The sequence below is a fragment of the Mesoplodon bidens genome, assembly GCF_964165515.1.
Source record: "Mesoplodon bidens genome assembly, chromosome: 2".
Taxonomy (NCBI): domain Eukaryota; kingdom Metazoa; phylum Chordata; class Mammalia; order Artiodactyla; family Ziphiidae; genus Mesoplodon; species Mesoplodon bidens.
In genome coordinates, this window is record NC_138177.1 from 19910185 (window position 1) to 19982273 (window position 72089).

Consider the following 72089-nt stretch of genomic DNA (forward strand, 5'->3'; position numbering starts at 1 on the left):
AAAGCACATTTCCTGAGTTGTTTTACAGATGCTAAAACCCCCAGGGTTTCCCTGGTGGTGCAGTGGTCGAGAATCCGCCTGCCAATGCAGGGGACATGGGTTACAGCCCTGGTCCGGGAAGATCCCACATGCCACAGAGCAACTAAGCCCGTGCGCCACAACTACTGAGCCTGTGTGCCACAACTACTGAAGCCCTCGTGCCTAGAACCTGTGCTCTGCAGCAAGAGAAGCCACCGCAATGAGAAGCCCACGCACCATGACAAAGTGTAGCTCCCACTCTCCACAACTAGAGAAATCCTGTGCACAGCAATGAAGACCCAACACAGCCAAAAATAAAAAAATAAATAAATAAATTTTATTAAAAAAATAAATAAATAAAATAAAATAAAACCCCCATCAAGTGGAAGAAATTAACTACTTGATGACCATGAGCACGTAGCCCCCAGACCTACTGGCACCTAAGCACTGATAATGTTAAGCCCTGTGACACTGCCCTGTTACCTCACCATCAACCAATCAGAGAATCGTGTACAAGCTGATCACATACCCTGGGACAAACTTCCCTCACCTTACCTTTAAAAATGCTTTGCTGAAACCCATCAGGGAGTTGGGGTGTTTTGAGCAACAGCTGCCCTGGACTCCTTGCTTGGTGTCCTGCAATAAATGCTGCACTTTCTTTCACCGCAATCGGTGTCAATAGATTGACTTTACTGCTTGAGGGTGAGCAGACGCAAGTTTGGTTCAGTAACAAAACCTGGGGAGTCTGGTTTCTAGAGCAATGGCTTGGTTAATCCATGTAGTTTTCGTGAAGTGGTTAACGTTCCTCATGAAGAAATAGAGGCTAAATAACTCAAAACAGATTAGCAAAAAAGACCTGAGTCTCTCTCAGAATTCTTGGTATGCTGGTTGGCAGGATTTCTATCTGCCCCAGGACAGTCTTGTTCTCAAAATCATGAAGTTCAAAAAACATAAATTATTTCCATGTAGCTAAAGAAGGGAAACTTTATTCACTGTTCATCTTGTTTGTTTGTCCAAAAAAAGTGAAAAAAAGAAAGAAAAGAAAGGGAATAAAACTTACACTATTAGAACTTTAACATTTGGATTTAGAATAAAGAAAAAGAAATATCTAGTAAATCATTATGTATTTTAAATCACTAATTATATATCAACCCCTCTCCTTAAATATGTTCTAGCACCAAGAAAATTGTTAGTTTGCAGAGTAGAAAGCACCATAAGAGAAATTTACTTTTCATCCTAACACTTTGTAGTAAACCAAAATCATTCAAGACAACTCTCAGTTAATTCCTATTAACGTCAGTCTCTACTTTCCTAATAAAAGTTAAATCACTTCTAATAGAAAAGCTATTTTTAAAATGTCAAAAATATTTCATTATAACACTTGTCAGCAAATATTCACAAGAATAGTATGTCCAAATGTAGTCACATAGAATTGAAAGTGCCAGAATTCTACTTTCTCACCTCAGGCAAATCTTAATTTGCTGTGAATCTTCCCTATGGCCAAATCCTTGGAGGCATCTATTTTAATAAAACATAGAAAACACCTGAATCATGTTCTTCCCCTACCCAACTCTTACTCTGCTGTGGACTGGGAACCCATGGAACACTAGCTGTGTATTAGCTAAGTGTGATGGGGAAGCTGAACTTAGGAATCTGAGCTCAATTTGCTAGCAAAAAAGTAGGAAGTAGCAACGTGTTGCAGTGTACACTATGTGGTCAATGTTACCAAAGATGTCGAGTGAGCAAATGACAGTGGGGGAGGGAGGCGTCAAGACCCCTTCCTGTCAGATTGTCATAAATATTTATCAAAGAGCCACTGGGGAGATCACAGAATTCTAACCAATTTATCTGGCAGTGACCTAATCACCAAGGCTCAAAGGCTGATATAGAACCTTCTCATGCCTTTAAGGAGGTTACCTGAGGCTTCCACTTTGTAAGAGGAATTACATTGGCAGAAGTGGATGGCAGGACTGTGGCAATATAGGAGATCATGACTAGGCAGACTGGAGCTTTTTTTACTCCCTTGCTAATTCTCTCTGCTTCGCACTAAGGCCAGAGACTATTGTCTCTCCCTCATCTCTCTTTCCCTTTATAAAAATGTGTGTTTATTTCCAATCATGTTACATGTACAAGTTACTGGAGCTATGAGATGCTTGAACCTGAACTGAGGAAAAGAGGAGGAAAAAAGACACATCTCCAAATGAGTTTCATTTATATAATGAAAATAAATTTTTACACAATCAACAGAAACACACCAAGTTTTTTTTGAGAAAAATATTTTTAAATAAATTTTTGTCTTTTTTTTTTTTTTACATTCTGATATACATATGTAACAAGGTTTATGGCACTGTAACCAGAATCAAATCAAAAAAAAAGTTAAACAAAGGAAAAAGGTGGGAAAGAAAGTAATTGGTTTTGTTTAATTCCTTTCTAGCTCCAAGCTGGCAACTTTGCACTATTTGTCTATCATTCAGCTGCCAGCTCTAACTCACTTTCACACTCAAAACACCATATTATTGCACAAGAAGCCAGTGAAGGCATATGGTATAATGGTCAGTTCCTTGCTATTTCAAAAATTCTCTTAAACCCAGAGAGGGGGAAAAAGTAATCCAGAGTACGAAACACACAAAATCAACAGTATCCTTTGTCTCTTTAAAGAATGTGAAGGGTTCTTAGACCACTTAAGCTGCCCTGATCTTCTCTTTGCACCAGTGAGCACAGCAGGGCTTGGTTTGGTTGGGTTTTTTGTTTTCGTAAGGACAGCCCAGGCAGATCCTAGGTCTTCACAATTCAACGTCTTTTCTACGTACTTTGGGTTCTTTTTAATTGGTTTAAAGTGTAGTATCTTCGGTCTATGAACCTGCACAGACTAGTTAATCGTAAACTCTACAAATAGCTTAAAAGGAAGAGGGGAAGAAACAAATTTTGTTATATTTTTATTGTTGACTTAAAAAAATTACGTCTTTAGCCTCCCTGCTTTGTCAGTTGGCGGGAAGTAAATCTCAACGGCATCAAAAGTTAAATTCTTCTCACACTTGTTAAAAATAAAAAGTTTTAAACAAGTTTGTTTCCATTCACAAACTTGACCCCATCTTAAAAAAAAAAAAAAAAAAAAGAAAGAAAAGAAAGAATCCATCCTCCTTCCTCTTCATCTCCTAATGGAGAACAGTCATCCTTTCCAGCCAGATTATTGTCACACAACTGTCTCCACACCCATCAGCTTTGGTGTAAGGATTCGTGGTGTCACACCGTTGTTTAGGTCTTCCTCAAACTCCAGCAACTGCCCCATGAAGTTAAGGTTTGGGGAAATAATTGGTCGTTTGCCTTTGACAAATTTATAAGCATCAGTCATGGTCATCCGCGTGTGCTTCATCAAGTAAGCGATGACAATGGTGGCAGAGCGGGACACCCCAGCCTGGCAGTGGATGAGCAGCCCCTTCCCACACTGGTGAGCTTCCTCTGGAACAAGGGAGAAAGGCAAGAGGTAGAGGGAAGGAGAAAGAGAGATGGAGGGAGAGAGGTTAACGTTTATCTAGACTTGACAATGCCATATTCTGTAGAGAGAGAAGACATTAACATGGCTTTGAAACTAAGTATAGTTTACTAGTTAATCATGTATGTTTATGTCACAACCTCCAGAACTGGCTAAAAGCAATATTCGTATGAAAAAGAAGCTACATTTCTACGTTTAAAGAGAAGACTAGGTAAAGGAGTCATTCGCAGTAATAGCTGACTTCACAGGTGACGGTGGCCAACTGAGGATGGAGCCACAACACAATTAGCCTAAATGTCAAACAGGCTACTGGTTAAGTAGACCTCTCTGATTCAGGATGTTAATTTCCATCACCATGTTGTGTCACTTGTCAAAACTAGTGTTATTAACAATGTCTCTCCCACCTGTGATAGAGAAAAAGCATTTCTTTTTTTATACTATAGAACTGCTCTGTGCAGAAACTGGTACTAAATGGATAAGAGTTTCAGTCTTAGGAAACTCTGAAGGGGGTTAAAGGAACAAAACTCAACTAGAAAGTTACTACGTTCAGCTTGTCACTAGCAAACCCTATTGTTGCAAAGTTAAAGACTTGCAGTTCTCAGGCATAGGGTGTCACCTACATCTGAACTGTCCAACCCCCTCTGCATCTACACATGCCTTTCCAACATGGCAATGATGCAGAAGATGAAGGAATTAACAGCAATGGCTCAGAATCCAGAGCAATTGAAAAAGGCAATACTTTAAAGGTTTTCAGGTATATTAAAAGCCCTGGAGAATAGCTCTTGGGCACTGCCTGAATGGATTCTTAATGACACTTCTAAACTAAAAGGCATCCCAAAGAAAGCATCCCTGGAAAATATACCAATTAGATGAAGAGTAGGAAAGGAGATGGTAAGGAGAGTCCCGTTCTAACAAAAACTACTTCTACTGGCTACCCACTAGTAGATTAAGAAAAGAAACATTGTGCAAATTTTCATCTTAAAAACCCAGCAATTTAGCTTGCTTCCTATAGATAACAGTATGTTAGGAAAGTATCTCCTGTTTTCAATTTCTTCTCTTCAGCACACACTATTTAAGGACCTCCACCTCAAGATGGGGAAGCATGGGGGTAAGAAGATGAGCCACAAAGGGCTAGGTCTGACCATGATTCCACCTTGTGGTGGACCTTGTGTGAATCACGTAACTCCCCAGAGCCTCAATATTCCTATCTGAATAATGGGAATAATTGTAACTAACCAGGCTCAGGAGATATGGGAATAATATCACCCGACTCAGGAACAACTAAACTGGCATAGTTAAACCCTAAACCTAGACTCTGCTTAGTTTATATTAGACTCTCTGTGAATGCTATTATGTTTCTAAAACCAGCTGTGTTTTCCTTAAAGCAAGACTATCAGATTTCAGTTTATCCGATGATATATAACAATGAGAATAAAATATTGTGCCTGTGCAGGGTGTGATGCGGAATTGTTTTCGAGGTTAAATGCTATTTATTACTTGTTTTGTTTTCTTTCTAAAACACCAGGTGAGCCTGAATAATCTATAAGGAATGTGGGTGCTTTGACTACAATCCTCTTAGAACCTAAGCATATCTTATGCTACCCATTAAATGAAAAGCAATTTCTTAACTTCCTCCAACTGGAATTAACTCAGATAAAATTGCACTCACAACATCATACATCAACCAGGAAGTTCCTCATCTACTTGGTGACAAACTTTTCTTCCTTGGGACTCAAGGTTTGATTCACATATCACTAATAAAAAATCTAAGGTATCTTTGCATTCACAATCATTGCCCGTTGAGAACCAATAGAGCCTTGTAAACATTGCCCCAGTGTGTTCCCAAAAGGCTCCTGCCCTCGCAGTCAAGAGCATTGGGCTCTGGTCCCTTTAGTGACCACTCAGAATTTCCTTGCAGACTGAACATTCTATGGTCCTGCAATAAATAAAGGCACAATTAGCAAGGATATGCCTGGGTTAAGTGACCAGAGCTGCCAATTCTACAGCAAATCCACCCACCCTAATGGTTGTTAAATCCAAGGGTTTTTTTGTTGTTGTTGCTTTTTGTTTTTCTTTTTTCTCTGACAAAGGAGCACTGAACATGAGTGCATTCTTCTTGGGACAGAGGCCAGTAACAATCTGCTACAATATTTAGGAAAAGTACTGGGTCACCCTTTTGTGGTAAGAAAGGTTGGTATCACTTGAAAAAAAAATTGTTGAGTACCTGCTGGGTGTCAGGTACTCCCCAAGTGATAATTTGAGCCTTGCAACAGTTTGAGGCTTAGAAGCAGCGAAAGTTAAAGTTTAAGATTAGGGTTAGGCTGGCCGTTGCTTCTTTCTAGAGATTAAAGCCTGCTGTTGCTAGAATTTTCTCTCCTCAGTAACTACATGGGCTATACAGTTTGATCTTTCCTACTTCAATGAATCTGGGGTAAACTAAGGGAATCTAGTACCATCTCATGAGCACTCAACTTCAAGCCTTCTTGCTACCCAATGTTTAAAAACTGAGGCAAAGCAAACAGAAGGGAAAAACTACCCCCCACCCCACCCCCGCTCTTTCTCTCCTCTGTGCTGAGTAATGCGTAAAGATGTTCACTACGGCATTATGTTTCTGAAAAAGATCCTTCAGAAACTATCCTTCAGCAAACGCTACCTTTGCCTCAAGCAGTGGCAAATTAATTTAACTCAAGGTAAGAGTGATGTGGGTGAGTTTGGAGCGGTGTCATATTCACAATACAGCTGGCCCCGGGTACCCGCGGGGGATTAGTTCCTGGATAAAATTCACAGATGTCCAAGTCCCTTATATAAAATGGCATAGGAAAGTCAGCCCTCTGTATCCGCAAGTTCGACCCGCGGTTGATTGATGTGGAACCCGCGGATACGGAGGGCTGGCTGTATTTTACTCCCTGCAAAGTGCCTAGGGACGCCAGTAGACTACGTACCCACGGTGCCTGCTCTGGCCGCCAATTTCTTACTTTCTACCAGTTCTTTTGAGATGGTGTTATAGAACATCTCAGTGCTAACCCCTGCCACTTTTTCATTGAGAACTTGAGGGATGTGGAGGTCTAGTTGAACGGATCCCAACCCAGTTGAATCAATGTTCTTTTATAACCGTGGTTCCAATACACTTGATGGGTTATGACTTAGGAGAATACTTTGGCTGCACCAGGTGGCAGAGCCCGAAAACACCTCGGTGGAGCTTTTTTGCAACACAGGCATAAATTTTGGACTTGATACCAAAGCCCAAGCCAGAGAGGAAAGGAAGGCGGAAGATGAGACTTCCCCGTAGGAGATAGTTACCAATGAACTCAAAAGCCTCTTCAAAGTACTGCCTCAGGTTCTGCTTGTTGCTGTCGGTCGCCGGCAGCCGCTTGTAGTTGAACAGGCCTTTCTCGTAGTGGTAGAGGGGTAGGTGAGTGGTGACGTTGATGACATAGCCAATGTTCAGCCGCTGCATCGCATCCAGGTCCTGAGCATCCTGCTCGTTGCCGAGGAACAGGAAGGGCAAGATGGGCGTCAGCTCTGCATTCTCGATGTCGGGGGTGCTGGGGATGGACTGAGGTAGCATGCTCGAGGCCGCAGACGCGCCGCTCCCCACTTCCCGGCACTCTTGGAGCTGGAGGGAGTTGTCACAGAGGTTTTCATGGTTCTGCTTAAAACTGCTAAGTCCACCTGGAACAAAAACACAGAAAGTGAGAATGACTACCCCTAGAACTTCCGAGCTGGCAGAAGATATCACTTTCCCCTTAGGAATGAGTGTGTTTAGTACATTTTTTAAAATAAAATCAAAATACAAATGAAAGTCCATTTGGAGGCAGAGGACAAAGTTTGGAGGATATCACTGCATGCAGTACTTTGGAAATATGCTTTTTATACAAACTGGGGCATGTTCCCCTGGAAAGAGTTCCACGAAGCATCAGGCCATTTCATTAGCAGCAAATTTGTTCTGCCCCAAAGAGCCATATGCTCAGTGGCCTATATAGAACCTTGCACTTTGGGAGCCCAGGAAGGCACAGACGACTTCCTTGGGTGTAGAATTTCTGCCTGTACCTGGGCAGTGTAGGTGTGTGTCTTGCACTCTTTGTAAGCTCACCTTACCCAGAAGGCCAAGTTTGCCCCTAATACAGCAGAGTGGTTACAAGCAGGGACATTGGAAGAACCAGGTTATCTTGGCTGTAATCCCAGTCCCACTACTTCCTGCGTCTGTGACCTGGATACATTAATTTCTCTCTCTGGGCCTCAATTTCCCCATCTGTAAAATGAGCGTAATGGCATATACCTCTTAGGGTGATTGGGAGTCTGGAATGAATGGATACATCTATAAAGTATACAAACCTCCCCCTCATCAAATGCAGTGTCACTTATGAGAATGTATCTTAAGGAAATCATCGGACCAAAGATAGCCAGCTAGATGCATAAAGATGTTCGCTACAGTTTTCTAGAAAGGTCAAAAACATTTTTTTAAAAGGGAGAAGTTGACCTGTGCGCCCAGTGGAATATTATGTAGCCATGAAAAGTTGTGAAAGGAATATGAAAACAGTGTTTCTGTTTAATATTAAATGAAAAAAGCCAGTTTAAAAACATTCACCTTACATGTGATCAAAAGTTGAAAAAACATGCAAAAAAGAACACTGAAGTCAGGAAATTTATAGATCATAGTTTATTGTCTAAACTTTTCCTTTAGTATTTGTCAGATACATTTGTGGATAAGCCCAAAGGATTATTACAGAGGTCAAATTATACAATATACATGTAAGGGCTATGAAATCAGAGTTGACATTATTAACTACCAAATGAGCTCTAATTCTTACCAACTAGATACACTCTGGCCTTCCCTTTGAACAGAGGGGGAAGTTGGAGATCTCCTAGAAGCTGAAAGCCACCAGAACCCAACACTGACCCACCTCCCCCTCCCCCAGATAGCTGCCTTACTTCTGTCTTGATAGTTTCAAGAGATAAGGGAGGAAACATAACGGGTGAACAGGATATGGTTGTGTTGAAATAAATACAGGAAGTCTATCTGTCTACCAGTTTCTGAACCTATGTCCTTCTCCGTTTCAAGTTTCATCTTTGGCAACCACAGCAGGAAGCTCCAGGCTGTAACCCAGACCAAGTCTCAGGGCTGTTCACAGCCAATGCACACTAGTCGTATAAACTGGGGAGGTCATATTTTCATTAAGATCCGTCATGACTCAAAGATCATTCAAAGGGGGTAATATTATGACCACGTGTGAGTATCAAAACCTGTCTTTGCTTTTGGAAAAGAAAAACAACAGCTATAAATTCATTTTAATTGATTTCTAGAATTAACGTGTGCCCTTACATCTTATTATTCTGCTATGAAACAAGGATTCAAATTAAAAGTTTGTCTGGATACAAAGAGATCATTTTTCAACTAGATAGAAGAAATGGAAACCACCAGAAAAACTTCATTAGTGAATACCTAAACAAAAATTTGAAATTGCCCACTGTCACCATCACAAGCTCCACGAAAGAGACTAAAGAGTTATTTTAAAATCTGCTCAGCTTTGGCTCCATAAAATCCAAGTAAACAGTTCCACACTGGTTCTGTAATGGGAACCTAATTCACTTTTTGTTTTTTTTAAGAAAAAGACAGTTGTTACACTTTTCTGTATAAGATGAGAGAACAGAACAACAAAACAGATTCAAAAGAAGTCTTTAACGTGGTGGATTGGAGGGGGGGGAACTTCTCTCTGTTCTTATTTAGTGTACTCAAGCTGTAATTTGTCTTAAAAGCAGCTAGTTTAAAAAAATGCATGCCAGAAAACCACACACACAGAAAAAAGCAGCATACAGCTTTTTAAAATTCTGTCTCTACACCTCCTTTCCCAATGACATCAGCTGGAGGCTCCCCACCTGCCCAGTTGCCATAGCAGTTACACAAAGACATACAATGACATCAGTTGGCATGATATCAGCTCTTTGAGTGCAAACAATACAAGAAGAACTACTTTGTTTAAGGCCTTTGGTGCAACTGTGTTCTGGGGAGCCAATGATGTAATGCTAACAGGTGGCATGGGCCTTCCATTTGCCTAATGGGGGGAAAAAACCCATGGGGGAGGGGAGGGGAGGGGAAGGAATTGGAGACAGACAGACACAAAATACTCCGAATCCCAGGGGGTGCCCACGTGCAAAATTATGTGGATATTGTATGTTTAAGCCATGTGGGAACTCTGTTCATCGAATCTTTGGAGGCAGAGTGGATAGAAAAGGAAATATTCTAATTCACACATATTAACTAGACGAGGAAACCCTCATTGAGGGATATGAACAAACAGTCTGTTCAGTTGCCAGTCTGCTGACCAGTGTCGGCATCAATTCTCATTAAGGGCTGTGCACAGCTAGATACTGCAGTTAAAGAACTCTCTCTGGGGATGGCGCTTACAGCAAAATGAACCAGTAGAATCTCACAGTGGTGGTTTTGAGAGAGATGTCTGTAGGGAGGATTGTTTTCTTCCCTAAGAGGTTTGGAATTGGAAGCCAGGGAGGGATGAAGGGAAGATGAGGGCTAATATGGTTCTCCCTTCCAACTACTTTCCCTCCACCCTACCCCATCACATATCATAGAAGCCGAACGGACTGCTCACTTAATGAGGAGTTTTGATTATTTCATATTGTTATTACTACATAGGAACATTACAAGATGATAGCTAACAATTGAAGTGGAAGCAGTGTAGCATGGTGGTTAAGAGAGGGGTTAGAGGCAGGCAGACCCAGGTTGCAACGGTGATTCTGTCTCATGAGAGTTTGTAAGACCTGGTATAAATCCCTTTTCCTCATTAAGCCTCAGTTTACTGATCTGTAAAGTGGACTTAATATCACCTACCCATAGAGTTGTGGTACAGGAAGCCTATGTAACCATATAATCAGGCATTTGATAAATAATGTCTTATTACCCCAATGTCATCACTGTTATTGTCCTCACCTCCAGCTGATCTGCCGACTCTGAAGTTCGTGAGAACCCTAAATGCGGTGCAAGTGATTCTGAGGCCAGGCTGCTCAGGCCTGAATCCCAGCACTGCCAAATACTGGCTCTGAGACCCTGCACAAGGTCCTTACCCCTTGGCTTCTCCGTTTCCCCACATATAAAACAGAAACACCTACCTCACACTACAGTCCTGAGGATTAAACTGATTTATAAAAATAAAGTACTTTGAAATGATATCTAGCACATATGAAGCACTTTTGTTCATTACTGTGGAAAACTGCCACTTTAAAGATCTAAAAAGAATTCTAAGACAAATACCATATGATATCACCTATATGGGGAATCTAAAATATGACACAAAATGAACCTATCTATGAAACAGAAACGGACATAGAGAACAGACGTGTGGTTGCCAAGGGGCAGGGGGTTGAGGGAGGGATGGAGTGGGAGGTTGGGATTAGCAGATGGAAGCGATTATATACAGAATGGATAAACAACGAGGTCCTACTGTATCACACTGGGAACTATATTTAGTATCCTGTGATAAACCATAATGGAAAAGAATATAAAAAAGAATGTATGTATATATATATATGTATAACTGAATCACTTTGCTGTACATCAGTAATTAACACAACATATCTCAAAAAAAAACAATTCAAAAGAAGGCAGAAAAGGAGGGAAAAATAAGGTACAAATTGAATGAATAAAAGAGCTTCGAGATACGAGGTTATCATCCAGAAAAAATACATTCTGCTCAATATAAAGACTCTCAATGATAACAGGCTGATGTTTCCAGAGTTTTTATTTGTAAAAGCTTATTGAAAAAGAACTAGGAACCAAGGTATCTGAGAAGTTTTAAAGTTTAAATAATATATTTTTATCATAAAGAAAGCAACAGCTCCCTATCCTTCTTAAACAAACACATCTGATTTCATTTTTTCTTCGTCCTAGCTTTCCCAAGAAAGCCTGCATGTCTTTGGATTCCTGGGTTTGCCAGAGGAGAATTGAGTGTTTTCAATAAAATCACTCTTCTCTCCTCCCTCCACTCCTCTCCCCTGTGTCCCCAAGTCCCCACCAGGCTGCGTGATCTCTGTAGACACACAACTGCTCCCAGGCATCAGTGCAAATATTTCCCAGGCATGAGCAACAGTGCTGGGGGCAAACATTTCAGACCTTATCTCAAAACCAGGTTCTCTGCCAAAATGAGTATGATCAGCCTGTGGATTCTGAATGGGAGCAACAAAGAATACCCAGCACCCCTACAAAATATGTAGAAATGCAACCAGTGAGTTTCCTCCAACGGGAGGTCAGTAAGGTGACAGTCCCACTGAAGCAATGGATTCTAGTTGTAGTGGGAAACCTCTCTTTGTAGATGTATTTCACCTCCTGTAGCTGTGTTGGCTATTGCAGCCCTAGAAACACAACAGCCCTCTGTAATGTGATTCAGAAGCAGTGCTCTGGATGGCAAATTAAAGAAACCACATCCAAATGCAGAATCTATAAGCAAGAGATTTCCATCGTCCAAAGATGGCCAGCACTTTGGCACACCAGCTTTTTGGCTTCATGCTAAGTTGAAAAGTGAGCATTTTTCGGAAATCTCCGGAAAACTCTCACTGAAGGTCAGCAAATGACATTAACACCCAAAGAAAAGTGGAAGGGAACTCAAGTCGGACTTTTCTACAAGCTTGCTGCGAGCATATCCATTGCCCCTTTTTGTTGTTTAGAGTTTCTTATTGGGTGATTCATTTTTTAAAGTAAAATGGTACTTGATAATAGTGGTTAAGAATGTAGACTCTGGAGCCAGACGGCTTGAGTTGAGAATCCTGGCTTCCATCACTAACTAGCTGTGTTACCTTGGTAAGTTAGTTAACATCTCTGCACCTCAAATCTCCACACCTATAACGTGGAGTTAACAGTAGTATTTATCTCACAGGGCGCTTAATATGGATAAAATGCTGCATGAGTTAGATATTATCAGTATAAATGGGAGAGATACTGGTATAAAAGGGGTCCTGATGGATACAAATTCGTGGGCCCTCCATGGAAACTGGAGTCCATCTAAACAGACTCCCAAGATTCTATTTTCACAAGGATCCTTGTGGAAGAAACAAAGCCTGAATAAACTGGAGCTGACGTCAGGTTTCCAGAGTCGAAACTCCCAAAGATGGGGGCGGTCAGAGCTGTTTCATACTTTTCAGGGAAGAAAATCATCCACCTTAACAGGGGAAATATTAGAGATACAAACTAGAGCCATGAAGATTACTTCTAACTCTTGTTTTCTATGAAATTGTCTTCATAGGTCACTGACACGACTAGGGATTTTATAGTAGGAATGATTTCAAGTTTAATACCAGACGGTATCACCTAAACTGTCCTATGATCGTGTCCCCAGGGAACATGTATTCCTTCCTAAGGGGAATAAAGGGAGGCTGTATCAAAGAGGGAGAATGAGTCCAAAGTGCTGTGTCACCAGGTGTAAGGTAAGAAAAAAAGGGATAAAGTAACAACTTTGTTACCAGGGGAAGAGAGAGACTTAGGAGGCTGAGTCCAACAGTGTTGCTGGTGGGGACCGTGAGTCAGAGAGGAGTAACCCTACGATCCCTAAATCACATCATTTCTTTGCTTACATGTGAAAAGTCCAATGTGTGAAAAAACATAGACAACGAGTTACCATAAAGCTTAAAACTCTTTAAAAAAAAATTAGGATCTTGAATTCAGTTGAGCACATTTTGATTATCTGGGCAAATACTGTTAAGTGTTCCAGGAAGATATATCTGCTCATATGTTAGTCCCTTACTTCATGGATTTTTTTTTTTACTGTCTGTTCTCTCTTAGGAGATACAAATCCTCTACAGATATACTTTAAAAGCCAACTACAGAAGGCAGTTTATTATATATAAGGCAGCAGGGAAAGAGTACAGGCATAACCTTATTTAAATCCCTTTGTACACAGGACTTCGCTATATGTCGCAGGAAGATAGGTGATTTGTTGATATGTTTGATACCAATAGCTGTAGGGAAGATATCAATCGCTTGGTCATGGATGGGTGATCCATCTATTTTTGGAAATAATTTATAAAAATTAAAAGATAAGTTAAAGGACCTCTCTGGTATCTGTTCGACCTAGTGACAAACCATAGGTAGAAATTACTTCAAGAATGGCCCTCCCAAAACTGTCCTTCCAAAATAGACTAAAGATTACTCCTGTCCTTATACTTAATAGTAATCTAACAAAGTTGTCTTTAGTGATGTTTTGAGAGAGAAAAAAGGAAAATTCCTCAAAAGTTTATACCAGAATATTCTCAGATTTTGAGTTAATAATACAACCCTTTCACTGGATTTTCAGCTGGACAAAAATCATAATTTAGACTATTGATGCTGGGCAAAAATCATAATTTAGACTATTGATGCTTACCTGAAATAAACATCATTTGTATCATCATTGTAACTCAGGTATCTTATTTTTGTTTCCCTCAGATTATGTGCCATCCCTCCCACCCCAACAGTTCGGTAGACTGTAAAATCTGCCATTCTGGAAATAAGCTAATACTTGACTATCATATGTACCAAGAATTAAAAACAATAATTTTTGTTCCTTCCTAATTTTTGTATAATTTACAATATGCTTTCAGCTAAATTTTTGGTTCTGCATACTTCTACAACCATTTTCAATTATTAACTTGTTTGGGGGCTCTGATTTCTTCTGTCTTAAAATATATTGCTTCCTTCTTTGACTGTTAGAATCTTTGTAATAACCTCAGTGGAAAGAATTTCTTTTTTTTTTTTCTTTTTTTAACTCCTGCCTAAATATTCACCTCAAGAAAGCAAACCGAATCAGAAAGATCCAATGACTTAGGAACTGTGATTTACAAAAACTGAACATGAAGCTTTAATTGTATGCCTTCCAAGAAACGCTGACGCTGGCACATTTTTGTCAAAGTTTAAAAGATTCTGCTTGTGTCCCTGCCACCCCACCCTCTGCTCAGAAGTTGCCTCTGCTCCCTCCACTCGGGCAACCCCCACCTTGTACTCTGTATCTAATGAATCTGTTTCAGTTTTGTTTTGTTTGCTCATTTGTTCTGTCGGGGGACAGGCAAAAGAGGTGAAGGAGATGAAGAGGTACAAACTTCCAACTATTAAATATATAAGTCATGGGGATGAAATGCACAGCATAGGGAATATAGTCAATATTATTGTAATAACTCTGTATGATGACAGATGGTAACTAGACTTAGCACGGGGATCATTTTGTAGTGTATAAAAATATTGAATCACTATGTTGTACACCTGAAACAAATGTAATATTGTATGTCAATTATAATTCAATAAAACATAAAATGAGCTAATTTTATGGTATGTAAATGATAGCTCAATAAAGCTACTTTAAAAGCAAAACAAAAGCAAAGAAACAAACAAACAGAAAAAAAAGTTGAGGAAGGAATGAATTGGGAGTTGGGGATTAGCAGATGCAAACTATTAAACAAAGAATAAATAAACAACAAGGTCCTACTGTATAGCACAGGGAACTCTATTCAATATCCTGTGATAAACTATAATGGAAAAGAATATGAAAAAGAATGTATCTATATGTATAACTGAATCACTTTGCTGTACAGCAGAAATTAACAAAACATTGTACATCAACTACCCTTCAATAAAATCAATTTAAAAAAACAGTTGTCTGCAGTACACATAAGTCCTCTCACTACCGAATTGGTGGAGAAAAGGGCTGGGGATTAAATTTCAGCCTGCTGAAGTAGCTCTCAATTGCACACAAAAAAGGCAAATTCTTGTTACTACCCTTGAAGGGGGGTGCCCTTGTGTTGCCCCCTTGTTACCATTCCTACTTTAAGGCTTTAATGGGTAACCAGTGTTTAGGATACCACCAGTTTAATTTGTGTGTATCTGAATAACACAGGCAGATTGTTTGAGAGGATACTTCGCAAGTATGTAAATACAGCCTGTTTCTTTAAATCTGTTACCTCATTTATTTACATTAGAACAGAAAGCACTGCCAGAAGCAACAGCTGATGACAGTCATGTCATTTTCCACAAAGACAACAATTAAATAGCTTTGTGTTCTTTTAATGAGCAGATGACTTCTCTGAGGGCAGGCTTCAAACTTAAGATGGCAGAGTTCCCACAGCCAAGAAGGAACCCCTCAGGTTCTGCAGAAGTCACTGTGACTTTAAGGAAAAGCACCCTCTGGGCCCCTGTCCTCTACAGCCAGCCGGCCTGTGTTTGCTCCTCTTTCTGCCCTCCCTCCCGGCCTCCCCCTCCCTCTCTCAAAAACACTTGGGGAGGGCTTCCCTGGTGGCGCAGTGGTTGAGAGTCCGCCTGCCAATTCAGGGGACACGGGTTCATGCCCCGGTCCGGGAAGATCCCACATGCCGCGGAGCGGCTGGGCCCGTGAGCCATGGCCGCTGAGCCTGCGCGTCCGGAGCCTGTGCTCTGCAACGGGAGAGGCCACAGCGGTGAGAGGCCCGCGTACCGCAAGACAAAAACAAACAAACAAACAAACAAAAAGCACTTGGGGAAGAAAACAAGAGGGAGATTTTACCTGGAATATATTTGATTTGATGGTTAAATGTCCAATGAATCCACAGAATATTTTTCAACCTATTTTTAAAGAGTTGATGGTGTGGGTGGGAAAAGGGGTCAAGCCTCCCCCCTGCCCTCCCACACACACTGTGAGCCCCCCTTGGTGCAGAAAACCCCATCTTCACACCCACCCTCCCCATTCTGTCTCTAAAACCTTTCAGGAGGCACCACCGGGAAAGCAGGGAGTGGGCCTAAATGACTTCTCCAAGTCACTCCCTCAGCCTGAGGGGCTGAAGAAGCCTTCCACACTCCCTTAGGCTGAGCCTGGGCTGGTCAGAGTGGACATTTCTGGGGGTCCAACTGCCCCCTTCATCCTCCCAGTCCGCCTTGTGGAGCTTCATATTCACTGGGACTTCATCGGCCCCGAGACTGAGCTTCACTCCCACTCACAAAAATACCACTTAAAGAGAGCAAATTTAATAGCTTTTTCTTCTCAAGACAAAGCTTTGGGATTCAGTCAAGGGAATGGCTTTCCACTAAGAAGTGTGCCTATCAAATCACGGGCAATATGATATGATATATATGGAGGGAAAAGAGGGGCTGATAGAAAGACAGCCAAGTTCGAGCCTCAGGTTCCTGAAAATCTGCAGGTTCATATTTCCTTCTGGTCACTCCACGTCTAACCTTTACCTATGTCAGCCCACGCCAACCAGCTCCCAGGGAGAAAGGCACATCCTAAACACGTAGCTCAGGTCTCTGGGTTTTCTTAACAGACACACCAGTTACAGGAACACAAGCTTCACTTTTAAAATCTCTTTTATCAGAGAGCAAGCCCTCCCAGACATTTTGAGACTCGACTGACAGGCTGAAGATGTCCCTTCCCTCTCCCCTCTCCCTCTCTCCCCACCGGTCAGGGTCCAGTGGGACGAGATGGATGATCAACATACAAACACACAAATAAAAAGGTAATAATTAATGATGATAAGGGCCATGAGGTGCCCTCCAGTTCCTGCCTGGGCGCTGTGAGAGGGGAGTGATTAGATCAGGGTTTAGGGCCAGCCTCTCTGGGGATAAGAAGGGATTGACTAGTTTGGAAAAGGGGTGGAGGGGAGGGGGTCCAGGAGAACAGTGGAAGCAGAGAGAATCACGCTAGGGGCAAAAGCAGGACACTCGTGAGGCCTGCGATGACTCAAAGGGACAGAATGTGGTGAAGCAGAATGAGGGGGAGGGAGTGACCAGCGGAGGGCAAAGGAGCCTGCAGAGGGCTTCTTAGGGCCATTAAGCAGTTGGGATTTTATTCTAAGTTCAGTGGGAAGCTCCTGAATGTTCACAAGTCCATAATACATGATCAATATGAGTTTGAAAGGAAAAGAGAAAGTGACAGCCAGAAAAAAGTTAATCTAGCAGATGGTGCAATTTACAAATAGTCCAAAAGCTGGGCAAAATCCATACCCTTTTTCTCTCAGAATACATGTTTTGTACCTGCTATGGATTGAATTGTGTCTCCCCCACCCAAATTCACATGCTGAAGCCCTAACCCCTACCGTGATGGCATTTGGAGATGGGACCTTTGATAGATAATTAGGTGTCGATGAGGGTGGGGTCCTCTTAAAGGGGGTTAGTGCCCTTATAAGAAGAGACACCAGAGAGCTTGCTCTCTCTCTCTGTGTCTGTCTCTCTGTGTCTGTCTGTCTCTCTCTTTCTCTCCCATTGAGGACACAGCAAGAAGGTACCCATCTGCAAGCCAGGAAGACCTCACCAGAACCTGGCCATCCTAGCATCCTGATCTTGGACTTCCAACCTCCAGAACTGTGAGAAAATAAATGTCTGTTGTTGAAGCTGCCCAGTCTATGGCATTTGGTCATGGCAGCCCAAGCAGACTAACACAGTACTACTTTTAACTCCCAGTATAGCTCACTTTTTAAAAAGATAAATTATAATTCTTACTTTTGAAGAACCACACCCAAAGCTGTGGATTGCCTGAGAACCTGGCCCCTGGGAGCCAACCCAAGTGGGTACCATATCTCAAAATCAAGCCAGGAGTCATCCAAGGTCAAGATGGGGATGTTGCCTAAGGGACAGCATGCTCATAAGAAGCAAGCCCATGGAATCTTCCAGAACCTTCGTTCCACAAGCCAGCTGCAAGCAGAGGAGCCCACTTCTTCCCAAAGACACATGCCTCCTCATTACTTATACTCTCCTTATGGATCAGCATTGACCTATGCCCTTCCTACAGCATCTCTCTGGGTTGAAAAACAGTTTAGCTGGAGACCTTCTGTGTATTTGGGAGGCCACTCAGTACCATGTTAAGGCTTCACCTCCTCTGTTCACTAAATAGCTCAATACTGGCTAATCCATCAAGACGGATTAAGGGAAGGGAAAAAAATCCATGAGATCATACTGGAAGGTTAGAGAGGGAAGAATGTTAACAGGAGGAGAGAGCTATAAAACACAAAGCCATATTTTCCCCAAGAGCTCAAGAAGATAGTCCCCATTATTGTTTAATTCTCTGAAGAGAGGGAAAACATTCTTTGCTTTGCAGTGCCGGAGTTTAAGTAATGAAGCACTGCTAAACAAACAAACAGAAGAAAGCCCAGTAAAGCTATTCATTAAACAAGCCCACTGTACAAAAGGAAAACTGTTGCTTAACAATCCACCTCCCCCGAGGACCAACATTTATCTTAGACCCCAAATTAAACACATTACAACTTCACAGCAAAAGTATGTTTCCCAATGGGATTTAAGTAGAGTCCAATTAAATAAATCTCTAGAAATATCAAGAACAAGCCTCAAGAGAGAGCATATTTCTACTGTGAAACATTCCCATTGGAAGTTACATTCGTAAAAGGTCATCTACAAACGTCTATGACAAGAGGAGGGGAAGCAAGGCAGGAAGCAAGGCAAGGTCACACAAGTGAAGCCCGGGTGGGTTCCATCCCTACAATCGCGTATGGAAGTGCCTAGCCAAAAATGGTGTGTGCATCTCCACTCGCTGTGAATGAAACCCCCATGTCCAAACAAACAGCTTTTATGACCATGTGTTTTCATATGATCTGGAGGTCAAAGGGCTGTGGCGTAGGGAATTCAGGAAGTGGTAGGGGAAAGGATCAAGTGTCAACATCAAACTGTGAGTTGTTTTACTGAACCAGTGTTTTCAGTTCACAAAAGGCAGAGCAACAACTTCCTCAAGTCACTGAGCTGAATTCTATATTTGGCAAGAATACTAAGCAAGTCTGAGCATTAAGGATAAACTGCCAGAAAGAGCAGGCGTGAGCTCTCCCAGCTCAGGGGTTCACCCAGACAGCCATGCCCAATGGTCCAACCCCTGCATGAGGGCTGAGCTGGAAAAGGTCAGCCTGAAGCCAGGTTAGGCCTCTGTGTGCTGAGAGATACACCAGTTTGCATCAGGTCAAAAGCTAGCGTGTCCCCATGTAGTGGACCACCTTCTGGGATGAAAGGGAAGATAAAACAACCAGGAGGCCGGTACATCTCTGAGAAGGTGAGCTGGGATTATATACTGTCAATGTAGACTTAACACTAAGTGGAAGGCCAGCCAAGTAATGGTCGGTTCAACCTGGGACATGTGAAACGGAGAGGTGACCTGGTATGCACCCCACATCTGGCACCGTCAGACTTCCCAGCCACATCCCATTGAAGCCATGACTAACACTGCTCAGGGGGACAGAAGTCCTGACAGCAAGGACTTGGCACACAGCCCTTCTTTCTACGCTGAAGTTATACTGGGTGCTAACGACCCCTCTTGCCCCTTCTAGAATTTCAGAGGTTTGGTTCCTCTAAGTTTCTCCCAATTCCAGCATTCTATAACTTCAGCACAGTGTGGATAAACTGGACATTGGTGAACAAGGGCAAGAATGAGAGCAGCTGTCGTAGGGTATGTGAGGCCGGGAGGGCCTGCCTCCCACCTCAGGGCCTTTGCACGTGCTGCTCCCTCTTCCTGGAACTCCCTTCCCCTAGGTCCTCAAGTAGGTGATCCAGACCTCAGATCAAACGGGATTGCCTTATAAAGGTCTTCCCTTTATCTACCCTCCCATAGATCTCTATCATTATACCATGAAGTTTTAAAGTTTTGTGGTCTTCACGGATCACTTATCTGAAATCACTTGTTAATTGCTTCGCTCCTTTATTGCTATTATTAAAATGTGGATCCCAAGAAAGCCGAGCTGTTGTCTGTCTTGGGCGAAATACAGCACCACTGCCCTGTGGCTCGGGCGGCCTCCACACTTTTCCAGCAGTATGATCTCGGCAAAGTTCCTTGCCTTCTTGCACCCAAGGTTCCTCATTTGCAAAATACAGCTAATAATAGTACCAACAGGCAACAATAAGAGTCATTGCAAGGATTTAATGAGCTAATACTGGTAGCTATTAATAGAAATTGTAAAGATTCACTACTGTTTAGACCTACAGCTATACCTGATTTGTATAGTAGGCCTCATTAAATGTTTCTAGATTAAATGAGCTTTAGAATGAGAAGAGAAAGGGCCAGTTCATTATAAAGTATGCATTATGTGTTTCTCAGCATAATGCCAGGAATTTGGAAGATTAAAATTTTTTTTAAATAATATATAGTTTCTGAAGATAAATCAAATGGGAGAAAGAAGGAGAGATGAAGCCACAATAGAGGAAAGTTAGCAAAAGGCCCAGCAGAAGACACATTTTAGGAATCCCTGAATATCCTGTGATAAACCATAATGGAAAAGAATATGAAAAGGAATGTATGTATATGTATAACTGAATCATTTTCCTATACAGCAGAAATTAACACATTGTGAATCAACTATACTTGAATAAAACAAATTAAAAAAATAGAATACCTGAAATGATGTCACCCCGCTGTGACTTGTGTAGGACAGGTGCAGGGCCAGCCAGGTGAGTTTAGCGTGAGGACACAGAAACCCTGTCACTCCCAAGGCTGGGGAGGAGGGCCGGAAAGGCTCATGGAGAAGAGTCAGCCTGCAGGACTGACAAATAGCCGAGCCCGAGGATGGCTGGGGCCTAAGACAATTCATACCTGGTGGGCTTTTAACCTTTTCTCCCCTCTCCATGCCTCCTCCTTGGACATTCTATATAAACAATGAATGCGCGGAAAGAGCCATGAACAAGAAAAGGAGGCTTAGTAGGGAGAAATCGGTCTGCGAGATGTCAGGGAACAGTGGGAGGGACCCCCGGTCCATTTCCACACACATTTATTAAGCATTAAATGTGGTCTGGGATGACAGTACTGAGAGTACAAAACGCAAGATCTGGTTGGGCCCCCTCCCAGCTAGCTGGCCGGCTCACTGAGACAAGGTGAGTGGTGACACATAGATGATTCACACAGTGTGCATTCACCACCCCCAGGTCCATTTCTTCTGCCTCCTGTTGAAGGGACACGAGGCTGGTTCTAAAATCATGAATTCTGGGGTCCTCCTATCCCTCCCTCTAACCCTGCACCTTTGGGCAAGTTACTTAACTCGTAGTCCATTTTAAAACACAATTGCATCTTAAGGGTTTTTTCTTCAGACACAGGAGTTTCCCTCTTCTCTAAAAAAGAGGGTTACAGCCCTTGCTCTCCCACAGGGGTAACATTATGGGCGTTCTTGAAAGACAGACAAGGGGCATCAGAGCCTCCGGTCCTCCGGCAGGTGAGATGCTCAGAGACACAGCGTGAGAAGAGAATGCCCAGTTTTCTGTCCCTCTTTGGCTGGTTCTGATAAACCCATTCTATCCTTCTTAGAAACTGGGACTTACCTCCCACAGTTACTGAGAGTGGCAGTTACCTAAGAGGTAACTGTCCCCAACCTTAAAGCCAAACAGTTCTGGAGAGTGAGAAATGGAAGATTGCCTGCCATATCCGTAAACAAAGGATGTCACAGTCATCAGTGATTGCAGCCCTCCAACAGGAGCCGGTGAACCCTCAGGGAACTCAGGATGTGAAAACACAGGATCCTGGTCCCAGAGAGCTGAGGTGCATATGAAAGGAGTGATTTCAATAAGCCCAGACTCTTACACCTTCCCATGCATAGAAAGGCGCTAAATTCCTTAACTTGGGATAGCTGGTTTTCCATAACGAACAATAATCTTTTGACGTTTGGACTACTAGCCCTTTGTTGCAAAACTTCTACATAACCTGGCTCTGGCTTCCCCACCACCACCCCGCTGCCCACACACACTGCCTAGGAGCAGTTCTCTCAGGGTTACTTAAGATGCTGCCTCCCGGGCTGGACGTCCTAAAAATTTCCACCGAATAAAACATAACTCTCAACTTTAGGTTGTGAATAATTTTTTAGTGGACAAGAGCAAGCCTGGCACAATGGCAGTATGCAAAGTGCTCAGAGCTGGCCCAAGTAGGTAGAAATCAAGTCATCTTGGGCATTTCAAAAGACCTCTTTTCCAACTCTAGAACCCTTTTTGTTTCATTCCTGGTTTTCATTGGTAAAGGAATCTCCCTTTGCCATAACTACACCGCTTAAGTTTGTCTCTTCTTAGAAACGTGCCGTCCCGGGCAGCCCCAGGATGCCCTCGTAGGAGTCCACTTTCTAGGAGCTGGTGACCTAAGAGGGCCTGGCAGGAAAAGAGCCAGGCCTGAGCAGGAACAGAAGGGTAATGGTTACTGGACCACAGGGAAGACAGAGTGTCTATTTTAAGTGGGAAGGAGAAAACAAACAAAAAAAGAAAAACACATGGGGTGATGGTTTAAAAATCCAAACAAAAGCCGCTGAAGAAAAGACAACAGTTGATCTGAACACAGTGTTTAGCAGATGTAACAGGACACGTATGACAAAAGTGCGATTCTAGACATTGCAAACTACTTAAGAAAACAACCACTCCATACCCGTATTATCACCCTATAACAGTTTCCTATAAGGAATTTAATCCCAACACCAATATTTAAGAATCTCTGGGGGGCTTCCCTGGTGGCGCAATGGTTGAGAGTCCGCCTGCCGATGCAGGGGACGCGGGTTCGTGCCCCGGTCCGGGAGGATCCCACATGCCGCGGAGCGGCTGGGCCTGTGAGCCATGGCCGCTGGGCCTGCACATCCGGAGCCTGTGCTCCGCAATGGGAGAGGCCACAACAGTGAGAGGCCCGCGTACGCAAAAATTAAAAAAAATTAAAAAAAAAAGAATTTCTGATACCAAAGCTGTATGTAACATATGTATGTCACCACCTCTCATGTGGTGTCTTCTGAGAGATGAAGAAGCAGAGAGGACCCCAAGAATTGCAGGCTGGAAGGTTCTGGGCGTGATGGTGTCAGAGGCTACCCTGTCTCTGGGCTAAGCCTAGTGGGCAAAAGCAGTTGCTGGAAGACTGAGTCACTTTACAAGTGTAGAGCATAACTGGCCATTGTCACCCAGGATGGGGGGGTAGAGAAACAAGCAAGTTAAGCTACATACAGAACTCTGCTTTCCCAAACACTGTGCCCCTAAAACAAACATCTCCATGGAAGGCAGTCTATTCTTGCAAAACTTCAGTGCAACTCTGACCCTAACAACACAGAGTCAGCACAGACTCCACAAGTTAAGGGCATGGTCCCCAGCAAGACTGTCCTCACTTCTGACGCCAGCCACAAGTCCAGGAGTTCCCAGGCGACCCACACTTCTGACCAATTGGCTAAAAATTCTGGGATTCCCACACCCCCCTCAGGTTGGATAATTCACTAGAATGACTCGCAGAGCTCTCCTTGCTATTACGGTTTTATTATAAAGGATACAAATCAGGACCAGGCAAATGAAGAGACACACAGAGCAAGATCTGGGAGGGTCCTGAACCAGGAGCTTCTGTGTCCTACGGACTCATCACCCTTTCAGCTCACCGTTGTGTTCATTAATCAGAAAGCTGAACCCAGCCCCAGTGTTAAGGTTTTTGTTTGTTTGTTTGTTTGCTTTTAACTTATTTATTTATTTATTTATTTTTGGCTGTGTTGGGTCTGTTGCTAAGCATGGGCTTTCTCTAGTTGTGGCGAGCGGGGCTACTCTTCGTAGCGGTGTGCCGGCTTCTCATTGCAGTGGCTTCTCTTGTTGTTGAGCACGGGCTCTAGGTGCATGGGCTTCAGTAGTTGGCGGCACGTGGACTTCAGTAGTTGTGGCTCGTGGCCCAGGATCAGTAGCTGTGGTGCATGGGCTTGGTTGGTCCGCGGCATGTGGGATCTTCCTGGACCAGGGCTTGAACCCGTGTCCCCCGCATTGGCAGGCAGATTCTTAACCACTGCGCCACTAAGGAAGTCTTGGTGTTGAGTTTTTATCGCAGCTTCATTACGTAGATATGATTGATTGAACCACTGGTCACGTGACTGAACTCAATCTCCAGCCCCCCTTTCTTCCCAGGAGGAGCTCAGACTAATACAAACCCCCCACCCTCTAATCGCATTGTCGGTCTTTCTGATGAGCTACCCCTGTTCTAAATCATCTCACGGTAGCATAAGCTCAGGTGTAACTAGAGGTTACCTCCCAGGAACAACCAAAGGCAAAAGCCAGACAAATTCTGCATCACACAACAGTTCTGTCCTGGGGGAGAACACTGGCTCTTCAGTGAGACTGGTCTGAGTTTGACTTTCTGCTGTGTGACTTTGGGAATTTACTTAACCTCTCTGAGCCTCAGTTTCCTCATCTAAAAAGTAGAGATAATAATACTGTTATTAGTATACAGAGATCAGCACCGTTCAAGAGAAGTATGATGCCAGTTACGATGTAACGAATCTTTTTCTCATAGCTGCACTTTAAAAAGGAAAAAGAAACTGGTAGAATTAACATTACTTTTATATTTTACTTAGCTCAACCTGTCTAAAATAGCATCATTCCAATATGTAATCAATAGTAAAACAATTATCAATGCAATACCTTACATTCTTTTTTGTACAGAGTCTTTGAAATACAGTACGTATCTTACACATATAGCACACCTCAGTTTGGACTCATCTCATTTCAAGCCCCATGTTGACTCATGGCTACTATATTGGGCAGCGGCTGCAGATAGAGGTGACTACTGTTATCTTCATTAAATGAGTTAATGCTCAGTGCCCATTTTACAAATGTTCCCTAAAATGTGTGTGCGTGCACATGCGCACACACGTGTAGAGGCAGTGACCAAGGCCTAAACTCTAAGGTGCTCTAAACCGTGTGTCAGGCAGCTCCCACAGAACAGCAAATAGACATTCTCTTCTCTGGAAAAGAAACACTTCAACTTGGAGGAGAGAGGCTCTTGGATGAATTATCCACAGTGTGCTCTTTTATTCCCGAATTCCATCTCCCCAACGCACATTTCGATACTGGCAAAATCGAGTAACCATGGACAATAGCTTTCAATGGGAAAAGAAGCCCTGAAAGCAGCCAGATGGGGAGTCTCAAGGAACTCTGAATGGCTGGGGGGTGGGGAGGAAGAAGAACTGCAGGGAGGAGCTTTGACTCATGAAGTCACTGAGCAGCCCCTCCGCTCCCCCTCAGGCCACCTCCCAGCATCACCGCCCAGACACCAGCAAGTGCACCTGCCAATCGCCCCACTCTTCACTTTCTGGAAAATGCTCCACATTGTAAATCCAGAAGAATGTCATGAGCAGGAGATTGATTTCAAGGTAATTATTCAGGTAGCTTTGTAGCATCTGATTCTCAGGACCCAAAACATAATCAAAGTGTCTTTAAAAAAAAAAAAAAAGATGCAGCTATTAATAGGCAAACTCTGTCTCTTTGAATACTGGTGCCCCCACCTTCAGCTTCTCCCAACTTTTATAACCAAGAGCTGCCCATCGCCCTGTCATTCATCTAATTCAGTCCATTCTCAATGGAGCGAGGGTGAAGGTTCCAAGCCACCCTTAAGGTAGGAATGAAGAGATTCACCTAATAAGGCCAGACAAATGCATTTTTACATAATATGCAAGATTAATGATAACAAACTCAACCCAATTCACATACTTCATCAAGAAAGACAAGCTAATTATCTGTCAGAGAATTAGCTCCTATTAGCTCCTATTTAAAGGGCATTTTACCTTAATTTGGCAAAAAGAACTAATGGGAACAGTCTCTCCATCCTGATGTATTCTTTTGACTGCTTAAGCACTCAGAAGACTTCAGCACTGCACTAAAACCCCAGGGTTTAAAAAAAGGGGGGAAAGGGGTAGGGGCACAAACACCTCTTAACACCTCACAAAATCTAACTCTCTCTGTTGTTATTTACAAGGCTGTCCCTTTCAAAGCATCTTATCAACAGCATCAAACTGGGAGTGACTCAGATTTATGAAACAAGGTGGCACTGGCCCTGCCAGATCCTTCACTTCCACAGTAGCTTCTGGTTTTTAATAGTGCTGAATGGGGCCTCGACACTTCCTCACTCTGCACACCAATGCAGAAGCCGGAGATTTACAGCACACGCCTTAGGGCATGTGTGTTGCACACACAATCGGAATTTGTGCAAAGATCTGTGATGAAAGATAAAGACTTTCGTACAAACCAATAACTTAAGTAGGGCGTTGGAGCTTGTTTTCTGAAGAGAAAAGCAGGAATGAAAAAATGAATGGGGATTAGGGGAGGGGGGAAATAAACCCAAGGGGCCTGGCCCCGAGCTTCCATTCCTCAGTGGAAAAGTAGAGAAGCTCCCAAACAAGGGATTCCCTCCAGAGGTTACAATATCAAAAACTTGGAAACAATCTTAACTTCATGAACAGGCAAATGTGTTAAGTAAAATGTGATACATCCCATAAAATAAGACACGTTATAACATTCAGAGAGAACCTATGATGACTGTACAGGAAGCAAAAGTACTTGCAATATAAAGTGAAAATGAATTTCAGTTTCTGTATGAAAAACTCTGCAAAATATGCACAAATATGGGTAAAGAATGCAGAGAATATGTAAAAGTGAAACTAAGCCAGTCAGGGAGATTAGTATGTCATGTAATTTTTCTTTCTAAAATTTTCTTAATAGTCCAACAATGGGTATATAATTGAGTCTTTGCTAACACTTGATTTTATAAGATTTCCTTACATAGAAACAGTATTACTTTCCAGTATGGTGCTGATTCAGAAAAAAGTCCTTATGTAGTTATCTATGCACCCCACTAGAAACACTAGGTTTTTCCAAACCTTTAAACAAAAAATAATCTACCAAGCATCAAAGAGTTGTTTCTACTTAACATTGCACCAGTGGTGATGTCAATTCATTTGACTGTATCTATTACTCATTTATCCCTTGGAGATAAATATATGGTGATGAATTTTTATTGCAGATATATGATATAATTATGGTACATTTGTAATATATGTTAGCTATTATGTACCTGGCATTGTATACAAATTATCTAATTTAATCCTCAATCCCATGAGAAAATTGTCATTACCCTCCCTATTTTATGGATAGGAAAACTGAGGTACACCAAACATTTCGCTCAACTTCATGCTATTAATAAGTGATGAAGTTAGGATTCAAACTCAGCAGTCTGGTTCTAGAATCTGTGCTGTTAATTTACTATATTCCCTCTGCTAGAAAAGATACAAATTTCTAATAGGAAAGCTGAATACAAATGCAAATCAGAAGTCACTTAATCACCTTGTTACAAAGGGGAAGGGAAAGAAAACATGAAGCAACCTGGCCAAACACTTGGACCCACAAGATTTGCTTATTTAATAACAACTCAAATTCAAACCAAAGGATTATACGCCCACTGGGATTTAAAAGATAATTACTGTACAGAGAGTTAGGAAACATGGCTTCTATGCCAGTTCTGCTACCAGCTACTTATGTGCTCTCGGGTAAGTAATCAGCTTCCATATCTGTAAAATGGGACAGTTGAAACAAATACTCAATAATCTGTCTGAATGAATACTACTTCAAGCACAGGGTTCCCAGGGGTCCATCCTGCTATCCTTCAAGGGTGTTAATCATGCTTTCTCTGCCGTCTGTCCCTGCCACACTCCCAGATTACCTGAGCTGTATTTGGAGGCTTAGACTATAGAGAGGAAGAAGAAAGATAAGGAGAGGAAAGCAGAAGATGAAAGCCACAGTTAATAAATAGTTGGATAACATTCTTTTTCACTTATCCCAGAGAATTCACTTTCCCAAAGGTAATGATAACCAACTAGAAATTCTTTCTTCACACACTTGAGGGGGAAAAGAAACCCCATATTTAATATATTATCCACGCTAATAGAACGGATAATGATTATAAAACATAAGCAATCAAATACCATTGGATCTTAGAGTCTTTGGGATGTAGTCATACATACCCATCAGACATTCCTTCTTATTCACTAAATATAAGTTCATACCTGTCTTCCTTCTCACTTATCTACTTCCCACTCTAGAAAGGAAGTATATTAATATGGGCAAAAGAAGGAAGCATCATTCTCCTATCCACAGGCTACTAGGAGAAAGCATTCTAAAGTTCTCCACATTGGAAATACATGGAGCAGAAGCCTCAGAGCACTATGCCCAGTCGCTACCAGGTACCAGCTGAGTGACCTTGACAAGTGCCTGGATCTCTCTGAGTCTCAGTCACTCATATGTAGACTGGAATGTCATCATGAGACATAATGGTCTGAGCACAGAGTCCACTCAGACAGCAAACGTTTCATAAATGCTAGAAATAATCGTTGCGGGTTTCAAACATTTGTTTCATTGATTGGTTGCTCTAGTTAAAAGTCTCTGCCATGACCAAAATTTGAAGTTTCCAAAAGCCGTGATATAATTCAGGGTGAGGTCATTGGAAAGCCAGCTCTTCGTTGAGGACACAGTCAGCCACTCTTAGCACTGGAATTTTCAGTTGAGGAGATACAAGAAAATGGGCAGTGGGCTAAGTATCGTAACCAAGGACACCTCGTAGATAAAGCACACAGTGACCCTAAGGAATGAGATATACAGTGCACTTGTAAATAAACATGTGGCCAGCCTGGAAAGAACTTGGCCTTTGAGATCCTTAGAACTGGGTTTTAATACTTGTTCTGCAACTCACTGGTTAATAATCTGGGGGGAGAAATATTGAATCTCCTCCTCCGATTCCTCTTCTGTAAAACCGGGAATCGAAAACCTCCCTGAACAAGTTGTGCTGAGAGCTAAGTAAGACATGTATGTGACAGCCCAATGCCCAGCACATAGAAAGCAGTCAATCGCTTTTATTTTTTTTCCCCAAACTATCTGGAAACTAATTTTCTAATTTTGAGGATGATAGGTTGGTCAGACCCAGAGTAGTTATATGTGATTAAATGGTGTTCCACGGTCAGAGTAGAATATTACTTCATGAGAACCATCAGAGTGTTCTTATAAATCTTATCATAAAAATATGCTATTTAGTAAGACTGGAAATACAAGACCCAAGAAACTGTCCTCTATCCCATCAAGGAAGCTCCCCTTAGAAGTCTGTCTCATCTTATTATTTTAAGAGGGACACAAACACGCTGTAATAACTAATGACAGTAATTCACAGTCTTGAAAACTGGAACCCAGGACTTCAGTGCAAGAGCAGGAAGGTGCTGCCTCTGCCTCTGAGAGGACCCTCTGCCCTCACACCGCCCTGCTCCCTCTATACCCCTGTTCCTACTTCCTCTCCCCCCAATCTGTTTTTATTTCCCACTTGCCAGTAGAAACAGCTGGTGATATTTAGCCCAGGAGTAGTGGACCCCGGGGCCACGATGCAAAGAATGGGGGAGTATTTCTCCCATAGAATAAGCATCAAGTAGTAAAGCACTGGACAGTCATGTTCTGCCACAGAGTGGTGACAGCCTCCTTACCCAGGGACACAAAATAAAATCACTTGAGCTCACATCATAACGGGAGAAGCTTACGCTCCTCAAGGGGAGGACAGCCTGACACTGCCCCCTGGATCAGGCAGCTTCATCTATTTACTTGATTGAGAATTGGGCAACAGATGCCTGACGGGGGTCCACCGGGTGGGAAGACAAAGAAAACCAAACCCTCTGTTAGGAAGAGTTTAGCTTTGTTTTGCTTTCCATAAAATTCCAGTCTTAGGGGGGCAAAACACACGATGAGGAGGCCCTCACCACAAATAAAGCATTAAGGTGAGATGGATAATGTGATGAACCTGCAAACCTTTTCTTCCTGATAGTGATTTTGCCCTTTGCCAGAGGCGGAGCACGGGGTAATAGCCTTTATCTTATATGAAAAGACCAAGCTGCACAGCTCATTTCTTTATCCAAAAGCATAGGCTCAAGTTTCCTTTTCCTTTAAGTTCCATAAAATATGGGTCTTGTTGGGGCGGGGGGAGTGGGATATATATATATATATATATATTCCCCCCAACTTTTAAGTAATAATAGATGATACAGGCAATAGGCTGAGAAAAAAAGGATGCTAAGACCTTCCTCTTAGCTTATGGATGAAAACATCTAGAGTCAAAGACTTCATAATTAGAAAGGACACTACATCAACATGAATATAAAATGTATATTTTGAAATGTTCTACAATAAAATTCAGGCTGTGGTTCATACTTATTCTTTTCTCTTCCCTCCCATTTTTCTGAATTAGTAAGGTTATATGATATTAATATAGAGTATATAGTACATGGATACATAATAGCCACAGAAAATTTGCCCAAGAGAAACCCACATGGTTTAGGGGAAATAGCACAGGCTTCGAAATGACAGACACTCGTGTTTTCATTCCAGCCCTGTCCCTGAGAGTGGTTTTTAATTGTACTCTCAAACTCTTTTTTTTTTTCCTAAGCTAGCCAAAACCTTGTCTTTGAAATACCATTTACAGTGTTTGTTTGCTTAGCATGTCCTCTTTTCATAGACAGCATGCAGGGAAAAATAAACACAGGTCTTGTCTCTATCAGCAACATGTCCCAAATTAGTGAGGTTCAAATTACAAAGTTCCACTCCAATGCACAGAGGAGGCCTGTCAGCCCTGAGCTTCTTGAGGCAGAGACAGAATGTATGTTTCCTTTTCCATTAAAAAACCGACAAATAAAAAATAAAATTCTGTTCGGATCAAGACTTCAGAAAGAAATTCTGTTTGCCCACACGATGTGCTTAGAAAAGGCCAGACTCTATCTTGAAAGGGAAAAAGGAAGAAGAAAAAAGCCAAAGGCCACACAAACATGTACTTCCCAGGAGAATGATATTTCCTAAAGATAAACTGCTCCCTAAACAAGATTGTATAGCAGTAGAGGCTGAAGAATCCGAACAGGTACATGATCTTCAAGGTGGAAAGAATTTGGAATACTAGCCTGGTCCATATATACGCTCTCATTCTAACATTTAGAGTATCAGAGTTATGATGGCAGATGCCTCAGCCTGAAGACCAGTGCCTAGCACATAGAAGGCATTCAGTAATATTTGTTGAAAAAAAATGAATGAATCTCCTGTACCCACAAGGCTGTACATCTGTGGAACCCAACAGACCCAAAAGTCCCTAGAAACCTGAAACACTTGGGTACAGGGACGCATTTTGATAAATGTTTTCCAGCTCTTCCTGAAACCATTAAATTCCCTAGAAGATGGGATTAACATCATTAACATTTGTCTCATATGTCTATGATCCAGTTAAATATCAGGACCATGAGTCTGCTAGTTTCAAAAGACTTAGGTCCTGGGCTTCCCTGGTGGTGCAGTGGTTGAGAGTCCGCCTGCCGATGCAGGGGACACGGGTTCGTGCCCCGGTCCGGGAAGATCCCATATGCTGCGGAGCGGCTAGGTCCGTGAGCCATGGCCGCTGAGCCTGCTCATCCGGAGCCTGTGCTCCGCAACGGGAGAGGCCACAACAGTGAAAAAACGACTTAGGTCCTTATACTTCTGGACTGAAATCTCAAAATTCAAGAAAAAAGGTAGCAATACTCAAAATGATTGATTAAATATATTAGCTTACTTTGTATGCTATACAATAGATACTGTTATCATTAGATAATAATACACGCACACACACATAATCAACATATCAACCTGGCAAGACCTATTTTTTACACTAAGGCTCTGAAATTAATCATGCATGTTGACCTTGGATGAGCCATAAACCTCTCTAGGCCCCAATTCTGTAACTGCATAATGAGAAGACTGGACGAGATGGATGGTTCCCAAAGTTCGCTGCACGTTAGAACCACCTGGGAGCTTTTGTTTGTTTGTTTGTTTTGTTTTGTTTTGTTTTTGTGGTATGCAGGCCTCTCACTGTTGTGGCCTCTCCCGTTGCGGAGCACAGGCTCCGGATGCGCAGGATCAGCGGCCATGGCTCATGGGCCCAGCCGCTCCGCGGCATGTGGGATCTTCCCGGACCGGGGCCCGAACCCGTGTTCCCTGCATCGGCAGGCGGACTCTCAACCACTGCGCCAACAGGGAAGCCCCACCTGGGAGCTTTTAAAAGTCTTGATGTTCCTGCTGGACCCCAGACCAGTTTAATGAGAATCTCTGGAAGTGGGAACTGAGCATCCCAGGTTTTAAATTGCCCCAGGTGATTCCAAGGAACAGCCTTCAGTGAAGACTCTTGGACTAGGTGACCTCTAAGGTCCCTTCCTATTCTAAAACCTGAGGTACCTGAGTTCAGAAGAGGTGACATGACCTCTCCTGGGATTAGAATTTCTGCCCCTTGTGTGTCGTGTACCTTTATCTACCTACTAGAATTAAATTGCCTAGGGACGGGACTTCCCTGGCGGTCCAGTGGTTAAGACTTCACCTTCCGATGCAGGGGGTGCAGGTTCAATCCCTGGTTGGGGAGCTAAGATCCCACATGCCTTGTGGCCAAAAAACCAAAACATAAAACAGAAGCAACACTGTGACACATTCAATAAAGACTTTAAAAGTGGTCCACATCAAGAAAAAAAAAAATCTTTAAAAAAATCTTTAAAAAAACAATCGCCTAGGGACTACAAAGCAACACATTTCTATGCCCATACTCCTCCTCAGCAATGCTGAGCCAGGGAGAGCCTGGCTGCCGCTTACACCGGGATGAAGGAAGCAGGGGCAGCTCCTGGTCAGAGGCACACGCCAGCTCCTGAGAGCACAGGCACCACAAGGCTGCGTGGTAGAGAGTGTTTCTGCTCCTGTGATTTTGCCAAATCTCCCTTCCTCTACCCTGCTTTTTCTCATCTAAAAGCATCATCTACCGCTGCTAGGAGAGGAGTTTCTTGAACTTGTCCTTGAGAAGCCAGATGGTTAACTTAACTGATCTGAATGGTTGAGGACAAGTGGTTCCTACTTAACATGCGCCCTAGTGCTGTGCTCAGAACAAGGGCCCATTCCCCTCCCGCGCCCCCACCCAGTCTTATGGAAGAAGTTCTGAAAGGCCATGGTGGGTAGGAGAGCAGAGCCCAGGGACCTGATTTACTGAGATCGATCTACATGCCAGACACTCTATTTACATTGTCTGAGTTCATCCTTGATGTTGGAATTATCCCTGTTGTACAATGAAGAGAAACGGGCTCAGAGGGGTAACCTGAGTTGCCTAAGGACACCTCTAGCTGGTCAGCCGAAAAAGCCTCGATTGGAGCTCAGGTGTATGTGAGCTAAACGCCACTCTGCTGAACACACAGTGAACAGGGAACAGCTTTTCAGTTTCAGTTAGGAAGCAGAATAGTACATCCAAAAGCTTAGAGAGGGTATAGGCAAATGTGAACCAATTCAGGGGAGGGTTCAAGACTTAAAGACATGAGAGGGTCTTTCAATGCATTTCCTCCTTTTCCCTCCACCTTCCATCTCATCACAACTCAAAGCTCCGAGAACTTTTCAAGATGAAGCACACTCCCGCTCCTCCCACCTCCCCTTTTATAGTCAGACTACAATCCTTATTCCAAAAATAAATCAGCCTGATGAGAGGCCAGAAAAAGCAACGCTTAATAGCTTTATACTTTCATTATTTAGTTATGGGACATTCGTTGGACAGATTTATCATCACGTTTTTACAAACTCCCCTACAAATAAATAATTCGAGGATATGCCCAAATTACTCTGGCCTCCTGACCCAACACGTCTTTGTAATTACTTGGCACTCCAACTGTATGCTACTTAAATTAGGTAACAGTCACCAAGTTATTTTTAAGCCCTAGCAACACCACACACACACACACACACACACACACACACACACACACACAGCTAGACCTAGCTTGTTATCTGCACTCCTTTGGAAGAGGAGCTAAAATTGCACTTTTACTGATACCATCATTTCTGTTCGACCAACAGTAATCATATTAAGCTACAGGTACTGAGTGTTCACCCTGTATGAGGAACTGTTCTAGACACTTTGTACCCATTAATTCATTTAATATCTAAACTACCACCATGAGACAGCTACTGTTATATCCTTTTTGGTAAATGAAGAAAGCAAGGAAGTAAGTGAAGTAGCCATCAGTCAAGGGCACAGAGCTAGTAAGGGGCGAGCCAAGACTAGAGCCCAGACAGGCTGGATCCCCAGTCCTGCCTGAATCTCTCCACCATTTGCTATAAGGCGAATATTCAGCCTGTTTGGATATTCAACAGAAGCTCAGAATAACACATTTGTGAGTATATATTATGCCCTTATTCCACCTGTTTAAAAAAAAAAAATCCTCCTAACATCCCTGCCAGACAAGAGGAAGACTTTTGTTCCCCTCACAAAACAAAGCAGGAAAGAGAAAGAATATTTCCCCAGGGTCTCTGATTTCTGAGCATAGACCTTCACCTTGTCATCAGACTCAGCACTGCCTACAAGTGTCTACTTCAGAGCCCTTTTTGACTATGGGAACATGCGCCATCTATGTTGCTCATTTCAGGAGCTGCGAAGGAAAGTTTTCTAGCGTAAGAAGCTCACTCTCTCTGTCATGGAATCTTCCCCACACATCAGCCTCCTGAACTGATGCTCACTCTTCTCCCTCCCTCCCCCCAATAAATGTCTCTGATACAGAGGCAGGCCTGCTGGAGGATGAAGCAATCAGTCACTCTTTGTTTTGTGACAGCACAGAGCAAGTACAGGCACGGGTCCTGACAGACCCTTGTGGAAGAGGAGCACTAAAGACCCCCAAGGAGGTGCCTGGAAACCTCCCACTCTGAGGGGGGGCGGGGGTGACGCTTCTCCATAGACCTGAGAGCCAGTTAGTCAGAGTGGAATTTCAAGCTGGAAACTCTCTCAACATTGGGCACATGACACCAGGGTTTAGGAGTGAAAATGTTGTCCATACTGTACGATACAATATTCCCAGCCTTCTTAATTTGAAAATATTAAGTTTAAACCTGAAACATATTGAAATACAGTCAAATATTGTCTGTACTCTAAAATCTTTCAACAACCAAGAACAGAAGAGACAGCAAATAGGGAAAGTATTAATAATTGTTTAATCTGGGTACTAGGTATATGGGTGCCCATGATACGCTTGTCTATGTTTCTCTATATTTGAAATACTTCATAATAACAATGTTAAAGGCATAGACTGTCTTTAAAGAGGAGGTGATCGTAGACTATCCTTTCCTACATAGGTAAAGGACAAACGATTTCCCTGAACACAGCCTTGATAACAAGAAAGGGAGCCTTATAAACATCATAGCAAAGATGGTAGCTCTCATTCTGAAAAACCCAGAACTGTCTAGCCTCCTTATTGAGTTGGGTGAGTAATCACATTAAGCCTCAACTTTGTGTAAAACAGCTTGTAATTCTTTCAAAGACTTTGTAGGTCTCTAAATATTTATTCATTTGGATCAATTTTTGCCAGGTTGAATAGAAGCACAGGTCTGATGCCATTTATTCTTCGGAAGATGAGAATAAAACACAGATTCAGACATAGGTCACAACAGGGACGGGACTGTAAATTAGAATAGGAACTTAATCCCAGGGGCTTCTGCGCCTCTGATCAGTTTCTTCCCAACCTGACACAGCATTACTAAAATGGTATCTGAGCAGCCGCTCTACTTGACAGGCAGCACCAAAAATGGAGAACATGGCATTGAAAGAGGGGGACATAAAACTTGGACAGGGAGGGTAGCAACCGGTGTTTACAAACATAAACCAGAGAATCAGATGGGTCAGCCATAAATTACCCGAGATTATACTGAAATCTCTGAAAATAAATTAATGAAGCCTTAGAAGTTTCGACCTTCGATTCTAACTACCCCCACCCCATATCTACCCTTCAAAACTCACTCATTCCAAAATGGTACCACCACCACTCCTGCTAAAATAAAATCTTACATTACTAATGGAGGGGGTTACTAAAATAAACCTCAGCAGAGAAGCCAGACCAGAATGGTCTGCTTGACCCACTCAAGAACCTAGGAGAAGTTGCTGGCTATGCCTTCTGAGAGACGCCCACCCCATTTTTCACCTCAGTGGTGCTATGGTATTAACCTTTGGTTTACCCAGATGAAAGGGTAGCTAGGGGCATTCGAATATCAATCTCTTTCCCTTCCTTCCCATCGTGGTCCCAATTTTAGGCCATTCCCCCAAAAGAGACCAAAATAATAATGACAAAAATAATAAAGTAGATTACTGACCCTTTTGCTCCTGAACTACATATATTCAACAAAATTCCCAGATATTTGAAGAAAGAGCCCCCCAAACTACAAATAATCCAACCTCTACCACCAGTGCGTCTTCCAGGTCGACCGCCGCTGTGTCTCACCAACCCGAAAATGATGAGTCCTCACAGCGGCCTCCCAGGCACCCAGTGGTGATGTCAGCAGCATGTCCAGCCCCGCCCCATTGAGGCAATCTTCCTCACTGACACTGAGGAACAGTGCGGGCTGCCCAAGCTCTCAGCTGCATCCACCGGAGAGGGGGAAAGGAACCCCACTTTGATCAGTAACACCTAGGAGATTCATTGCCCAGTGATTGACAAGCCACACTCATACACAGCAATGCCCACTGCAAAGTAGAGGGTAGAATCTCCACCTCTTCCTAATCACCCTATGTTCATGTCCAGGGTCATCTTCATGTGGATTATTTGATGCCTGTCCTCAGGTCATACAGACACAAAAGGTCTGCTTTCCCTCAATGACATCTACTCTACATGAGCAAGAGACCACCCTCAAGATCATTGCATTGGTTCTCCCCTTCTTGGCTCCCCAAGACAAACTATTACAAATGGGAAGTTTGTAGACTGTATTTTCTCATCCAAAAAAGATGAGACAAGCCAAGATCACGGGGACAGAACGCTAGCTGGGTAAACCTACTGGGAATCACTCAAAGTCAGCCAAACAAGAATACAAAACAATAAAATACAGGGGTACACAGAGGAAATCTGAGCATATCTGTAACCCCAAGAAAACCCATCAGCAGCACCAAAAAAAAAACACCTGGAAGCTGCTGGGAACTCTCTGGATGCAACTTCCATAATGTTCTCCTTTTCCTGAGGGCCCACCAGCCCAAGGAAAGCCATACTTTTGTGCTAGCTGAGCCCAACAAGAGCAGGTTCGAGGGCAGTAAAGGTGAGCAGAGGGGATGAGGTCAAAGACATTCAGAACTGTATTTCTAAGAACACTGCTTAACAAAAGGCAGAATGCACCATTGGGAAGACAAGAAGAAGAATGGCAGAGCTGGCCCACAAAGGCAAAACTACTAACTTGCTCAGCCCAATGGCCTGTTGCAATTTAAATATGCAAGGTGTTCAAGGGAACCCAGCGACGTCTTTGGTCCACACACAGCACGAGACTGGCTGGTGATGTGGCCCAGACTGTATGCCTTGACTCAACACACTTGGGAAGAGAAGAAACAAGATGCCTGTCTCTCACTACCACCACTGCCCCCTGACAGAAGACACCGAAGATGAAGCGTGGTGTGCAGTGCCCCAAAGGATGGCATCCAAGGGCAAAGAAGCACACCTGGGTTGGATACAGGATGTGGGCTCCACTACTAGGTTATGCAATGCTGTGTGGAAAGAGCCCAGAGACCAGGGAGCAATTAATTCCTGCTGCCAGGGCTCAGCGACACTGACCTGCCAGTTATTCTGTGCTCAGTGGGGCAAGTGACCCGCCACCCCATCTTGGGAGGAGCCATGATGCCAACGGTCATCAGGTGACGCCAGAAGGAACGATGGGGGGATGGGGAGTATTTCATAAAAATGACTCTGTCCCTTGAAGCTTTGGCAGAGGAACGGATGTTTGGGGTGAACTTATACTTTCTGAGGGACCTTCGAATAAGGCTCTCTGCCCTTCCTGAAGGTCACTTTCAGAGTGGTGAGAAAGAGGAAGCACTTCCCACAAAAAAACTGGTACCTGGAGGTTTACTTGTAGTTCACCACAGTTGCGGTTTCCTCTGTTCCATCAACTTTGATTAAGTCTGAGAGACAAGAACTTTCCAGCTAGTTTGACTGGACTAGAACTACCAGACCAGGCACGACTGGAGATGCCATCTGGTGTCATAAAGCCCCTTTAGAGAAAGAGGAGAAAACGGTCTCCAAGAGGGGAAATGACTTGCACAATGCAAATGAGAAGGTGAATCAAGACCAGAGCCCAAATCTTCTGGCTTTCAGTTCAAGGCTGCTGGGTTTCTCTCCCAACCCCAAAATAATTGACAGGGCATGGAAGGGAAGACAAGAAGAAGAAAGGCAATTCTGTTTTGTTTTGTTTTTTTGCAGGAGGATGCTGTTACTTCTAAGAGAAAACCCAGAGTGACCGCAGGCTTACCAGGACTGCGCTCAGGAAGGGGGTGGGGGCATTACCTTTCAACACCAGAGGTTCTTTGCCTTCTCTCTTCAGGGACTCGAGAACTACATGCAGTGGCTGGGAGGGCATCACTCGGCTCGGTTCATTGGTATTCTCATCATAAACTATAATTTCTTTGGAAAAGATCCTCTTGAAAGAGTCCTTGCCTTCCCTACAGGAAATCAAGTCTAAGACAGTGATCTTGCCCTGCTGCAGTCTCCGCCGGCTGATCTTATCGGCACAGTTGATGTGGACAGCTCCTTGGATGTGACTCTTGTTGTACTCCATGAAGGGCCGGCAATCAATGATGACAGGGCCCTGGCTCGGCAGGTGACTCTTGCTGCATTTGGTCATCTTCTTTGCCAAGTCATTGGGGTAGATTATTTTGATGCTGGCTAGCTGCTTGGGGGTTCCTGACACAGGGCTGCCCACCCCACCTGATGGACTTAGAGAGCCTGCGTTCTCACTGTTGTTGACCATCTGGTTGGCCGGGCAGGTGGTAGAGCTTCCAATGGTGGTGGTGGTGGTGGTGCCGGCGGCAACGGCTTGGGTTGGGGCCTGATTGTCCTTGTCGTAGGTTGCCACAGTGCAGCAGCTGGCACTGCTGCATCCACAATTCAGGGAGCGGGCAGAGCCGCTGGATGAGGGCATATACGTCAGATTCGCAGCCTTTAGGGACACAACGGTGGTGGCGATGACAGGAGGGTGGCTGGTACTGCCAGGGGTGGCAGAGCCAAGGTAGCTAGAGTCTAAACAAAGGTTGAGATCCTGAGGTCGTACAGGCCTAGACAGTGCCACCACTACCCTGTCGTCTAAAGGAGACGGAGGCATGAGGAGGCTGAAAACTGGCAATTCAAGAAGAACTCAAGACAGTCTGTAAAGAAGGGGAGGGGGGAAAGAAAGAATAAAGTCATGTGACACACAAGGCAGTTGAATCCAATCCCTAGGAAGGGGCTTTGCATCCCTCTGAGCAAAGTCGTCCTAAGTGCCCTTTATCCTGTCACTCTCAAAGCCTGAAGCTCCTTGCTATGGATTCAGAGAGGATGCAAACCTGAGGACCCCCCAGTTCTTGCTATAAGTCTAAGGTTAGGTGTAAAGTCTATGCACATGTTGATGCACAACCTGTCATGGACCCACATCCAAATTCAGCCTGAGAAAAGGTAAAAGCACAAAGAATTAGAAAAGCTGAAGACAGAAGGGAAGGCTCTTAAGAGGCAACTCTTCTGGGCCTCATCTCCTGGGCAGAAGTATAATGCAACCGTCTGAGAAAGACCCATGCGTCCACCCGTGCATACTTTCCATGTAATTCCTTCACCCACTGCAAAGGCAAAGGAATGACCAAGAGTGCTGGCATGGCTCACGGGAATATACGGCAGCTAAATATACATCGGGGGCGGATGTCAACTTTCTGCACGTCAAAATGAAAGCATCCCCCTAAGTGAATCTCTTTAACTGCCAGCTATTCTTACTTTCCATTCTACTGAGTCCTTTGAAAAGCACAACAAAGTCATATTAAAACCTCCCATGTTTCCAATTAGCCTCTTATAAAGTAATCTGCATTTCCTCTTTCATTACAAACTAGTCTCCTAGAGTGAAGCCTCAAGCCAAGGAGCCAGGTGTGGAAACCCCAACTCTGGCAGATCCATCCCTTGGATGGCTCCCTTGCTGCACCACCCCTCCACTTCTGCCTTTAAGAAAAGGACCACTTCAACTCTCCTCCCTCCTTCTTTCCCCACAGGCACATCCTAGAGATCTTCTCAATGGGAGGCAGACGCTATGCATCATCTTTCAATCCCACACAGATATCCCCCCTCTTCAAGAGGATGGATTCATTAAGAAAACTTCCCAATGAGCCCGTCCTTGTGGGAAGTAAAGAGTTGCTCAGGGGTCTACCTCCTGTCTCATGAGAGGGCGCGTGCAAAGGGACAGTTCCTTCCTCCCCGTAGGCACAGGGGCACTCCACACCCAGGCTCTGATGGCTCCTCTCCTATTAGACATACACACAGAAAAGAACCCAAACCCCATGCAAGAGTAGCTCATCTAAACGAACTTTAAGAGATGTCTGGGAAAATGTCATCGAACATCCCTCTACACAGGACTGTCACCCCTCTCTGACACAGAGCCAAAGTGTCACAGGCAGAATCCACACATTCACACACACAGGGGCACGCACCTATCACATCCACAGATCGCCACCGACTCAGCTTTCTCTCACCACCTTTGGATGGACAAGAAGGATCCAACCCCTTTTCTCCCCCCTTCCTCTTTTCTTTCCTCCCTTCTTTCCTCCCTTGCCCTCCCTCCCTCCCTCCCTCCTTCCCTCCCTCCCTCCCTCCCTTGCGTAGTATTTTTTGAAGAGCAAGTACTATTCCAGAAGCTATAGCTGTTTCCCAGCTGGACCAAGCAGTGAAAGTCTTTGCTATTGTGTTACCTGGTAGGGTACTTCCCAGGATCAACAGTCCATTTCCCTTGAAAGGGACGCATGAGCGTGTTCACGGAGACACAAGCTGGGACCCCCACCTCCACACGGAGTGCGCGGCGCACACACACTCTCTCTCACACACACGCGCGGAGTGTATAAGGAGATCTGTATCCCTGCAGCAGAGGGTCGGGCGTAAATATATATTGCCCGTGAAACCATCCAGACTAGCCTAGGATACCTCCCAGAGAAATACTGAGCTATCCCCTCTCCCTCGCTAGTCGTCCTCCACCTCTAGTCAGGGGCTGGAAAGAAAACGAAGTGGTTAGAGAATGCTCCTTCCCCACTCCTGGGGAACTTAACATCCCCCTTCGCAACATAGCGCACTAACAAGTCCCTGGCATTTAAAACTGCCGCAAAGCGTCCCAACAAACCTCATTTTTTCCTCGCCCCCAATCTAAGTAGACTGCAGAGAGAGTAAACGCACAGGGCAGCGTGAGCCAACAGCCGGAACCCTTTAACCTCACCTGCTGTGGCTCTTCCGTGAGCATCGCAACACACACACACCACACACACACACACACACTCACGCACATACTCACTCACACTCACACCGCCTTACACTCCCGGGCTCTCAGGAGTAGCCACGGTGACTTCCACTTACTTCATAAATAAGTGTAACCCTCCACTATCTGGCGCTCCGCTTCGGCTGTGGATTCGCACATTCAGCCCTCATTCACTTGGCTTCATTGATCTCCAGCAGCAACATAGTTACTTTCTCTTTTGCTACACTGTAAATGTAAGGTTCTGAGGGGGCGGGCCGGCTGCCGACCGACGGCGCGTTGGACCAATAGAAATCCAGAGAAAGCTAACCGCTACTTCGCTGCAGCTCGCGGCCAATGGGTGGCTGGAGAGGGCGGAGCCAGGGCGTGGCCTTGCCTCCTTAAGGAGGGTTTATCCGACGCCGCTTTGGGTCCACAGTGTTATAACACGGGCGGTGATGTCATTGGCAACCAATCAAAAACTTAAAAGGGCCAACAGGGGCCCGCGCGGAGCAGCTGCTCTCTATTTACATGTAAACCGAACCGGCAGGATGCAGTTAACCCTTTCCGGAGCTGGATTGTCAATGGGCTGGACTCGCCGCTCCAGCTAAAACTGGCTCTGCCCACTTGGCGGGATCCCCCTAAGTCCCCTCATCCCGGGACAGACCACGCTATTTCTTTTCCCTTCTTACTCTGGACGGATGATCAAACGTGTTGGAGTAACTTTCTACAGGCAAGTGGCAACGAGAATGATCACTCTCCCCAGCGGGAAAAGCAGGTTCTCCGAGTCGCTCGACGTGACTTGATAAACCCAAGATTCACAGATGTCGCCGAGCCACCCGCGCGGGGGGATGCATGCGAGCACGCGGCCAGGGGCGTCGCTTCTTCTCCAGTCCGCGGCTTGGAGCCACGCGCTGGGGGCCTGGGCTCTGGGGCGTCTGGCGAGCCGGCCGTCCGCCCACGGGCAGTGAGGCCCTCCAGCCTCGTCGCGGCCCGAGTCCTCCGGGGCCACCCCCTCGGCCCCGCGCCGCCAGGAAGCGTCGGCCGCCCGCCCGCAGACGTCGCTGCCCCTCCGGCTGCCCTACTGCTACCCGGCGCGGAGGTGGCGCGGCGCCCTCTGGCTCTCCTACATCTGCGCCCCGGTCACGCCCCCGCTTTCCCCGCCTGCCTACCAGGGCTCCACCCGTAGCACGAAGGCAGGGCTGCGGAGGGCTGCTTGGAGGCGGCGGCCTGGACCCGGGCCAGAAGCTACGGGGGGCGCGCCCCGAGGGGCGGCACAGGAGCCACCCCGTAGGCCGGGCGTCCCGGGGCCAGCAGCGCGTCTGCCCCGCCACCCAGGCCTGGCCCTCTGCCCGCCCGCGCCCCCTCTCCCACCCCGCCTGCAGGGTCCCCGCGCCCCGCTCCTCAGAGCCGCGCGCCACCGGCCCGCAGCCCGCCTTCCCCGCGCGCCTCGGCAGTTACCGGCCACCGCGTAGGGCCCCAGCGAGCCGAGGACCGCCTGCCCGGAGCTTCTGGAACAGCGGCGGCTGGCGGAAAGGAGCCGGAGCTGAGTAAATAACCGACTGAGTGTGGCCGGCGGAGCGTCGTGAAGGCGGCGCTCCCCTCTTGGTTCTCGCGACTTTCGCCGGAGTGGTCGCCGGCTGAGGCGCGCGGCAGAAGAGGGGATTGGACTGGGGGGAGAGGGGGTGGGAGGATGGCGAGCCTGCCTGTGCATCATCAGGAAAATATCAGGGAAACTGCGGGAAAGTCTTGGGGTACGAAAAGAAGTGGAGATGAGATGAACTGCAGAGAGTTTGCATCAAGGAACCCTAAAGAAATAGAGCTTTTTTTTCCTTTTCCCCCCTCTCCTGTCTGAGAGAGCGCTAGAGAATATTTTGACTATGATTTCTTCTTACCAGATTGAAGGTGTTTAGAGACGTACTTCAGGATCCAAGCCTAATAAGCAAGCTAAGTGGCAGTGACATATTCATGTCATTGGCTTTAAGTGCAGATCTGAAATCTGAAGATGCCAAACCTTGGCCGGCTGACCAGCTATGCTCAATGAGCTGAGAGATCCCTCTGGGTACCTCTGGGGATATATATATATTCTCATATTCCCATATATGCATAGACACACAGTCCGGGTTTCACGACAGTGTTTCAGACTGAAGTAAATGCATGCAATCATCTTAAACAGGAAAGCATTTTTGTTGCCCCACGCCCCCCGACTCACACACCAACACACATAGACATTACCCCTTAATGATAACTAATGAGCGGTTAAGGTACACCATTTGATCCTTACACCTTTGGGGACCAGCAGGTCCTGGCCAAGAAAGGTGGGTTCTGGATAATTTCCACAGAAATCAGAAAAGAACTTCCCAGAGGCTCTAACCCTGGATCTATTTGGAACTTTAATAGCTTGCCTTTTCCTATCCATAGATAAGTATTGAAAAAAAATTCACTAACTCAAGGTTGGAGAGTTCTGGTTATAAGTCCTGATTCTGACTCTCTTCTCTTGTATCTGTTCATCCAGAGTCACTGTATTTATTTATATATAAAATAGTAAGACCCCAGCTCAGAAGAAAAAGGAAAAAGTTCTGGTGCAAGCACTCAGGGGAGAAAAATAGGATCCTCTGCAGATAGGGCATTCAGTAAAAAAAAAAAAAAAGCATTGTCTTTTTGCTTTAGCAAATAGGGTCCCTCTATTTAAAAGTACGTATGATCTATAAGTTATGAATTTAATGCTAATACCTCAGTGTCTATCAGTATCTAAGTCCAAATAAGTAGGAATTTATACAATTGCAGAATAGTTCTTAACAGCCTTTCTACAAGGCCCAGAAGGGGAAAGTAACTTTAAAAAGAAATGTAATTCATTGAATGAGATGATTATTTTATTAGAGTTTCAAACTGGTGAATTATTATAATTTAGTTGGCTAAGAATCTAAGCCATCCAGGATGAAAAATTGGGAAAGATGGCAAAATTCCTCATCATTTATCAAGCCTGAAACATGGAATAAATATGTTATTAACATATACAAAGATGTAATTATTTTTTAAATTAAGCATCTCTAAGTGTATAGTTCATACTAAAATTACAGTGGTAGAAAAAAAAACAGATTACAAATGGATTTTTTTTTTAGTCACTACTCTTCTAAGCTTCTTTTGTACAAAACGAGGTGATTTTGTTCCATTTTTTGAGTCATAAATGTGGAAATAGTATCTGAAGTACTACCCTTAGATTTAAATTTGTAATACCAACCAGCCAATGGCTATGAACCTGATCTGTGTACAAATCACCAGCAAAGCCTTAATGTTCAGTTTTAGTCCCAAAGAAACAGTGAAGCATCTTCTCTGCATTTGAGTGTTCTAACATGATTGTACCGAGCCATTTCTTTGTTCCTACAAACAAACATCATGAAAAAAATATTTATTGTTTTTTTCAGGGCAAAACACCATGTGTTAAAGCAAAAAAGATGAAGCTAACTTAAGCCAGCATATAAGACATAATACGGATAATGTCAAACAAATGTATTAATTAAATGACTGCCTTTATGTTCACGCAAATGGTTAAGTATGTGGAAGTGATGGCAGCAGGTTGGGACTGGGTGAGAGCCAAGTTTTCAAAATAATACTCAAGGTCAAAGTGGATTCCTGGAGGTACAAGAATGAAGGCAGAGAAAGGCTTAGAGAAAATTTAGCAAGAAGAAATTGCAGGATAAAGGTGATATTAAATCAGCAAGAAGTGGGGAATGAGCTGAGGGATAGAAAAGTGAGGGGGCAAGCAGTTGAGGTCACTGAGACCAGCCTGTTGAACTATCCTGTGACATTTCTAGGCCTAGAGGAAGGCTGAGGAGAAGGATCCCCTGCAAGAGGAGACCACTGCAGTACCTGCGGGTGAAGGAAACAGAAGTGGACCCATCTGCCTGTCTCACTGTCCGTCAGTTTGAACACAGGAGGTCTATACACATCTTTCTCTTTATTCATGGGTAAAGTGCACTTGGGACTCAGGAAAAGGCTCTGAGGCATTTAAGGTTCTTTATCTGTGTGTTCCGGTGAGGTAGCCACTTGCCACATGTGGCTGTTTAATGCATAAAATGTGATACGTTTGATTTGAGATGTGCTGTAAGTTTAAAATGCACACTGGATTTTGAAAACGTCATATAAAAAATGTAAAATATCTCCATTACTTTTAAATTCATTACATATTGAATTGTTTATAGTTTGAATACTTTGGGTTAAATAAAATATGTTAATAAAATGAATTTTACCTGTTTCGTTTTTACTTCTTAGACTATGACTATTAGAAAATTTCCACTGACTTACGCAGTTTACATATTTCTGTTGGCCAGTGCTGTTCTAGAACCTGTAATTGCTCCTTCAATTTGAGGTCACTTTGGTGCCAAAGGCACCAGAACCACAGAATGCTAGACCTGGAGGGGACTTTAGAGCTTATCTAGGCCAGTGGTTTTCAAACTGTGTTAGGATGAGCCAGAGGGAGAAGGGATGCAATGCAAGTGGGGATGAGTGAATCCAGGCAACAGTGAGCTGGTGGGGCTCTGAGGCCACGTCCCACCCTGCCACTCCTCCACACTTGAGATGTATATGAATATATTATTCCTGAAACTCCAAAGTAAGATTCTGGTACTTTTATGTGTTCTTCTTTTTTTTTTTTTTAATCCCGGTCCACTGTTTTACCATGAAGCCAATCTGAGACCCAGAGAATGGAGAGGGCATGGCCCAACACCATGCTTGACCTCAGTACTTGACCTCAGCCCTCATTTCAAAGTCCAACCCGACAGTAGAGTTGGTGACTGACCAGTTGGCTTGGGGGAGTTAAGAAGCTCTCTGTCTCAACTGCATTGAGAAATCCCCTTTCCAGGCAGTTAGTTTTTCCTCCCCTTCCACTCACCCGCCATTTGTGACCTCACAAATACCTACTGCTCTTTGTCAAGAGAATTCTGGCTAAACCCAAGTGTGTGGATCACTGACACCAACTTATTTCCTTGGGAGAATAACAAACAAAAACTAACTCACTGGCTCTTGGTTTCTGGCAATGCATTGCTCTGCAGTGGATGGCCTATTATTATTATGTGTTGCTACATCAAAGACTTAACATTTTCCCCTTTTTGCCAAACTGAGCAATCATTTTCTCACTAGGAAATGCCATCAGATCCAGAGTCTCCCAGCCCCAGGAGGCTGTGTCGGATTGTGTTGTGTGTTGTGGCATGCAAAGATAGAAGATAAACACGCACCCTTAGCATTCCTAAAACCCCTCAGGACTTGTTGCAGGTCTAACACGAAGGAATTAATCTAACCTTCTCAGCATCTCCTAGCAAGTTAGGATGGTACCGCTTCTGGATATTACAAGTTCCCTTTAGATTACCGAGTGTGTCAGAATGAGCCTCATTTCCTTTACAATTAAACATTGACTGAACTGATTCTAAAGATCTGTCATTTGGAAAAAAAAAAAAAAAAAAAAACAGGTGACATTTCTTAGTGTTTTGCTTTGTGCCAAGCACAGTTGAAAGAGATCCACAGGCATTAACTCATTTCAATCTTCACTTCTACATGGATGCTGTAAGTAGGTACTTTTATTAGCCTTAATTTAAAGATGAGGAAACAGAAGTACAGACGGATTAAGTAATCTGCCCCAAGTCACACAGCTGGAAAGCAGCAGAGGCAACATTTGAACCCTGACAATCCGGCACCAGAGCATCTGCTTTTAACCATTCTGTGTTATTTAATTCATGGTCTCTGTGATTTTATAAACTTTTATCATGTCCCTTTCAGCCTCCAGACTGCCAGGATATTTTTAATTGCCTCCTTGTAAGAATTTGCTGTTTTTTCTCTACTTTCTCCCGAACTTCTGAGTCCATTATGTCTTCGTGTGGTCTCTCTCACCACTGCATCCTCCATGTTTGGGACCGAGTCAATCTTCCACTTGGTTTCCAGAATTCTCCCAAATAGTGCTCTAAACTTTGTCAGTGTTTTGATTTGACTGCAGGCTCGGTTGACAGATTCGATGAAGGGCCTATGACATCTCTTTTGCCACCCACGCCTTGTCGTGTTGCTATCCCCTCCCTAATGGGAGCTAGCACACAGTGTGAGCTCAGTAGGTTCTGTTGAATGAATGAATGAGTCAGTGAATGAATGAATGAATAGCATTTTTCTTATATGTGCCCTTGAATTGTTGGATTTTTTTAGATGCATACCCTGGTTCATCTGCCGCTTTTCTAGCTACTGATTTGGTCTCCTCTGAAGTCCCTAAGTTCAATCCTCTTCTGAATTGTTTATGCAGATGTTAAGTGTCTGTCTCTGGGGACTCCCACTGTTTACACATCACTTGTTTGTTAGCATATTTAGAGTTTAACTCCAATTTAGAGTTGGAGTCCCCCCACTTTCCCCTTTGGTAACCATAAGTTTGTTTTCTGTGTCTGTGAGTCTATTTCTGTTTTGTAAATAAGTTCATTTGTATCATTTTCTGAGATTCCACATATAAGTGATACCATATGATTGTCTTTCTCTGTTTGACTTACTTCACTAAGTATGATCATCTCTAGGCCCATCTGTGTTGCTGCAAATGGCATTATTTCATTCTTTCTTTATGGCTGAGTAGTAATCCATTGCATATATGTACAACATCTTCTTTATCCAATCATCTGTCAATAGACTTTTAGGTTGCTTCCATGTCTTGGCTATTGTAAATTGTGCTGCAATGAACATTGGGGTACATGTATCTTTTCAAATTAGAGTTTTCTCTGGATATATCCCAGGAGTAATTTCGTTTTGTTCATAAATTATTTCCTTGAAGTTTTGATTACAGGGCTGGGAAAGGTATGTTTGGGCAGAGAGTGGGCAAGGACTGGTCAAGCAGAGGAAATGTTGCCAATTCCAGACATTTTGTTTTCATGAGCTAAAGAGACTAGAACAGAATCTGGCCACAGAAAGGAGTTGTTGAAATCTTTGCAGTCAAAAAATGAGGTAGTACTGAGGCTCAGTATGGCTGTCCCCAGCAGATGCTGGACCTGCACTCCTGGGATGAGAGGGAAGCAGTCAGGCTGCTCACCTTGGTGCATCTCCGTGAGGGGCAGCTCAGACCCACACACCATCTGACTGTTTTTATGCCAGGCCAGGGGGCTTTATGTATGAAAAAAGCTAGTACCAGCCCTTGGGGAAGCTAGGTGAGTTCAAATGCATGCCCAGAGACACTCTATTCAACCCTAGAACCCCAAAGACAAGTTCCTCTGATCCCATAGTTTGAGGAACAGATTGTGCCTCGTTCTCTCGTGAGAATGCAGAGCTCTCCCCCTGTGTTTTTAAGCTGCTGTGATCTTCATCTGTGATGGGTAATTTCATGTGTCAACTTGGCGGGGCCACGGCACCCACAGAATTGATCAAACATTATGCTGGATGTTTCTGTGAGGGTGAAACTGATGTTTAAATCAGTGGATTTTGCATAAAGCAGATTGTCCTCCATAATCTGCTTGCATGTCCTCATCCAATCGTTGAAGGCCTCAGTAGAACAAAGACTAATCTCCCCCAAACAAGAAAGAATTCTACCAGCAGATGGCCTTTGAACTTCAACTGGCAACATTAGCTCTTCTTAGGTCTCTAGCCTGCCAGCCCATCCTGCAGATTTTGGACTTGTCAGTCTCTATAATCCCATGCGCCATTTTCTTTAGAAAACCTCTCTCTCTCACTCTCTTTCCTAGTATATGTATACATCCTATTGGTTCTTTTTCTCTGGAGAACCCTGACTAATACACTAGTACATCCTTCTTCCCCTTTGTGGACAGAGCAAAGCAAAGCCTGGGAGATGTGCACTGTATCAAGTGTCAACACAGCTCCATTTCTGTCCTGCATTAAATAAAGACACACTGAATTGAGTGCATCTTCATCTTTGAGTGCCTTCATTTCCAAGAGTTTAAAACCACTCTGAAAGGGTGATGACTACACATTTAATAAATCTAGAATAGAAAAAAATTAATTAAAAAATATAAGCAATGATTATTGATAAAGAAGGGAAACAAAGTCCCCCTCCCTGGCCCCACTATAATTTATTAGGAGAAAGTAGAAAAATGCAGTGAGGCTGATGGCTTTAGAATTCTAAAGCAATCTAGAGATTGGAAAGATAAAATTAACCTTAGATAAGTTTCTGAGCCTCTCATTTGTGTCCATTTGGCCTGAAGGAAGAAAGATGAATATTATTGCTTTCCCCCCAAATGCATATTTAATATTTATCTAAACAGCCTGAATTTTGAGCCCATCAGGAGCTTTCACAGTTGGTACAGATTGCTTTCCCAGTTTTCTATCATGTATTAAGAAAGCCATTTTAAATCCCAGAATTAAGGTTGACATCTTGTTGCAGTTATTTATTCCTTGTTTTGCTTTCCCAAGTTAATTGACCTACAGTTGAATTATTATAAGATCTCAGCATAAGGGCCTAAGGAGTGGATTTGGCAAAATGAAGAGGTCATAGTTCACAAAACCACACTGGACACAAAAATGTACTGTATTTTTGCAGCTGCCTAATGTTTTCGGTTTCCCTGGCTCTTTATCAGGAATGTGTGAAGTGCTTGACCATGAATATAGAACTCCCTGCTTCATCCTCCCTGGCTTCTAGCAGACTGGAAGTTCCCTGCCCGTTCTCTAGACCACAGCTTCTCTAGCTCCAAGTATACACAAACCCCCAGGGTATCTTGTTAAAATGTTGATTCTGATTCAGTAGGTCAGGGGTGGGACTGGAGACTCTTCATTGCCTAACATGCTTTCTGGAGACTGTTGCAGCTGGTCCAGAAACCACACTTTGCCTATCTAGACCCACACTGTCTAATATGGCAGCCGCTAGCCACACATGGCTATCTGAGCACTTGAATTATGGCTAGTCTGAATAAACCTCTACTGTAAGTATAAAATACATGTCATATTTAGAAGAAAAGACAAAATATCTCATTAATAATTTCACACAGATTACACGTTGGAATAACATTTTAGAAATATGTGACTAAATAAAACATATTACAAAGTCTTCCACCTGTTTGTGGTTACATTTTTACATGGAGTTACTAGAAAATTTAAAATTACATCTATTTGCATGTGTGACTTGTGTTATATTTCTATTGGATAATGCTGTTCCAGATCAACAGAGCTGGCCCTAGAGGCATTTGCAAGGGAGAGTGAATTTCCTGTTCCTTTAATCACTTCTCGCCAGGCACTGAATCCATCTCCATGGCTCCTTAGAACTTTTTCTGTAGTGTGTGTCTCACCCCCTGCCCACCCATTCTAAAGTCACCCCCAGCACTGCTTGGGCATCTTGGACCCTGTCTGTCAGAATGTATACTCCCTAGCAAGCCCTAGCCAAAAATGACATGGAAACCCTCCAAAAATTCATTAATGGGACTCTCTTTTGTGTTCCCAAAAAAGTTTGTGACACTTACATAACATTCATAAAGGACCAAGTCTCTTAGCAAAAAGGGCATGGGCTTTAGAATCAAGAGACCCTGGAGTTTAATTTGATCAGTTTATTAGTTCGTCCAATAGCCTACTCTGTGCCTCTCTTTTAGATGCTAGGGATTCAGGGGTGAATGAAATTAACATATTCTCTGCCCTAAAGAACTTACAGTTTAGAAGAGAAAATAGACATTAAACCAGAAACGGCACAAAGAAACAGATTACAAAATACCATCCCAACTTCTCTTTTTTCACTTCTGCGAATATTCCTTTCCCTTTCTGAGCCTCAGTTTAATTTTTGGAATGGGAGTAATAACACTGCTTCCAAGGCTTTGTGAGGATTAGAAATAGTGATTGTATTTATATAGCTAGCATAATGTCTGGCACAGAGTAGGTGCTCAATGAACAGTTGCTGGCTGGTTAAATAAAAGTGAGCTGATCATATTTATTTGTTTGCTTATTTCTATGCTGCCTGTTTCTGTGTTAAGGAAACAGCTGGTAAAGCATTATTTCTGGGTGAGGTCTATGAGGGTGTTTCTGGAGAGATTAGCATCTGAATCATCACAGTGAGGAAGACTACCTCACCAATGTGCATGCGTGTGACCCAATCCCTTGAAGGCTCCAAAGAACAAAAAGGTGAAAGCAGGGAAAATTCTCTTTCTCTTCTCCTGCCCTTTGGACATAGAAGTTCCTAGTTCTCTGGCCTTCAGACTCTGGGACTTATGCCTTAGAACTTTGGCCTTGAACCAGGAGTTACAACATCAGTTCCTCTGGTTCCCAGGCCTTTGGACTCAGACTGAATTACTGGCTCTCCTGGTTCTCTAGTTTGCAGTCTGTAGAGCTTTGGGACCTCCATAACTGCATGAGCTAATTCAAATAACAGATCTCCTCTTATATATATATATATATCTATACACATCCTGTTGGTTCTGTTCTTCTGGAGAACCCTGACTAACACCGCCTCATTCCACAAACTGTTTGCAATAGCTGGTTAGGCCGTGGTCACATTGCAGATTGTAGGCGAACTTTGACTCCTGATGTCATTCAAACTTCCTGAGTACATTTCCCAAATTGATTCTTTGCACATAAGAAGCATTCAATAAATGTTTCTTGAATCAAACTATACCTGAAATGGACATTGCAAGTGTCCTGGTACAAAGCTCCTCATTTGCAGAAAAAAGTAGTAGCCAGCATGGAAGTGACTTAGCCAGGAGTACACTTTCAATAATAGTCCCAGAAAAGAATACACTGGTCCTATCTGCTAGGCACTTGTGGAAGGAAAAGAATTGTGAAAAAGCAATCAGAGAAATGAGGGAAGGCCAGGGGAAAGAGGAGCTTAGACAGGAATTTCAAGAAAAGAGGATTTCAAAGTGTCTGATATTGTAGGGAATTTTAATAGGTTGAGGTCAGAGAAGACACTTGGGCATGACAATTGGGACCAGGCTGCAAAGAAGCAGGGAGGTGGGAGCCAGGTGACAGTGTCAAAGACACCCTTTCAGGAAGTGCCGTGATTAAGGAAGGGTAGGAGTTCAAAAGCTGGATGGAGGAAGGGGAAGCCTCAGGGGACGTTGTTTCAGAAAGGAGGATCTGGGTGCTTGCAGGCTGAGTTGAGTTGCTGGTTGACATGAGAGGCAGAAGGGTCCAAGAGAGGAGGAGGGCAGTTGTCAGCAAGAAGCCCTGGAGGAGGGAGGCTAGATGAATGGGTCAGCAGGACAGAGACAGTTGTTAGCCAGGGGGAAACTTTCCTTCGGATATGAAAAGGAAATGTGAGTTAACATTCAGTTAAGCGTTGAGGGGAGAGACGGACAGTTTAAGAAGTGAAGAAAGAGGCAGGACAATCTAGGGACTGAGGAGGGCATCACATGCTGACCTTCCACCCGTGCGTCCAGCCCAGACCCTCCTAACCCAGGCTTTTCAGTGTGGTCCATGGACCAGTGCACGACCACGTGCTGCTTGTTGCTGGTTTAAATTCAGAGAAGCAGCTTGTGTCAGAACACAAAAAAAAATTTACTAAGCACACTGTTCAGTGCAGCTGAATTTTTTTCCCCTCTTTGAAAGTAGCAGAGTATTCATTTACCTTCTGGCCGGGCTCCCTTTCTCATCATGGCTTACAGAGCAGGTACTTCTGGGTAACACTGATACGTACCATCTCCTACTGACAGTTCTGCCTCAATTACCCCGTAGACTTCTCTCACCAAACTGAACTCATCACCCCACCTCCTAAACCAAGCCCTGCTCTGTATTGTCTTCCACAGGGAGTTGCTTCCTCCACCCACCACGTCTCCAAGCCAGAAACATGGGGAAGGGCAGTTTATCCTACACCTCTTGCATCTTCCTTGATCAATCATTGATCAGCCTCCCTGATACTCTCCCTACATCGCTTTCAGATTCTCCCTGTTCTCTCCATCCTCATGATCACCAAGCTAGCCCAGACTGCCAAAATTTGGCTTGGATATTATCACAAGTCATGGGCAAGCCATCCTCCACCCCACTGCCCCAGTGAGCACTCATAGCCCAAATCTAAACACCTCACTCCCTTCAATGGTCCCTCCTCGTCCACATAAAAACCCTGGAATGGCTCCCAGACCCCTCCTCCCAAGCCAGACATTCTGAACTACTGGCATCTGCCCTTTATCTGACCTCTGAGTATTCAAGCACATTGCTCACTTCAAGTGTGATGTTTGGTTTCCGTGTCTGTCTGTCACCTCGGTTCCTTACCCCTAAGAATAGAATCTTTGTCACACCAACACCCAGCACAGTGCCTGGGAAAGAATAGGCTCTCGGAACATGTTTGTTGAATGAATAAATGAAGTCAGGACCGAAAGGGATAACTTAGTTGACCTCATACTGAGCAGAGGTGATGAAAGGGGGGTCATGAAATGCTGCCTGACTATGACTAAGGTATCTCTGGGAGCCTGGACTGCACAGAACTCTAGCCACAGAGGTGGGAGGCTATAGAGGCTAGAAGTCAGGTGGGCCACTGCTGACATGTTTCCACTGGCTGTGGCTTCTCTCTCTGCATCTGGTGCATTGGCAACAGCTCTCCTGGATCACATCAAAAGCAGCCGTGGCTGAGATCACCTTTCAAAATGAGAGTCCTGTGCATTTGTCAGCTACTCTTCGTGTCTAGATGTCCCTGGTTTGTCTCTCTTCAACTGAATATTATTATTCTCCCAACAATCCCCCTGCCAGCACCACTACTGTTTTGACTTCTGCCCTTGACTTAGACCTTATTACTTACCATCTCATTTTTGCCTTCACATTCCTTTAAGATATGACTTGCAGAGTCTGGCCCCAGACTCCAACATAGCAATAGATCGTAAGACAGACCCAATTCCGACATTCTACCCTGGTCTTTAGGAGTCCCTTTGCTACGTTGTCACTTTATGCCAAAGAATGACAGGTAGGACAGAGAAGGAAGTTTGGGGGTGGGCAGGGGGTAGAGGAAAACTAGCACAACTGTTTGGAACCAACTAATAGATTATGGCTGGAAACTCCCACCTTGGTTTGGCTCAAGGGCCACAGCTATATTTGGCTGGCCCCTGATTGACATAATTATTATTGCCAGAAAGTAATTTTAGAAAGAACTTAAAAGGAGGACATGGGTGATTAAAGTTCTAATAATAACATTTCTAAAAAGTCTGGGTTAATGAATCCATAACTCAGGTAAAAGAAAAGAGGCTTCAGGTGTTCAGGGATTAGTACCTAGAACTGAACTTGGCCAAAGATATTCTGTGGGGAAGTCAAGTAGGGCAGGGATAGATCACATGCCCCTAAGAAATCTTGGGGAAGTAAAAAGAGAGAGATGGAGTTCATTTTTTTTTACACTGAAAGGTCCTCTAAACATGTTGTGAGTAAGGTTTTACAAAGCAGACAATATTTTCAATTCATTCGCTGAGCATCCCTTGTGTGCAAGGCACTGTACTGGTGCCTTTGGCAGATTCCCATGAGTGTGAGCAGGGCTGACCTGAGAGCTGGCTTAAGCATTCTGGCTGTTTATAGGCAGCATCTGCTTTGATTAGGCCAGTGTCCAACCCGATTGGCTGATGCCCTGCCAGTTGTTAAATATTTTGAATGTCACCCTTGGATATAAGGCAAATGTTCTGTGCTAAAATAGCTTACAGTTTAGAAGATGAGATAGGCCCACAAATAACTATAGTACAATGCTGTGTCCAAATAACGGTTACCACTGTATTCCACGCGGTCAACACTCGGTCCTTTTCATACACTTTATCACATTTGAACTTCACAACAGCTCTGCGGTGCGTGTTGTGCCTATTCTCATTTTGCAAATAAGAGAGCATGAAGTTCAGCAGGAAGTGGTCTTTCACATTTCATAGAGCAAAACCCTGTCCTGACTGAATCACATCTGATTTTTCCACAGTGCCCATACCCTCCCTATTTAAAACAGGAGATTAATGAAAGCAAATAATTGTTTATTTCATGAGTTAATTCTTGGGTTCTAAATACAGGTTTTCATACCCAAGTAACTAATGAAGATCAGACTTGTAGCTCTGTCATCCCCATAGAAAGTTACAAAAGCCTCATCCTGAGAAGGGAGATGTTGGGAACCTCAGGCAAGATACACAGGGGAGGCATCGCATCCCCCTCAGGCCCTCTGCTAGGCAGTTGTGTGTGAAACAAACAACTGCAAATCAAAACAAAAAAAGCTAGGGCAATGAGAGCATGGATTGCAGAGGCAGGAACAAAAACAAACAAAGAGCGAGGAGGCAAACAAACAAAACCTTTAAAGATAAAGAGTAGCTGCATCCTATCACCATAGCACAGAACAGTAGTGGGTGTTCCTCACACCAGCCCCGAGATAAGTAGGTTAGACCTAGTGAAAGAAGCGTTGAGAAATAAGCTCGGGTTTTTTGGGAATTCACTCATACAGAGCCTCTCATTCTCCAAGGAGCCACCTACAAATGCTGCTACTCTTAAAGCACCTCAAGTCTTTATAAACAGAGTCACAACAACATGTCCTTAAGCCACAGGGAGGGAAACAAAATACCTCCCAAGTGAGCAATGCCTACAGTCGGTATCATCATTTGTCCAGTGCTCCTGATATAAGAGGATGCCTAGATCCAGGCTCTCAGAGCTGGGACTCTCTGGCTGATTTGATGTCTTCTCTGCTGCATCTGGCATGCATCTTAGCCATGTTCCATTCATACTAATGCCCTGGAATGGTTACCTTCATGGAACCTTGCAGAAATACGATGTCAGGATAGGAAGGGGGAACTTAGGAATGGTTGAAGGCACTCTCTCTTTTTCCAGGAAAAGAGCATGGAATTTACAAAAGTGAGATGACTTGTTCAAGGTCACAGGAGAGGTTAGTCACACAATTAATATTAGAGACTCTAATTTTTTGGTTGTTGCTACTAAGCATTTGTTCATTTCAGTGTTTGGAACAGCTTTATATCACATGACTTGTGGACCTAGTAACTCCGCCTGGTATTGTAGTGCCAGAAATTAGGCCACCTTATTAGTAACTGCTCACTAGGACATTCTGTTCTCTATCTGAGGTGAATTTCTGAACAGTTGGGCATAAATCCACTTTTGATTATTTAGATTCCATTTTGCACATATTCAGGGATCTCGCTCTGGCATATACTTGAAAGGACTCCAGAGTAAACTTTTTTCTGTGAAGCAAAGAAGCTTGTGACAGTAAATATTTGCTGCCTGATTAATTCTTTTTTGTTTACAATAAAAATTTAAAAATCCACTGGAGCTCCTGGCCTTTAATTCCCCTGCGCCAGAACTGCAGCCCTCTCTCCAGCCCTCAACTCCAAGACTCCTGAGGCAGAGTCCCTGGCCCTTTGGCCAGGCTACCCCACTAGCTTGGAGGCCCAAGGAAAGGGATCATTGACCTTGACCTGGGGCACAGCCCCAGATATTCATAAGCTGAAGAGGCTGCACCATCCCTGTCAAAGCTTGTCCTGAGCCCAGCTCGACAGAAGAAGCTCATTTCCTCAGTCAGCCACAAATGCTTTGCGGAACTTCTAGGGGTTCCCAGCACCCCCTGTAGCCACCCAACAGGTGTCCATGTCCTCATCCACCTTCACCGACACCCGCATCCTGGGTGACTCATTCTTTTGACAGCTCTAACTGTGTGTATCTTCAGGGCTGGCATACTCATATCACCATCATCATCTGGTGCATTTTGGCCACGTTGCTACAAGAGTTGCACAAGTTAAACATCCATGGGGCAGAAGTGTTGGTCAATTTTGTTCAGTCCTGAATGCCCGGTCCTGAGACTCGGGCTGGGAACACAAGAGGTGCACAACAGGTATTTGATGACTAAATAAATGAATCTATTTTCAAAAAGGGAATCCTTGGCTCACCTCTGTCGTGATGTCTACTTTCAGATGTCCCTCCTGTCTAAGGCTGTTTTCCTGCCCCCCTGGCACCTAAGACAGCCTGGCTTTGCCACTTCCTTCTCCTGGATGCTGAGTCACCATCCCACCAGCCCAGTGAGTCTGATCCCTGCCTTCTATGTTCCATACCAGCTCCTGAGACCATCTTCCAGGTCTCCTTGGAGTGTTTTCTTCTTCCTGCCTGTAAGCCACCCTGCTTTGGCCAGTCCTAATGGATGGGGGAGCTCTCTCTATCCCTCATCTTGGGGAGAACATTTCCATCCAATGCTGAGTCCAAGCGTCACTTCCACAGTGGATGGCAGTCCCTCTGGCCCTGTCCCACCCTCCAGGGAACAGAACTGCCCTCTTTATGCGGAGGTGTAGCTCAGTTTCCCGTGACCCCTGTTACCTTGGACGTGCCTCTCTCCTTGTGTGAAGGTTATCCAGAGGTTACGGGGTGTTTCACTGTCACTTGGTGACAAGATGGCGTAATAGTTAAGAGCATGGCCTTGGGAATCAACCGACCCAAGGTCAAGTCTGGCAATTTCTACTTCCTGTGTAACCTTGGGCAAGTTACTTAATTTCCCTACCCTTCCGTTTTCTTATTTGTAAAATCCGGAAAATACCAGAACCTAGCTCGTAGGGTAGAAGTGAAACTTAAATGTGAAAAGTTGCTCAATGCGTGGTACATATTCTAAATGCTCACTAAATTTTTATGTGTATGAGAGTGGAAAAAATAGATGATGAGCTATTTTCAGAGGATGGCGATGCAAATTGGAGAAGTTGCGAGAAAGTGAGATATGCCTTGGGAGAAGCAAAGAAGCTCCGGGGAAGGATGAAGGAGAGGGTTGGACTAGAGGAGATTACGCAAAGGGAAGACAGGGAGAGTCGGAGCAGGTTTGGAGGGCGGGACAATGAAGAAGTGAAGAAAGAGGAGGAGATGATGCAAGAGTAAGAGGAGGCATATTCTAATATTCTAAGCTTCTCAGGAAAGACAGTTTGGGGGAAGAGTCTGGATGTTTTAAGCAAATTTCCTGACCAGGTCTCTTCATCCCCAGACAAAGGTATGGCCCTTAAACTATGAAAACGTACAGCCTTCCTCTTATTTTGTAATTTTACCATTTTCTACCAGTGACAGTAGCAACTCTGATTGGTGGATCCCCCATGTCTGGCAGAATCTCCCACCCACCCATATCCGGGCCGATACCTGCCAGATATAATGCAGCCTGGGGCTCTTCCTATCTTCTCACAAGGCTTGAGCTTCAAGTGACTGACTTAAAAATGATTCTTGAAGAGGTTCAAGGAGTTAGTTCCTTTTCTTGCTGCTTTTGCCATGAACACAAGAACAACAAAGTAAATAAAAGTTCAATTTATTCTCCTTAACTTCAGTTCAATTCCAGTGGTAGCCTCCTGTTCGTTTGTCCACTCAATACTGTGCTTTCCTCGATGACACTAGTCAGGGCCGAGACAGACCCTGACCCGTTCCAGAAATTTCCACCACTCTTCTGACTCATAGGTGGTCTGTGTCTCAGCAGGGCACTCCATGGGCTGACTAAGGGCAGGCCGAGGGCCCAGCTTCTCTCCCCACCCCCAACTCTTAGCTGAGCCTAAGAGGGCTTACATAACTTACCCAAGGCCACCCAGTCTGGAAAGGGCAAAACCAGCTCTCCACCCAGATAACTGGTCTCCCAGGTGCTTTTATTACATCCCCTCCCAATCTATTCCCCTTACAGAATTCTTCTTTAAAAGAGGAAAGTCTCTATCAGTCACTCCCTTGTTAAAAATAGTGGTTTCTCGGGGCTTCCCTGGTAGCGCAGTGGTTAAGAGTCCACCTGCCAATGCAGGGGACACGGGTTCGTGCCCCAGTCTGGGAGGATCCCACATGCCGTGGAGTGGCTGGACTGGTGAGCCATGGCCTCTGAGCTTGCAGGTCCGGAGCCTGTGCTCCGCAACGGTAGAGGCCACAACAGTGAGAGGCCCGCGTACCACAAAAAACAAAAACAAACAAACAAAAAACCCCAGTGCTTTCTCTACCTTTGGAATAAAATTCCTTCTTTCCTGAGTCTGCGGGGAAGGCCCTGTAGGATCCAGCCTCCACCTCACTGTGCAGCCTCAATCAATCCCTTTTTCCTTCTCTCACCAAACTCCAGCCCATCAGATCCTGGAGGAGGCTGACCTCTTTCCAGCCTGAGCATGTGTCAGCGTGCCGTTTCGTTCCCAGAAGGCTCTTCCCCAGCTCTTTGTATACCTGACTCCTTTTCTTCCTTCTAGCCTGAGCTTAAATATCAACTCACTTGCGATTTTTAAAAAATCGTGTCTTCCTCTTATTCTGTATCATAGCACCATGTTTATTTCCTTCAAGGCAAATAAAACTTTGAACTTACTTGTTTACTTGTCAATAATCTGTACTGTTTCTTTCCACTGAAAGGGTTTTTGATGAGGGCATGAGGTCAGGGTCTTTGTCTCATTTTTCATTGAACACACAACCCTTTACATACTAGGTGCTCAATAAATGTTTGTTGAATGAATGAATGAATGGTCTGACTCAGAGGCAGATTTACCACAAAGCCAATAAATTTAATCCTCATGGGCCCTCATTTTCTAGGGGGCATAGGCTTGTGTCCACATGGTTGTGTAATTTTGAAAAATTTGCAAAAATAAGATATTTGAGCTGTAGGGGTGTTTAATTCCATGTATAGTTAAGTCACTTTACTTAACCATATTTCCATGTATATTTAAGTCACTACTGGCTATTCCAAAGCAAGACTGGTTTCCAGGAATACTTCCTCCGTCCTCTGGGAGGGCTCACTTGATGTTGCGGCACAAAGGCGCATGGCTATGGCATCAGAAGTATGTGCATGTGGAGGAGAAACAAGGCTTGACCTGCCCAGCACCAGACGGTAATCTATGGAAAGTTCTTCCAACTCTTACAGCTCGTTCATGAAACTTCAGTAGAGTTTTTCCAACTCTGATAACAATCCTAAAAATGCATTTGACATTGCTAAGAATAAGTAACACATCTGAAAGAAACTTCTCTAAATTATCATTAGGAAAAAGCAAATTTCCTGCAATTATGGATCCCAGACACTAAGCATTTTGCAGCACAAAGAGTGAACTCTATTTTTAAAAAATTTTATTGGAGTATAGTTGATTTACAATGTTGTGTTAGTTTCAGGTGTACAGCAAAGTGGATCAGTTATACATATACATATAGCCACTCTTTTTTTTTTTAGGTATTTTCTCATATAAGCCATTACAGAGTACTGAGTAGAATTCCCTGTGCTATACAGCAGGTCCTTATTAGTTATCTATTTTACATATAGTAGTGTGTATATGTCAGCCCCAATCTCCCAATCTATCCCTCCCCCTCCTCATCCCCTGGTAACCATAAGTTTGTTACAGGCCTGGCACATAACAAGCGCTATGTAAGGGTAGGCAACTGGTAATTCACTGAAGATGTGGAGTATTCATTAAGAATGAACTTTAATGTAAACAAATTTTTTTAAAAATCATTGAAGAGGTCAGGAGATCATACGATGGAATGCAGAATGTGACAAAATAATCTAACTGTATCACTAATTTGTGAAACAACCTTACTGAAAGGGATGGGGGGGCAGGAGGAGTGCCGACCTAAGTAACTAGAAATGAGTAGAATCTGTAAGACTCAAGGCCAAAGAAACTGTACATAAGTACTGTACTTTAGTTGATAAAGTTGGGTCCCACAGGGAGAAGGGTTAACAATTCTGATATTGCTATACATGGATACTGGAATTGGACAATTAAATAAAAAATGGTGGATGGTAGAAGTAGGTTTCTCACTGTTGAAGTGCGAGGTTAGAGATATTAGGGAAAAGAGGCTACAATGGTACATGAAATAATAGCTGAGAGTTGGAGATATTGGTACAAACTGATGTTTAGCTTAATATAGATATAGATGGCTGCATATAGAAATACACAGAGATATGGTTATTTACACAGGTTAGTATGTGCATCTCTATTTCCTTGTTTTGTAAGCTGCAAGGTCCTAGAAGCAACTACATCTTAGTACCAAGTACCAATAAGTATACCTAATATTTAGATCTTGTTTTCTAATACCAATCTCCAATAAAAGGAACCAGAGCTCCTTGGAGAAATGGTTGATTCTAGGACTGGGGAAAGAAATATATGAGATGATCCTCTTGGAGTGTCAGAAAGTAAAGAAGTATTAAAAAAAAAAAAAAAAAAAAAGAACATGGGACTTCCCTGATGGTGCAGTGGTTGGGAGTCTGCCTGCCGATGCAGGGAACGCGGGTTCGTGCCCTGGTCTGGGAAGATCCCACATGCCACGGAGCGGCTGGGCCCGTGAGCCATGGCTGCTGAGCCTGTGCGTCCGGAGCCTGTGCTCCGCAACGGGAGAGGCCACAACAGTGAGAGGCCCGCGTACCGCAAAAAAAAAAAAAAGAACATAATGACAGGAGTATTTCAAAGGGGCATCAGAGCCAACTGAAACAACCCCCAATGGTTAAATTTGAGAACAATTTGAGCAACAAAGTAAATAAAATAGTATTGGATCAAAGCATGAAATAAATATCCATACCTAATGATTAAATGAATGATTGAATAAATAAATAAGTGAGGAGAAGAGATAAATCTCCCATGCTGAAAATTTCAAATTAATTTATGTAGATGCTCTGTCTCCAGCACGTGGAGCATAACTCCCTCCTCCTTTGTGGGCCAGACTTAGCGATGTCCTTTCAAAGGGGACAGATTGAAAGGAGGGACGGAAAAGGAAGAGTGATATGTGCCTTTGATAAGGTGCAATGAAAATGACACTATCTCTATGGTTCTCCTCCCTGAAACCTGTAATCTCAGTCTAATCATGAAAAAAAAAAATAAGATAAATCCCAATTGAAGGGCATAGTACAAAATCCCTGGTCCATGGCCTTCCCAACTAGTCCTCAAAAACAAGGAAAGTAGGAAAGTGTCACAGCCAAGAGGAGCCTAAAGAGACCTGACAACCAAGTGTCATGTGGTGTCCTGGATAGGATGCTGGAACAGAAAAGGGACATTTGGTAAAAAGTAAGAAAATCTGAATAGTGCATTGACTTTAGTTAACAGCAATGTATTGCTAGTCCTTCGTTAACTGCAGCTAATGTACCCTACGAATGTAAAAGGCCAGTAATGGGGGAGACTTGGTGTGGGGTGTATGGGAACTCTATACTATCTTCTCAATTTTCTGTAAATCTAAAGCTGTTCCAAAAATTAAGTTTATTTTTAAAATTTCCATCAGGCATATTAGAGGAGAGACTGAATCATCTTTCTACTCTATAGAAAATAATATTACAAAATCATTGTAATAGGAAAAGGTGATCAAAGAATATGCAGCCAAAACACATAAAAAAGAAAGTATTTTAGAGATGTGTCAGGCAATCGTGCTTTAGAGGTCATAGTGCTGAGTCAGGAATTTCAGTTGTGAAATTACATTGTTTTTCTGTATTCTGTAAAATGTGTGAACTACGTACTTTTCCAAATATGTAGTGTGTTGTGGCTTCTCATTCTAAATGAAGTAACTTTTGTATCTTACTTTGTGTGTATAGTTTTGTACTGTTTTTCTTAAATTGAACCACCAAACTGCATAAGCTTAAAGTCCCACAAACCAGGAAGGAGCCCCTGACTCCAGGGCCATTATCATTCCGGACACCCTCTAGGTCGGGAGGGTGCCCATGTGTTTGGGAACTTTCCCAAAACCCTTACTTGCAACTGCTTCCCTGCCTTCTTGAATCTCCACACCCCCAAAGGCTGGCATCTCTAACTCACTATCTTTGGGCAATTGTCTACTCCTATTCCATTATTTCTCATACCATTTGGACACTCTTTCTTTATACCAGACTGTCTAATTCCTTATTTTTTATAATCTTCTTTCCTTCTTTCTTTCTTTCCTTCCTTCTTCCTTCCCTTCCTCCTTCTTTTCTTCCTTTCTTCCTTTTTTCCTTCTTCCCTTCTTCCTTCCTTCCTTCCTCCCTCCCTCTTTCTTTCTTCCTTTTTTTCTCTTTCTTTCTTCTTTTCTTTTTTTCTTTCTTTTCTTTCTTTCCTTTCTTTCTTCTTTTCTTTCTTTCTTTCTTTTCTTTCTTCCTTTTTCTTTCTTCTTTCTTTTCTTTTCTTTCTTTCCTTTCTTTCTTTTCCTTTCTTCTTTCTTTTCTTTCTTTTTCTTTCTTCTTTCTTTCTTTCTTTCTTTCCTTTCTCTCTTTCTTCTTTCTTTCTTTCTTTCTCTCTCTCTCTCTTTCTTTCTTTCTTTCTTTCTCTCTTTCCCACTGTCTTAAGGTACATGTAAAGAGCCATACACATTTAATGTATACAACTCAATAAATTTGGAGATACGTATACATCCATGAAATAATCACCACATCAAAGCCATAGATGATGATGATGATTATTATTTGTGTGTGTATGTGTATATGTGTGTGTGTGTTAAGAACATAAGATCTACCTCTGAGAGAATTTTAAGTATACTGTACAATATATGGTTATCTATAGGCAGTATGCTGTATGGTAGACTTCCAGAACTTATTAATCTTGTTTAAAATCCTGCAGCAATGTTAGTTCCCTGGTTCCTACCTGGCTTCCATGGTCTCCTTTCCATGCAGACCCATCCTGATCCCTCCGCATGACCAGGACCCCTTTGCAGGTAACTCGTCACCCCCTGTCCTACCGTCAGTGTGCAGGTTACGTCTCTAAATAATACTTTGCACATATTGTGTTCTTTGACATCAGGATTCTACTCTCTTGTCAGAAGTCAACACTCCCACCCTAGTAATTTCCCTCTTAGTTTCTCTGGCAATAAAAATCATAACTGTCTTTTCTCTGAACTTCTTGAAAACTGATTTCCAAAAATCTAGGTTTGGTACATGGTTAGCTTTTCTCAGAATTTCCTTTATAGGCCATTACAATTTAAGATGACAGCATTATTTTCTACACAATTTCCCTCATTTCACTCACAATCATATTCTTCATTTTTAAACTGAATTAGATTTTCAGCAGTAATTTTCATGTAATATTCTCATCCTCCTAAATGATTTTACAAAACAAAAATAAATATTTATTCCTTCTAATAGCATATGATTTCAGCCACTTTCTGACCATGTGGTTGGTTTCCCCATCACAATCCTAGTTTCCTTCTGCAGCTTTCTATAATAATCTGATATTATCCATATTCTTCATTGGGAGAGGCAGTCTAGTATATTTCCATGATAATATTACTTCTTACTTTTAATTTTTACCCATATGATCTCCTCCACACTTTAACATTCATGTTTGTAGATTTGCATATGATTTATTATTACTTTTAACTAGTACTTTAACCTCCTTTCATTTCATTTGGTAGGAATGTGTATATGTGTGTGTATGTGTGTATGTGCCTCTGTATACACATAGTGTTTTTAACACCCTCCTCAAACGAGTCTATTTCCTTTTTCTGCACTGGTCATTTTTTTAATAAAAATAAATAAAATTGTACTGGGTGGACAGTGGAAGAATTTTCTAAGGTAAACTGGGATGCTGTTTCAGTTTTGGTTGTTGCTTTTCAGGTGGAGTTATTTGTTGTAGACCCTGAATGTAGAGCAGATGTGAAAATGTGAAACAAATGTTTCCACTTTGGAAAACCAGGATGAGTGTCCAATTATCAAATGTTCTGTTAAAATTCTTTTTTTAAAAAAATTCATTACTCCCTATGTGATTCTTGACATGTTACTGAAGAACAAGAAAATCTATTGGTTGATTAAACCTAGCTGTAGGGAAATTACTATTTCTGAAGACAGTAAGTCAAACCACTCAATTGTTTATTCAGAATGGATGTGAAAATACAAGTACAGTGCAGTCCATGAATTGCGGCCTCATCATGAATTATGGCCTCATCATGTGCAGGCCTCTCTACCTCTTTGCTCACTCCAGCCACTGTGGTCTTCTCCCAGTACGTCAAATGAGCCTTCACACATTGTTCACTTTCTGGGGCTCTCTTCTCCCTTATCCTATGGTTTCCCGTTTATTCGCTCTCAAGGAATCATAACCTTTTTTCACATCACTCATCTCAAGGTGTATTTGATTAATATCTGTTTCCCCTCACTGGATTATAAGTTTCATGAAAGCAGAGACAGTGACTATTTTACCTCCATTGTTTTTCTCTTACAGAGACTTTGGCATATACTAAAAATTCAATAGCATTTGTTGAATAAATGAATTATTACTACTATTAACAATTGATTATGTGCTGAAATTCATTGAATTTTATGTTTAATTTTGGCCAGTTCATCATCATCATCATCATCATCATTGTCATTATAATGCTATTATTTCTTTGACCATTTATTAGACACTCTATGAAGAGTTTTCCATAAATTAATTCAATTACTCTCATAAAACTTCATAACAACACAATAATAATGGTAGTGTCTATCACCCTTTCCATTTTACAGATGAGGAAAACTGAGTTACAGAAGAGTATTAACTTGCCCAAGTTCATACAGTTAGTCAGTGGTTAAGTCAGCATTTAATCTTTTGAAATTTACTGAGATTTACTTTATGGCCCAGCATATAGTCTATCTTGATTCGTGCCCCAGGTTTACTTTAAATTATGCATATTCTGAAGATGTTTGCTGTAGTATTCTATAAATGTCAATTAAGTCAAGTTGGTTGATGCTATTTTTCAGAACTTCTCTATCTTTAGTGAATTTCTATGTATGTATTCTATTATTCTATCAGTTACTGAGAGGGGGTGTGTAATTGCTAGTTTTATGTGTCAACTTGGCTAGGCTCCAGTAGCCCACTGTTTAATCAAACATTAATCTAAGTGTTGCTCTGAACTTATTTTGTAGATGTGGTTAATTAAAGAGATTAGCTTTAAGTACTTTACTTAATTTGACTTTAAGTAAAAAAGATTCTCCTGGATAATGTAGGTGGGCCTCATCCAATCAGTTGAAAGGCCTTAAGAGCAAGACTCCACTATCAATTCTTGCTTGAAATAAATTTCTTTACACATACAAACACACACACATACACACACACACACACATACACACATTCTCTTTCCTTGGAGATCCCTGGTTGATACAGGGTATGTTATAATCTCTATTATGATAGATCTATTTATTTCTTCCTTTAATTCTGTCAGATTTTGCTTCGTATATCTTTAACAACTCTGTTATTGATTGCATTCACATGTAGGTTGTTACATCTTCCTGAAGATTTCCCTTTTATTATTATGTAGTCTTTTCTTTTATCGCTAATACTTTGTCTTGAAGTCTAGTTTGCCCGATTACTAATATAGATACAGTTTTTTATGCATACTGTTTGTGCTGTATACTTCTTTGCATTTAGGCAGCATATAATTAGGTATTGCTTTCTTTTATTCAGTCTAGCAATTACTCCCTTTTAATTTGCTCAGTGCATTTACAATGAATAAAATTATTGATATGGTTGAATTTAATCTATCATCTTGCCATTCATTTTTCTTTCATTCCTTTCCATTTGTTTTTGTTCCTCTATTTCTCTAATTTTCTTTTTTTTTTTTACTTATTTTGGTTGAGCAATTTTAGTATTCTATTTCATTTCTGATATTAACTTCTTAGTATATGTCTCAGCTTATGGTTATTTAAAAGGGTATTTATTTTATCCTCATTTTTGAAAGATATTTTTTCCTGGGATATAGAAATCTTGGTTGACAGACTTTAAACGCATTGTTCCAGTGCCTTCTGGCCTCCATTGTTTGTAACAAGAAGTCTCTCCCCTGCTCAGAGTTTTTGCTATTGCTAACATCTTGTATTGGTATGACACATTATTGCAGTTGATGAACCAATATTGATACATTATTATTGACCAAAGTCCATAGTTTAAATTAAGGTTCACTCTGTGTGTTGTACATTCTATGGGTTTTGACAAATGCACAATGTTATGTATCCACCTTTATAGTATTATATAGAATAATTTCACTACCTTAAAAACCCCCTTGTTTCCTAAGATTTATCTTTTCCCCCTTCTCTTCAAACCCTTGGCAATTCCTAATCTTTTTTACTATCTCTATAGTTTTTTCTTTTCCAGAATGTAATATAGTTGGAATCCCATAGTATGTAGCATTTTTCAGACAAGTTTCTCTAAACAATATGCATTTACGTTTCCCCATATGTTTTCATGGCTTGATAGCACTTCTCTTTTCCTTTCTTTTCTTTTTTTTCCCTGTTTCTTTAGTTTTGGTTTGTAAGTGTGACTATGATGTGCCTTGGTGTGGTTTTCTTTGTATTAATTTTACTTAAGGTTTTTCAAGCTTCTTAAACTTGTAAGTGTTATTTTTCTTCAAGTTTGGGACTTTTCCAGACATTATTTCTTAAAATAATTTTTTTCTGCTCCATTCTCACTCTTTTCTTCTGCAACAGCAATTACATGCCTGTTGTACTATTTAATACTGTCCTGCAGTTTCCTCAGGCTCTGCTTATTTTTCTTTCACCTTTTTTTTGTTATGCTGGTGGGATAATTTATATTTATATTTCTCCAAGTCATTCCACTGTTCCTTTATTCTGTTATCTCTAATTTCCTGTTAAGGCCTTCAGGTAAATTTTTAATTTCAATTATTTTACTTTTTAGTTCTAAGATGTGCAGTTTATTCTATTTTATAGTTTTTCTCCCTGATAATATATTCTGTCTGTTTACTCATTAAGAGCATATTTTCTCTTAATTCTTGGCTATGTTTTATGTAAATACTTCAAAGTATTTGTCTGCTAAACCAAACATCTGGACTACCCTGAGGTTAGTTTCTATTGACTTCTTCTTTTCTTGACCACAGATCACATTTTCCTGTTTCCTTTCATGTTTAATAGTTTTGATTGTATACTAGATAATTTTAGTTATATATTGTAGAGACTCTGGATTCTGTTATCATTCTCTGAAGTGTTGAGCTTTATTCTAGCAGGCATTCCATCACTGGTTAGTCACTTTGAACTTGTTTAGGCTTTATTTTAGGCTTTGATAGGGAAGATCTATAAAAAGATCAAGATGTTTGCAAGCTTTTATCTTGGTGGGTTTCAAACTACTAACTCTGTCTTTCATGTAGATCTTGTCAAGGCTTGGTTTTAAGATTTTTTATAGAATGGGTTTTACTCTATGGCATGTTCCTTACCTCTTTTATGTGTTTTTCCTAGTATCCCAGATGGGTATGTTAGGAGTTAGCAAGACCTAAGTTGGTATTCCAACATCTGCCAGCAGGGTTCGACCACAAGTATCTCTGTTCTGCTTGCAACCTTATAGCAGCTACTAGCTAAGTCTTCTTTTGTTTCATTCCATGCAAGTTCAGCCCATTCCTCACCCAAGAACTCGTAGGGAACCTCCAAATAGAGTCATAACCTTCTTTTCACAGCTCCCTTCTCTCCTGTGTCCTCCCTACTGATTACAACCCCTTTAACAGCTTCAAGTGCTGATCCTTAGCTGAGATACTCCTCTGTGCTTTGCTTTTGCTCCATTTCTCTGTGCGGTAGTGAGAAATTTTCCACAAGAAAAAAGCTAGGGCAAATGTAACTTTAACCTTGTGAGTTTTTCTTTTCTCAGGGATCATAGTCTGGTGCTATGTATTGTTCAATGGCTAAAAAAAATGCCTCATATGCTTCATCCTGTTTTATATTTGCTTATAGAAGGAAGGCTAGTTCAGTAACAGTACTTCATCATGGCCAGAGGTTGATGTCTTAATTAAGCCAGAATTTAAATCCTTGCCCATACGAATCCAGAATTAGTCATCTCGACCACTATGCTATCTTGTCTCTCTATAAGGAAAAAGAAGTTGAAACCTACAAACAAGCTGTGGGGCAAGACAAAGTGCATGATTAAAATCTAGGTCAGGGATGCTGACCAAAGAATTTCCATTTTCAGATAGGATGGGATGGAAAATGCTATTTGTTTGAATAACAGTAATAATAACACCACCTTATGGACTTTCAATATCTTCAAAATGCTTTTGTGCCCATTATTTTATTCTCACAAGAAACCTTGTTATATCCTGATACATTAGATGTTGTCATTCCGGTGTGACAAATAAAGAACTCAGACCAAGAATAGTAGAGTGACTGGACTGAGATCACAGAGCTAGTTAATAAGGTAGTATAGCCAGGACCTAGGTCTCCTCAAATCTAAACCTTTATTATCTGTGCCCCTATACCACCAAAAAATAAAATAAAATAAGGATACCCTCACAGAAAAAATAGGGAGTCTGGGGAGTGGTTGCAGCCTTATGTCAAGAAAGAAGACTTTGGTCCCAGCTATGCGGTTGAAACTTACAACCAGCTTGTCCTATCTGTTCCACAGATGCTTGGCCACAGACACCAAAGGAAATGTAGATTCACACAGTGGTCTCCTTCAGAGAGGAGTACATACACCGTAGAAGATGGCAAAAACATTTTTCTAAGCTTTTGTGACAGCCCTGGCTTCATTCTCTGCTCTCTCTTATTGAGGGAATACTGTTCTGTGCAGAGTAAGAACCACGTAATGAATAACTGCAAGTCTCTTTGCAAATATCAAACACTACAGAAATAATTATTAATATCTCTTCCTCCCATGTGTAGATTTATAGCCTACACCCATCAAATAAAACCTGGAAAGAATTTACATAGCACATATATATGCATGCATATTATATTATGCATACTTGTCTCACCTTCTGGAGGTGAGAATTTATATAGCAAGTTTGGGATGGGGTTAATTATGGTTGAGTTTTAAAAAAATCTTCTCAACAGCAGCCCTGCTGGAAATGCTCCCTAACCTTTATCAGTTAAGGTTCATACTGGCTCAGCCATTATTTTATCAATCATATTTAAAAGTAATATTTTTCCTATTAAGCGTTTGTCCAGTGTCTGGCTTGCTATTTGGATGGGGATAACTGGAATTTAAAAATACGCATTGATTAGCTTGCAAAGCTCAAAAGTTGGGGCTAAGTGACCCCTGCTCTCCTTAGGAAGGGGGTGGGGGAGGACCTGCAGTAGATTCAGACTCCCAGGCTCAATACAGATGATGAAAAAGAGATGATGATTTACCAAGCAGAGCTATCATGGTGTTTCCAAGCTTTTAGTTTCCCAGGTGGTGGGAAATAAGGATTCAGACTCAAAAACCCAGGGAAGAAAATAAATGAACTGCAAACTTTTCTTCACACGGAAGATAAGATACAGTGCCCCAAATAGAAATCCTGTCTGCTATGGGGTGGGAATTGTTCTAACAAGAGAGTATTTCAAAATGCAATGACTTTATTTTAGAGCTCCAGAAACGGAGTCCCAGAGAATTTACACAGGACTCAGACTTAAGTCCCCCGATGACAATCACAATGCATTGTCTTTAAGAAAACCCCACATTTACTTAGCTTGTCAGGCAGCACCCTGAGATGGCACTGAAACAGTGGCTGGATGGTAGGTGAGCTTTGCTAGATCTGAGGGGAGGAGAGGGGGCAGGCGAGCCTGGTGTATGTGGGCGAAGAAAAATAGTCATTATCTCTCACAGCCTGGCATGCTTGAAGCCCTTCTCTATACTTTAGCCCATTTCCCCCTGGCTTCATCCCTGTGAAGAAGTTAGTATAATCATCTTGATATTAGAGATGAAATAAAGGTCCAGCAGGTGTACAAAGCCAAATTGTCAGCCATCTAAGCCTTGGCAGAAATGGAATTTAAACCTGAAACTTTTTTGTACCACATCCACGGCTCTTCTAAGGTTCAGAACCCAGTCGTTTTCTGCTCATCAAAAGCCTGCAGGGCTTGGAGCCTAAGATCCCAGCCAGCCTGAGGACGATGAAGGGCCGCTTTCAAGAAGGGCTACATGAGTTTAATGCTATTGCTGCCATTTCCCTTGTACGCCTTTAGCAAAGCCTGTGTAATTGGTAGTTTTATTTGGTTTAAGAGGATGTCCAGGATGCTTGAGCTTTCCAGCAACATCAGCAAAATCTGGAAAGAAGATGGAAAGTAAACCAATCAAACAGTGAGAGCAGGTACAGAGACCTCTCTTTGCCCCAAATGTGGCTCTCCTTCCCTTTCATTTCTTGCTTTTCTCTCCCCACAAGGATCCCCCCGCTGGGGGCACAGACAGTGTCTTCTGATCTTTATATACCTGCTTCCTGATGGATGGGCATAGTGTCTTGTATATTGCAGCCACATGAACAGAGGCTTATTAAATAAAAATTCAGTTGTATACATAATTCTGCCACAACCCACTGAGAAGTTCACAACGCTTTGACTTTTTTTTCTCCTTCCGAGCCTCCTTTGGTGTTTTGAAGATAGAAATGAATCTTGTAATTTTAAAATATAGAGTCATAATTAGAGAGGCACAAACTTAGGACAACTCAGGGTTTTCCCTACGATGCAGAAAGAGATAGCCAATTTGATGAGTAAAAAGAAAAAAATATTCAAGTACTTTGTTAGGTGCTTTCCACAGAGATCACTGTGCCCCGAAGATTTTCACCAAGTCAGGTGGTATCAATGGTTGGCAATCTTCTGTTATAAGGACCTAACAATTGGTTGGAGAGTAGGAAAAAGATATTTGAGGACATATGTTTAAAAAATCCCGATATTTGATTCAATTGTACAGGTTGGTATTTTGGAGTCAAAGACTGCATCTTCATATGGCAAAGTCAGCTGTTGGAAAGTAAACATTTCCACTGCCTGGTTACATTGTTGACACCCTTGCTTCCCAAAATGTGGTCCTCAGTAGCAACCTCGACATCACTTGGGATATTGTTAGAAATGTAGCATCTCAGGCTGTGTCCTGGACCTGCTGGGTCAGAATTTGCATTTTATCAAGATCACCGGGTGATCTG

General features: G+C 42.8%; 1 protein-coding gene across 3 annotated transcripts; it reads right to left on the reverse strand.

Moving 5' to 3' along the window:
- Positions 1-2080: 2080 nt before the first annotated feature.
- DUSP10 (dual specificity phosphatase 10) lies at positions 2081-45659 on the reverse strand. Of its 3 annotated transcripts, none has more exons than XM_081225872.1 (4): positions 42963-45659; positions 38558-39414; positions 6812-7183; positions 2081-3477 (listed from the first exon to the last, which is right to left on the reverse strand). In XM_081225872.1, the coding sequence occupies exons 2-4, from the start codon at positions 39369-39371 to the stop codon at positions 3212-3214; spliced, it is 1452 nt and encodes a 483-aa protein (XP_081081998.1). In that variant the 5' UTR covers positions 39372-39414; positions 42963-45659; the 3' UTR covers positions 2081-3211. The 3 variants fall into 3 exon arrangements, with proteins under 3 accessions (XP_081081998.1, XP_081081997.1, XP_081081996.1); XM_081225871.1 differs by lacking the exon at positions 42963-45659 and adding an exon at positions 42194-42265; XM_081225870.1 differs by lacking the exon at positions 42963-45659 and adding an exon at positions 41624-41735.
- Between the last annotated feature and the right edge of the window lie 26430 nt (positions 45660-72089).

What these genes read in the sequence shown, in the direction of transcription:
- DUSP10 (XM_081225872.1), bottom strand. Translation starts at nt 39,371, where the DNA reads ATGCCTCCGTCTCCTTTAGACGACAGGGTAGTGGTGGCACTGTCTAGG. An exon ending in AGAACCTCTGGTGTTGAAAG is followed by an intron (nt 7,184 to 38,557) that starts GTAATGCCCCCA and finishes TTTTTGTTCCAG; the next exon opens with GTGGACTTAGCAGTTTTAAG. An exon ending in AGAGGCTTTTGAGTTCATTG is followed by an intron (nt 3,478 to 6,811) that starts GTAACTATCTCC and finishes CCCTTGTTCCAG; the next exon opens with AGGAAGCTCACCAGTGTGGG.